The 72,089-nt window shown below is 37.5% G+C and overlaps 1 protein-coding gene across 1 annotated transcript; it reads left to right on the top strand.

Moving 5' to 3' along the window:
• Positions 26,960 to 59,059, top strand: LOC102172897 (amine sulfotransferase). Its single transcript, XM_005684534.3, has 7 exons — positions 26,960 to 27,019; positions 30,402 to 30,552; positions 32,590 to 32,798; positions 40,025 to 40,151; positions 41,020 to 41,114; positions 53,231 to 53,417; positions 58,357 to 59,059. The coding sequence occupies exons 2-7, from the start codon at positions 30,411 to 30,413 to the stop codon at positions 58,476 to 58,478; spliced, it is 882 nt and encodes a 293-aa protein (XP_005684591.1). The 5' UTR covers positions 26,960 to 27,019; positions 30,402 to 30,410; the 3' UTR covers positions 58,479 to 59,059.

The raw sequence follows: 72,089 nt of genomic DNA, 5'->3' as shown, positions 1-72,089 counted from the left end.
TATCCATGATAAACTTTGAGTTAATTTCTATCAGATATAATATTTAAATCAAATGTCATTGTTTTTGTTTATGAATGTCCAGTTATTGCAACACCATTTGCTGAATAATCTATTTTTATTGATGTAATGGCCTTTGCAGTTTTGTCAAAATTCAGCTGTACATCTGTAATTTTATATGTGGGACATTTATTCTGTTCCATTGGTCTGTGTGTCTTCTTCTGTCAATACGATGCTGTATTGATTAACTGCTCCTCTATAGTCTCTTAAAATTAAATTTTGTGTCTTAATTTCTATAAAGAACATTTGAACTGATTACCATATTCACAAAAATGTATGAGAATGTTTATTTTACTCTACTCTTTCAAACATTGAGCATTACTCAGTTTTTAAAATTTTGCTAATTATGAGTTGGGCTTCCCAGGTGGCATTAATGGTAAAGAACCTGCCTGCCAAAGCAGGAAACATAAGAGATGTGGGTTTAATCCCTGGGCCAGGAAGATTCCCTGGAGGAGGGCATGGCAACCCACTGCAGTATTCTTGCCTGAAGAATTCCATGGACAGAGGAAACTGGTGGGCTACAGTCCATGAGGTTGCAAAGCATTCAACATGACTGAAGCAACTTATGAATTAATGTTTTGTCTTTTCTATAAACGGCAAGCTTTGTGTTTAGTATACAAACTGTTTTCATATTTGTTATTTATTTTACATATTTATTAAATATGACACAAATACAGGAAAATTCAAAAATTAGTGTGAATTATAATGTTTGCAAAATGACCAAACCTATGGAACTAGCACTAAGATCAAGAAATAAACTATTTCTAGGACAAACTAGTGGTTTCCAGTGGGGAGAGGGAAGGGAGGAAGGGCAATATAGTGGTAGAGGAATAAAAGGTACAAACTATTATGTATAAAATAAGTTACATGGATATATTATGCAATATAGGGAATATAGCTAATATTCCATAATAACTATAAATGGAGTATAATCTTTAAAAATTGTGAATCGTTATATTATACATCTATAACTTATATAATATCGTACAACTATAATCAATTAAAAATATTACTAAGACCCTAAGACTTTTCTCATTTACCTAATCAGTTACTATACCATCCTCAAAAGGATCCTCAAAAGGACTGTCCTTTTCAAGCCATAGATTAATCTTACTGTTTTTTAATCTTTTATAAAGAATTGTGTGATGTGTCTATTTTTTCCAGTGAATATTATATTTCTGAGATTCATATATGTTTTCCACGTAGTTGTAATTCATGCATTCTTATAGTGTTTCCTTATATAAAGGCACACAATTTCTTTATTTGTATTGCTGTACATGAGTATTGGTTTGTTTCTATTTGTTGACCAGATAGTAGTCCTCAAAATGTTTATGACTGTAAATTTACTAATTTTTTAAAGTTTCTTCCACTGCTTTTATGGTTCACAAGTTTTTTGCAATTTGAAAATTATGATCAGATTCACCTATACTTCTCTAGCTGTTCAAAATGTTTTTATCTTAAATACTTATGTTAAATATAGCCAGAGTTAGTTGTTGGTTTTGTGTTATGGACATAACTATGTTTTTCAACCAAATAGTTAAATGATTAATTTACCTTGAACTTTTGATCTTTGGTGAAAACTGTGATGTGGTAAATTATTAATAGATGTCTCTATTTACATGTGATTTCTCAATTTCAATATTTACATTAATTGTAAGCCAAAGCATTAAAGTTTAATTAGAAGGATGAAAAGACTGTTTAACATTTGATTGATCCTAAATTTAATTGAGATAAATAAAAAGTATACACTGTAGAAAACTCAAGACATTTACAATTTATATTGTATGCTTTTTGTCTTTCCTTTATCATTCAGGCTAACAATGCAGACCATCATTTTAGTTTTTGAAATTTCAAAGTGTTCATCAAATTCATGACAACTAATCCAAGCACAGTTTACTGATTTTGTTAATGTTATAGTTAACATTTGTATTAGAAATACATATGAATATGTATATTAAAATATGCTCTCTAGTTAACATATTTTTTAATATGATTCTTTTGTAAATTGTACTCCTCATTTATATCCCTGATGAACTTAAAGGAAAATATCTCATCTTCCTTTGGAATACTCTGTCAGATCTTTCATTTTGCTGCACTGTCAAGTGATGCTTCCAGTTTCCAACCATACCTAGTAGGACAAGCACGTGTGTATAGTTTCATGTAACCATGAGCACAATCAGGGTACAAACTGATTCCTCAACAGGAAGAAACACTTCCTGTGTCACACACTGCTTTGTGTCACCCATCAGTATTCACAACCACTCCCCAAATTTAACACCTGGAGACCACTGATCTTTGCATGAAATGTTCCCTTGGTATCTCTAATTTTCTTGAAAAGATTTCTAGTCTTTCCCATTCTGTTGTTTTCCTCTATTTCTTTGCATTGATCACTGAGGAACGCTTTCTTATCTCTCCTTGCTATTCTTTGGAACTCTGCATTCAAATGGGAATATCTTTCCATTTTTCCTCTGCTTTTTGCTTCTCTTTCTTTCACAGCTATTTGTAAGGCCTCCTCAGACTGTCATTTTGCTTTTTTGCATTTCTTTTCCATGGGGATGGACTTGAACCCTGTCTCCTGTACAATGTCACAAACCTCCATCCATAGTTCATCAGGTACTCTATCAGATCTAGTCCCTTAAATCTATTTCTTACTTCCACTGTATAATCATAAGGTGAGGTGAGGTGATGTGAAGTCGCTCAGTCGTGTCTGACTCTTTGCAACCCGTGGACTGTAGCCCACCAAGCTCCTCTGTCCATGGGATTCTCCAGGCAAGAATACTGGAGTAGGTTGTCATTTCCTTCTGCAGGGGATCTTCCTGACCCAGGGATCGACCCAGGTCTCCCACATTGCAGGCAGACGCTTTAACCTCTGCACCACCAGGGAAGCCCGTATAATCATAAGAGATTTGATTTAGGTCATACCTGAATGGTCTAGTGTTTTTCCCTACTTTCTTCAATTCAAGTCTGAATTTGCCAATAAGGAGTTCATGTATTGCTGAAGCCTGGCTTGGAGAATTTTGAGCATAACTTAACTAGTGTGTCGGAGAAGGCAATGGCAACTCACTCCAGTACTCTTGCCTGGAGAACCCCATGGGCAGAGGAGCCTGGTAGGCTGCAGTCCATGGAGTTGCGAAGAGCTGGACACGACTGAGCGACTTCACTTTACTAATGTGTGAGATGAGTGCAATAGTGTGGTAGTTTGAGCATTCTTTGGCATTACCTTTCTTTGGGATTGGAATGAAAACTGACCTTGTCCAGTCCTGTGGCCACTGCTGAGTTTTCCAAATTTGCTGACATATTGAGTGCAGCACTTTTACAGCATCATCTTTCAGGATTTGAAATAGCTCAACTGGAATTCCATTACCTCCACCAGCTTTGTTCGTAGTGATGCTTTCTAAGACCCACTTGACTTCTCATTCCGGGATGTCTGGCTCTAGGTGAGTGATCACACCATCATGATTATCTGGGTTGTGAAAATCTTTTTTGTACAGTTCTTCTGTGTATTCTTGCCACCTCTTCTTAATATCTTCTGCTTCTGTTAGGTCCATACCATTTCTGTCCTTTATTGCACATGCTAGTAAAGTAATGCTCAAAATTCTCCAAGCAAGGCTTCAGCAGTATGTGAACTGTGAACTTCCAGATGTTCAGGCTGGTTTTAAAAAAGGCAGAGGAGCCAGAGTTCAAATTGCCAACATATGCTGGATTATCAAAAAAGCAAGAAAGTTCCAGAAAGACATCTATTTCTGCTTTATTGACAATGCCAAAGCCTTTGACTGTGTGGATCACAATAAACTGTGGAAAATTCTGAAAGGGATGGGAATACCAGACCACCTGACCTGCCTCTTGAGAAATCTGTATGCAGGTCAGGAAGCAAAAGTTAGAACAGAACATGGAACAACAGACTGGTTCCAAATAGGAAAAGGAGTGCATCAAGGCTGTATATTGTCACCCTGCTTATTTAACTTCTATGCAGAGTACATCATGAGAAACGCTAGGCTGGAAGAAGCACAAGCTGTAATCAAGATGGCCAGGAGAAATATCAATAACCTCAGATATGCAGATGACACCACCCTTATGGCAAAAAGCAAAGAGGAGCTAAAAAACCTCTTGATGAAAGTGAAAGAGGAGAGTGAAAAAGTTGGCTTAAAGCTTAACATTCAGAAAACGAAGATCATGGCATCTGGTCCCATCACTTCATGGGAAAGAGATGGGGAAACAGTGGAAACAGTGTCAGACTTTATTTTTGGGAACTCCAAAATCACTGCAGATTGTGATTGCAGCCATGAATAAAAAGATGCTTACTCCTCGGAAGGAAAATTATGACCAACCTAGATAGCGTATTAAAAAGCATAGATATTACTTTGCCCACAAAGGTCTGTCTAGCCAAGGCTAGTAAGTATAGTTTCTTTTTGTTCTGGATTTCTCACATAGACAAGATTCCACCATTGGACATCTTTACTATCTTTTAAATCATATTCAAGGGAGCTATTACATCATTTGAATACCAAATCCGCCTTTGCAACCTACTGTCTATGTCTACAGGAAAACAGCAATGTAGACAAAAGAATCCCAAAGATCTAATTTTGAAAACTTTGTTAAGGTAAGCCCCTTTCTTTTCCTACTTCTTCATCTGAAAACATACATCTTATTGTCTATTTTAAGGTCTGTGGATAGCAATTTTAACTATCTACAACAGAACAGCACCTGAATATAATCTTTTAAATGAGTGACAGCCCTGACCCAGCATTGCACAAGCCTCTTGCATCAATCTGTTCTCCTCAGTGCTGGAATGAACATTCTACAGCTGCCATATAAGACCTACCCTAAGTCCATGACAGAGTCCAAAACCTACACCCATCCTGAACATTAACTATTCTGGAACACTTGGAGGATCTAGCTTTGAATCTGGCTAGTATGAGTTGTTAGACTGTTTGTGATATCTTATACTCTGGTAAAAATATTTCCTGTACAATTGCTTCTGCAACCTTGACAATCCCCAGAGTGTCCCTCATGAGGACAGAAAAGCCATTGGATGGCAGATTAAGTAGACAGACAATTGTTGTTCAGTCTCTAAGTTGTGTCCAACTCTTTGTGACCCAATGGACTGCAGTATGTCAGGCTTCCCTATTCTTCACTATCTCCCAGAGTTTGCTCAGATTCATGTCCACTGAGTCAGTGACACCATCCAACCAGCTCACCCTCTGTCACCCTCTTCTCCTCCTGCCCTCAGTCTTTCCCAGCATCAGGAACTCTTCCAATGAGTTGACTTTTCGCAACAAGTGACCAAAATATTGGAGCTTCAGCTTCAGCATCAGTCCTTCAAGTGAATATTCAGGGTTGATTTCCTTTAAGATTGACTGGTTTGATCTCCTTGCAGACAAAGGGACTCTCAATAGTCTTCTCCAGTGCCACAATTCAAAAGTATCAATTCTTTGGTGCTCTGCCTTCGTTATGGTCCAGCTCTCACATCCATATATGACTACTGGAAAAACCATTGGTTTGACTATATAGACTTTGCTGGCAAAGTGATGTCTCTGGTTTTAATATGTTGTCTAGGTTTCTCATAGCTTTTCTTTCAAGGAGCAAACGTCTTTTAATTTTATGGCTGCAGTCACTGCCTGCAGTGATTTTGGAGACCAACAAAATGAAATATGTTACTGTTTCTACTTTTTCCCCATCTATTTGCCATGAAGTTGTGGGATCAGATGCCATGATCTTAGTTTTTTAAATATTGAGCTTTAAGCCAGCTTTTCCACTCTAATCTATCACCTTCATCAAGAGGTTCTTTAGTTCCTCTTTCCTTTCTGCCTTTAGAGTGGTATCATCTGCATATCTGAGGTTGTTCATATTTCTCCAAGCAATCTTGAGTCCAGCTTGTGATTCATGCAGCCTGGCATATCCCCTGATATACTCTGCATAAATGTTAAATAAGCAGGGTGACAATATACAGACCTGTCGTACACCTGTCTAAGTTTTGAACCAGGCCATTGTTACACGTCCAGTTCTAACTAGAGTGACCTTCTGTCTTCTAAGTCCATTCTCTCCTTATGATTACCACCTCCCCATCTTCCTAAAATATTTTCCCAGGTTTGAGAATTTGGCTACGAGCCAACATTGCCTCATAAACATGTTGCTTGATGAATAAATTTACAGTTACCTTTTACATCTAGAAACTGCTTCACAAAATCCCCTATGTTGTCTGGAGCTTCTAATGTAGCCACTGAATTTGAAAAATGAAAGAGTGAGACAGAACATCAGTGGGGTTTCTATAGATGTGAATAATCAGCAGGAGGAATACTGAAATAATTTTAATAATTCTCGGTTATCTTTACAGAGTTTTTAAAGCCTATATAACATTGTTACATCAATGAATAACAAATTCTTAATATTTCATGCAGTATATTATACATGGAAATTTATTTTTCCCAATTTTTTGCTATTTCAAAGACCGTTGTAATAAATAACTTTGCTCATATGATATTTCATACTGTGCAAGCATACAACTAATTTCTATTCATTTGTAAGTTTAATTAGAACTGGAAATTACCCTGCAGTGAATTTGTTTCAATTTATTCTCCATGAATATTAAGTGATATTAAGGTAACATTGGACATTGCTGAAACATGGAAAACCTGCTTAACTGATAACGGTGGAGCAAATAAATTTCCATATAGAATAAAAAGGACCAAAGAAAATAAATTTCAACCTCACAGCATACATTCAAACACGTTTATGAGTGAACTAAGGATTTGAATATGGAAGCAAAACCTCAACATCTAAAACAATTAAGAATGTATTCTAGCCTTGGATAAGTAAAGGATTTCCTAAACAGGAAAAAATATTTAAAATAAATATTGATCAATTGGCATGCATTAAAATTAAAATTGCTGTCAAAATATAGCATAGTGTTACAAAATGTAAGAAAATATGAGAATCAGTGTATATAACCTATAATAGATCTGTATTCAGAGTGTATATATTTGTTTATATATCAAATAACAAATCAAAAAGAAAAAGATAAGTAACATCATAAAATATTGAGCAAAAGTTGTAATAATTTCACAGAAGAAGAAATAATTATGGTCAATAAATGTATTAAAATGTGGTTAATTTCGAGAAAAACATCTATTTCTGCTTTATTGACTATGCCAAAGCCTTTGACTGTGTGGATCACAATAAACTGTGGAAAATTCTGAAAGAGATGGGAATACCAGACCACCTGACCTGCCTCTTGAGAAATCTGTGTGCAGGTCAGGAAGCAAAAGTTAGAACTGGACATGGAACAACAGACTGGTTCCAAATAGGAAAAGGAATACGACAAGGTTGTGTATTGTCACCTTGCTTATTTAACTTATATGCAGCGTACATCATGAGAAATGCTGGGCTGGAAGAAGCACAAGCTGGAATCAAGATTGCCAGGAGAAATATCAATCACCTCAGATATGCAGATGACACCACCCTTATGGCAGAAAGTGAAGAGGAACTAAAAAGCCTCTTGATGAAAGTGAAACAGGAGAGTGAAAAAGTTGGCTTAAAACTCAACATTCAGAAAACTAAGATCATGACATCTGGTCCCATCACTTCATGGGAAATAGATGGGGAAACAGTAGAAACAGTGTCAGACTTTATTTTTTGGGCTCCAAAATCACTGAAGATGGTGATTGCAGCCATGAAATTAAAGGACGCTTACTCCTTGGAAGGAAAGTTATGACCAACCTAGATAGCATATTCAAAAGCAGAGACATTACTTTGCCGACTAAGGTCCGTCTAGTCAAGGCTATGGTTTTTCCTGTGGTCATGTATGGATGTGAAAGTTGGACTGTGAAGAAAGCTGAGCACCAAAGAACTGATGATTTTGAACTATGGTGTTGAAGAAGACTCTTGAGAGTCCGTTGGACTGCAAGGAGATCCAACCAGTCCATTCTGAAGGAGATCAGCCCTGTGTGTTCATTGGAAGGACTGATGCTAAAGCTGAAACTCCAATACTTTGGCCAACTCATGTGAAGAGTTGACTCATTAGAAAAGACTCTGATGCTGGGAGGGATTGAGGGCAGGAGGCAAAGGGGATGACAGAGAGATGGCTGGATGGCGTCACCGACTTGATGCATATGAGTTTGGGTAAACTCCAGAAGTTGTTGATGGACAGGGAGGCCTGGAGGTCTGCGATTCATGGGGTCTCCTAGAGTCGAACACTACTGAGCAACTGAAATGAACTGAACTAAATTTCAAAGTTTAAGGAATGCAAATTGATATATAGTTTGAGATACTATTTTGTAATTATATATTTATAAAAAATTAAGAAGTTTGATAGGAAAATTACTAGATGAGAAATAAGAGCTCATATATTGATTTCAGCTTGAGTTAGCACAACTGCTTTGTTGAAAATAAAATGGCATCTTCTTATAAAGTTGAATGTTTTTGCATTTTTTTCCTTTGCATTTCTATTCTAGGGTGTTTACTTCTAGGGAAGCTCATTCAAATGTGCACCAGGGTATGTGCTCAAGAATGTTTATAGCAGCATGTGTTATGATGACAGAATATTCAAAGAATCTCATTATTCAGTCAGGGAAAGTACAGTTCAGATAGGATAATATATACAACTTCTAAAATTATAAAACAATGAAAAATAATATTATAAGTCAAGAACAAAAAATGGCATATGGCAAAATCCCAGAGTGGAAAAAGAAACAGTGTCAAAATAAAGTTTAGTAAAATGTAAAGTCAAATAATTTAACAAAACAACATGTAATTTGTTCGCAATGACCAAAAGACAGGAAATTTTGTGTAGTAAATAACATCAAGGTAAAAATAGTACAGTTTCTAGTAAGTCACTGAAGATTTTGGCTTAGCAACAATCATAGTGGGAGTTGTAGGCACATTTATCTTTAGACTTGAGTTAAAAAGATTAACATAATAAATTAACAATATCATTTAACAAAATATACTATATATGTGTGTTTATATAATGCCTGATACATGGAATATACACTACTTTCTCATGAAGTCATAGATCATATTGAAAAATTGATCATGCATTTGGCCATAAGACTTATTATTAAATCTTAAAAATTGGAACTCTTTAGTACCATTACCTCATGACAGTATCATAATACTATAATCAGCGATGAAAACATTTTAAAAAGAAAATTGTAGAAAAAGCCTTGGAAAAAACTTTCAAAATAATTTTTATTATAAAATTATAATTATAATTTATAATGTATATTATTATTATTTTAATTTTAAAATCTTTAATTCTTACATGCGTTCCCAAACATGAAGCCCCCTCCCACCTCCCTCCCCATAACATCTCTCTGGGTCATCCCCATGCACCAGCCCCAAGCATGCTGTATCCTGCGTCAGACATAGACTGGCGATTCGATTCTTACATGATAGTATACATGTTAGAATGCCATTCTCCCAAATCATCCCACCCTCTCCCTCTCCCTCAGAGTCCAAAAGTCCGTTATACACATCTGTGTCCTTTTTGCTGTCTTGCATACAGGATCGTCATTGCCATCCTTCTAAATTCCATATATATGTGTTAGTATACTGTATTGGTGTTTTTCTTTCTGGCTTACTTCACTCTGTATAATCGGCTCCAGTTTCATCCATCTCATCAGAACTGATTCAAATGAATTCTTTTTGATGGCTGAGTGATACTCCATTGTGTATATGTACCACATCTTTCTTATCCATTCATCTGCTGATGGACATCTAGGTTGTTTCCATGTCCTGGCTATTATAAACAGTGTTGCGATGAACATTGGGGTACATGTGTCTCTTTCAATTCTGGTTTCCTCGGTGTGTATGCCCAGCAGTGGGATTGCTGGGTCATAAGGTAGTTCTATTTGCAATTTTTAAAGGAATCTCCACACTGTTCTCCATTGTGACTGTACTAGTTTGCATTCCCACCAACAGTGTAGGAGGGTTCCCTTTTCTCCACACCCTCTCCAGCATTTATTGCTTGCAGATTTTTGGATCGCAGCCATTCTGACTGGGGTGAAGTGGTACCTCATTGTGGTTTTGATTTGCATTTCTCTAATAATGAGTGATGTTGAGCATCTTTTCATGTGTTTGTTAGCCATCCGTATGTCTTCATTGGAGAAATGTCTATTTAGTTCTTTGGCCCATTTTTTGATTGGGTCATTTATTTTTCTGGAATTGAGCTGCATAAGTTGCTTATATATTTTTGAGATGAGTTGTTTGTCAGTTGCTTCATTTGCTATTATTTTGTCCCATTCCGAAGGCTGTCTTTTCACCTTGCTTATAGTTTCCTTTGTTGTGCAGAAGCTTTTAATTTTAATTAGATCCCATTTGTTTATTTTTGCTTTTATTTCCAGAATTCTGGGAGGTGGATCATAGAGGATCCTGCTGTGATTTATGTCTGAGAGTGTTTTGCCTATATTCTCCTCTAGGAGTTTTATAGTTTCTGTTCTTACATTTAGATCTTTAATCCATTTTGAGTTTATTTTTGTGTGCGGTGTTAGAAAGTGATCTAGTTTCATTCTTTTACAAGTGGTTGACCAGTTTTCCCAGCACCACTTGTTAAAGAGATAGTCTTTACTCCATTGTATATTCTTGCCTCCTTTATCAAAGATAAGGTGTCCATATGTGTATGGATTTATCTCTGGGCTTTCTATTTTGTTCCATTGATCTATATATCTGTCTTTGTGCCAGTACCATACTGTCTTGATGACTGTGTCTTTGTAGTAGAGCCTGAAGTCAGGCCAGTTTATTCCTCCAGTTCCATTCTTCTTTCTCAAGATTGCTTTGGCAATTCGAAGTTTTTTGTATTTCCATACAAATCTTGAAATTATTTGTTCTAGTTCTGTGAAAAATATGGCTGGTAGCTTGTTAAGGATTACATTGAATTTGTACATTGTTTTGGGTAGTATACTCATTTTCACTGTATTGATTCTTCCGATCCATGAACATGGTATATTTCTCCATCTATTAGTGTCCTCTTTGATTTCTTTCATCAGTGTTTTATAGTTTTCTATATATACGTCTTTAGTTTCTTTAGGTAGATATATTCCTAAGTATTTTATTCTTTTCATTGCAATGGTGAATGGAATTGTTTCCTTAATTTCTTTTTCTACTTTCTTATTATTAGTGTATAGAATGCAAGGGATTTCTGTGTGTTGATTTTATATTCTGCAACTTTACTATATTCATTGATTAGCTCTAGTAATTTTCTGGTTGAGTCTTTAGGGTTTTCTATGTAGAGGATCATGTCATCTGCAAACAGTGAGAGTTTTAGTTCTTCTTTTCCAATTTGGATTCCTTTTATTTCTTTTTCTGTTCTGATTGCTGTGGCCAAAACTTCCAGAACTATGTTGAATAGTAGCGGTGAAAGTGGGCACCCTTGTCTTGTTCCTGACTTTAGGGGAAATGCTTTCAATTTTTCACCATTGAGGATAATGTTTGCTGTGGGTTTGTCATATATAGGTTTTATTATGTTGAGGTATGTTCCTTCTATTCCTGCTTTCTGGAGAGTTTTTATCATAAATGGATGTTGAATTTTGTCAAAGGCCTTCTCTGCATCTATTGAGATAATCATATGGTTTTTATTTTTCAATTTGTTAATGTGGTGGATTACATTGATTGATTTGTGGATATTGAAGAATCCCTGCATCCCTGGGATAAAGCCCACTTGGTCATGGTGTATGATCTTTTTAATGTGTTGTTGGATTCTGATTGCTAGAATTTTGTTGAGGATTTTTGCATCTATGTTCATCGGTGATATTGGCCTGTAGTTTTCTTTTTTGTAGTATCTTTGTCAGGTTTTGGTATTAGGGTGATGGTGGGCTCATAGAATGAGTTTGGAAGTTTACCTTCCTCTGCAATTTTCTGGAAGAGTTTGAGTAGGATAGGTGTTAGCTCTTCTCGAAATTTTTGGTAGAATTCAGCTGTGAAGCCGTCTGGACCTGGGCTTTTGTTTGCTGGAAGATTTCTGATTACAGTTTCAATTTCCGTGCTTGTGATGGGTCTGTTAAGATTTTCTATTTCTTCCTGGTTCAGTTTTGGAAAATTGTACTTTTCTAAGAATTTGTCCATTTCTTCCACGTTGTCCATTTTATTGGCATACAACTGCTGATAGTAGTCTCTTATGATCCTTTGTATTTCTGTGTTGTCTGTTGTGATCTCTCCATTTTCATTTCTAATTTTATTGATTTGATTTTTCTCTCTTTGCTTCTTGATGAGTCTGGCTAATGGTTTGTCAATTTTATTTATCCTTTCAAAGAACCAGCTTTTGGCTTTGTTGATTTTTGCTATGGTCTCTTTTGTTTCTTTTGCATTTATTTCTGCCCTAATTTTTAAGATTTCTTTCCTTCTACTAGCTCTGGGGTTCTCCAATTCTTCCTTTTCTAGTTGCTTTAGGTGTAGAGTTAGGTTATTTATTTGACTTTTTTCTTGTTTCTTGAGGTATGCCTGTATTGCTATGAACTTTCCTCTTAGCACTGCTTTTATAGTGTCCCACAGGTTTTGGGTTGTTGTGTTTTCATTTTCATTAGTTTCTATGCATATTTTGATTTATTTTTTGATTTCTTCTGTGATTTGTTGGTTATTCAGAAGTGTGTTGTTCAACCTCCATATGTTGGAATTTTTAATAGCTTTTCTCCTGTAATTGAGATCTAATCTTAATGCATTATGGTCAGAAAAGATGCTTGGAATGATTTCGATTTTTTTGAATTTATCAAGTTTAGATTTATGGCCCAGGATGTGATCTATCCTGGAGAAGGTTCCATGAGCACTTGAGAAAAAGGTGAAATTCATTGTTTTGGGGTGAAATGTCCTATAGATATCAATTAGGCCTAACTGATCTAATGTATCATTTAAAGTTTGCGTTTCTTTGTTAATTTTCTGTTTAGTTGATCTGTCCATAGGTGTGAGTGGGGTATTAAAGTCTCCCACTATTATTGTGTTATTGTTGATTTCCCCTTTCATACTTGTTAGCATTTGTCTTACATATTGCGGTGCTCCTACATTGGGTGCATATATATTTATAATTGTTATATCTTCTTTTTGGATTGATCCTTTGATCATTATGTAGTGGCCTTGTTTGTCTCTTTTCACAGCCTTTGTTTTAAAGTCTATTTTATCGGATATGAGTATTGCCACTCCTGCTTTGTTTTGGTCTCGATTTGCGTGGTATATCTTTTTCCAGCCCTTCTTTTTCAGTCTGTAGGTGTCCCTTGTTTTGAGGTGGGTCTCTTGTAAGCAGCATATAGAGGGGTCTTGTTTTTGTATCCATTCGGCCAGTCTTTGCCTTTTGGTTGGGGCGTTCAACCCATTTACGTTTAAGGTAATTATTGATAAGTATGCTCCTGTTACCATTTACTTTATTGTTTTGGGTTCGGGTTTATACACCCTTTTTGTGTTTCCTGTCTAGAGAATATCCTTTAGAATTTGTTGGAGAGCTGGTTTGGTGGTGCTGAATTCTCTCAGCTTTTGCTTGTCTGTAAAGCTTTTGATTTCTCCTTCGTATTTGAATGAGATCCTTGCTGGGTACAGTAATCTGGGCTGTAGGTTATTTTCTTTCATCACTTTAAGTATGTCTTGCCATTCCCTCCTGGCCTGAAGCGTTTCTATTGAAAGATCAGCTGTTATCCTTATGGGAATCCCCTTGTGTGTTATTTGTTGTTTTTCCCTTGCTGCTTTTAATATTTGTTCTTTGTGTTTGATCTTTGTTAATTTAATTAATATGTGTCTTGGGGTGTTTCGCCTTGGGTTTATCCTATTTGGAACTCTGTGTTTCTTGGACTTGGGTGATTATTTCCTTCCCCATTTTAGGGGAGTTTTCAACTATTATCTCCTCAAGGCTTTTCTCATGATCTTTCTTTCTGTCTTCTTCTTCTGGGACTCCTATAATTCGAATGTTGGAGCATTTCATATTGTCCTGGAGGTCTCTGAGATTGTCCTCGTTTCTTTTAATTCGTTTTTCTTGTTTTCTCTGATTCATTTATTTCTACCATTCTATCTTCTATTTCACTAATCCTATCTTCTGCCTCCGTTATTCTGCTATTTGTTGCCTCCAGAGTGTTTCTGATCTCATTTATTGTGTTATTCATTATATTTTGACTCTTTTTTATTTCTTCTAGGTCCTTGTTAAACCTTTCTTGCGTCTTCTCAATCCTTGTCTCCAGGCTATTTATCTGTGATTCCATTTTGATTTCAAGATTTTGGATCATTTTCACTATCAATATTCGGAATTCCTTCTCCGGTAGATTCCCTACCTGTTCCTCTTTTGTTTGGTTTGGTGGACAACTCTCCTGTTCCTTTACCTGCTGAGTATTCCTCCGTCTCTTCATCTTGGTTATATTGCTGCGTTTGGGGTGGCCTTTTTATATTCTGGTAATTTGTGGAGTTCTCTTTATTATGGAGCTTCCTCACTTTGGGTGGGATTGTATCAGTGGCTTGTCTAGGTTTCCTGGTTAGGGAGGCTTGTGTTGGAGTTCTGGTGGGTGGAGCTGGGTTTCTTCTCTCTGGAGTGCAGTGGAGTGACCAGTAATGTGTTATGAGACATCAAAGGTTTTGGAATAATTTTGAGCTGCCTGTATATTGAAGCTCAGGGGAGTGTTCCTGTGTTGGTGGAGAATTTGCATGGTATGTCTTGTTTTTAACTTGTTGGCCCTTGTGTGGAGCTTGGTTTCGGTGTAGGTATGAAGGTATTTGATGAGCTCCTATTGCTTAATATTCCCTGAATTCAAGAGTTCTCTAATGTTTTCAGGCTTTGGATTTAAGCCTCCTGCTTCTGGTTTTCAGTTTTATTTTTACAGTAGCCTCTAGACTTCTCCATCTATACAGCACTGATGATAAAACATCTAGGTTAAAGATGAAACGTTTCTCCACATTGAGGGACACTCAGAGAGGTTCACCGAATTACAAGGAGAAGAGAAGATGGAGGGGGTAGTTAGAGGTAACTGGGATGTGATGCAGTGAGATCAAAAGAGGAGAGAGCAAGCTAGCCAGTAGTCACTTCCTTATGTGCGCTCTGTAGTCTGGACCGCTCAGAGGTATTTATGGAGTTATACAGGGAAGAGGAGAGGGAGGAAGTAGACAGAGGTGGCCAGGAGGATAAGAGAGAGGAATGAGAGGAGAGAGACAAATCCTGCCAGTAACCAGTTCCTTAGGTGTTCTCCACCGTCTGGAACACACAGAGATTCACAGAGTTGGATAGAGAAGAGATGGGGGAGAAAAGAGACAGAGGCCACCTGGTGGAGAAAAAGGAGAGTCCAAAGGAGGAGAGAGTGGTCAAGCCAGTAATCTCGCTCTCAGGTAAACTTGGGTAGTGAAGTTTGGGTTTTTAAATGTACAAAATTGACAACAAAAACCAAAGAGCAAAGATTAAAAATCTAGAGTAGAGGTTGGATTTTCAAAAATACAATATTAAGGAAAAGAAGCAGAAGGAAAAAGGAAGAAAGAAAAAAAAAAAACACAAGAATTATTAAAAAAAAAAAAAACCACCAACAACCATCCAAAGACTATATATGGTGTTTGCCTTAAAAAAAAAAATGTCTTTTTTTTTTTTAAATAGTAATAGTAAGTTATAGGAATAAAAATTAGAGGATAAATAGAAGACTTAACAATTTAAAAAAGTTAGAAAAAAATAGGAAAAAAGAAAAAAAAAAAGGAATGATTTTTAAAAAAATAAAAATATAACTGGCCCTTCTCTGATGTTGTGGGCCATGTGGGATCACTTCCAAGGTGGTTCCCTCTGTTTAACTTCTTCTTTATGCTGGTTTTTTAGGCTGACTAGTTCAGTCGCGCTGTGGGGAGGGGGGATGCTGCAAACAAATAGCACTGTCATGTGCACACAGTGTCTCAGCCCCGCTTGACCTGTCCCTTCTCGCCGTGCACAAACCGCTCCAGCTCTACGATGCTCAGCCGGGAACCGTCTGGGGCCAGCCCTAGGCTGCGTGCACTTCCCCAGTCCAAGCCGCTCAGGTTCGGCGCTCAGGCAGCCCTCAGAGGCACAGATTCGGCTGGGACTGCGCTTTGTGCCCTTCCCCGATCCAAGTAGCTCAGGAGTTTGGCGAGCGCGATCGCCGCGACTTGTCACCTTTTCTGCCGCTGCTGCTCAGCTTTCTGGGTGGACCGCTGGCGCCTCCCGTGAGGCAGATGGTGACTGTCCAGCACCCCCAGAAGTCTTAGCAAAGAAGCCTGTTTGCAGTTTGGTAAGTGAAGTCTCTCCGGGTCTGCAATTGCCCCTTTCCAGTCCTTCCGGCTCTGGCTGCCTGTCCCCGGCGGGGGATGGTCTGCAGCCGGCTTTTTCTGTTCCGTCCTATGTTCTGTGCTCAGTCCTGGCGGCGTCTTATGTTCGAGTTTTTCGCGTGGTAGCTATCCCACAGTCTGGTTTGCTAGCCCAAGTTAGATCGTTCTGGTTGCGCGTGGGGCGTTCCTGCCCGATTCTTACAAAGCTCTGCAGCCCGCGCCTCCCGCGCGTCCCTGCCCTGCCCCCACTTCCCAATGGCGGATGCAGGCGTCTGTGCTGCTTTTCCGCTGGGGGAGTTACTGTTGGGCTTGTAATCTGTTGGTTTTAATTATTTATCTATTTTTCCTTCCTGTTATGTTGCCCTCTGTGTTTCCAAGGCTCGCCGCAGAGTCAGCAGGGAGAGTATTTCCTGGTGTTTGGAAACCTCTCTTCTTCAAATTCCCTTCCCGGGACGGAGCTCCCTCCCCACCTCCTTTGTCTCCTTTTTCGTCTTTTATATTTTTTCCTACCTGTTTTTGAAGACAATGGTCTGCTTTTCTGGTTGCCTGATGTCCTCTGCCAGCCTACAGAAGTTGTTTTGTGGAATTTGCTCAGTGTTGAAATGTTCTTTTGAGGAATTTGTGAGGGAGAAAGTGGTCTTCCCATCCTATTCCTCCGCCATCTTTACAGTTCTCTATAATGTATATTATAATTATCTAATATATTAAATTTATATATTATATATTATTTTATTACAAAATCAAAACTGAAATGATAGATTATTTATAAACTAACAAAATTACATCCATACCTATACTCAGAAGAATTTTATCATCTTAAAATGTCAATTTTGGAAAAAGATAAAATTAGTATGTAATTAGACACAGAAAAATATTTGCAAGAAAAATGCAAACAATTAGGAAATAATTTATTAAAATAAAAGCAGAATTTGAAGAAATAGAAAACCTTAAGTTATCTTTAAAAAAGAAGCCAGATTTTTGAAAGAAAACCATGTAATAGAAAAGTGCTGATATCCTGAAAAGTGTTCAAAAAATGTAAAAATTTTCAAAATTACAAATGTATGAAAAAGATGTGCAAACAAGACAAAATGATCAAGTCATAACAGAATTCATTGTGATTTTTTTCAGTGTTTTGCAATCTAGATGAAATGAGGATAATTTACTCTGGAAATAAAATTATATTGTTGAATTAGGAAAGGCAGGTAAGTTAAACTCAGGAGAACAAGATAGATGTTGTAGATTATAAATTTAACAGGATCAGACATATTTATAATGGACTATACTCAAATCTTCAAAAAATTATGTTGTCTTATATTTGAAAATCACTTGATGACTTAGAAATAATACACAAAGCTTCAAAAAATCTGCAACATTAGATTTCTAGTGATTCTATGGTCAAATAATAGAACAATTATGGAATGTTAAAGTGTGTTTTTTAAATAGCGGTAACAATTCCTGAGTTAAAATTAACAAAACTATTCCAGCTGTTTGTTAACATAAGAACTCTACTATAAACAAGTAGGATTTACCCAAGGAATAGAACATTAGTAAATTATTAGTGGATTTCATTTCACTCTAGATTAAAGCATGGCAGGAAGGACATGGTACACTGAGTTGCCTAAAAAGGCATTTTATGTAATTAGACCTCTACTGAATAGTAAAACCAAACTACAAGTAAAACTCTAAGTAAACTAAGATAACAAAAATGTATTTCTCAGCATTTTGTCTCTCAAAAACCAGTTGCAAAACAACATAAAACAAAGAAAACCAAGAAAGATACTAAGAGTACTAGAGGCAAGGACATTTGTCGTAATCTCTGTTATTGTACTTTTTTCTGCAGATTTTACCCACTGAAAGAGAAGGAAAAGAAGGGCAAAGATTGGAAAGGAAAGCAAAAATTGTATTTTCTTAAATGAAATATGTTTAAATTAATAAAACTAAAAAAGAGATTAATGGAGCCAACTAAAATAGTGTAACAAAACCAATGCTGCTATTTTAAAATAGTAATAACGAAATAGAAATATCACAGTGAAAATTTTCCAGTTTCTCCTATCAATAAAAAAACTATCAACTGAAGATTCAGGAAAAAATATGTAGAAGCATATAAAACACATCACATACAATGGGCATGAAAGTAGACTTGACAAAGAGTGAGACAATGATGCTGGAAGGAATGGTGGAATATTGCAATGCAGTGAATGTCCCAGAATCAATATGTATCTTTAATCAAATCTAATCAGAATCTAAAGCAATGGGAATTTGCCTTAAGAGGTATAATATTTAAAACACTGAAGAACTGTCACCTATCAAACAGATTTACCAATTTTAGGAATAAAAATGCAAACTCAGAGGAAGGAACTAAGGAACATTAGTATATCAAAATGTAAAGTTCAAAATAATATGTAAAAAGCAAATGCTTAAACTATATTGGGTCCATTGGCCAGCCAGTTTGGCAAATATCATGCAACAGTCATAGTTCAAATCACATGTAGCATCAGATATAACTTATAATTAAATATAAAAGTTCATTAGAAAATCTGGAGAGAATTTGCATATTTGTGGAGGAGGTGTTTTTTTGGGTGTCTCAAGAGCCAGAAGTTATGAAGGAGAGATTAATAGAGTGGTTCTAGAAAATTAAAAGCAGTGAACAATTTTTAAAGGTAAACTGTTAATTAGAACAATATTTGCCCCTATATAAATACTTCAATAAAAAAAAAAAATAAAGGACAGGCTAAAGAAAAATGAATGAAGGATATAAAGGACATATGAAGGCCTAGAAAAGTAAAAAAAGATGCTCAAACTTTAACAAGAAAAAAGGGCTTTAGATTCCTCAAGATTAGCATTGTATTTATCTAGCACATTAGCATAGACTGATGATGTCAGTCTTTGGCAAGATGAGAAAAAAGTACTTTATGAAATGCAAATTGATAGATTTTAGAATGCAAATAGATCATACCTACCAACATATAAAATATTTGGACCCTTTAATCTGAAAACTCCACTTTCAGGGAAACATTTCACCAGAGACCAAAAACGTACAAGGATCTATAAGAACGTTTAGTGCAATTTGCAATTTGGTGTGTTATTTGTTGCCACCTACCTGTCCACCAGTACATGCTATATATTCTACTGCCATCCTGAAATTATGAAAGAATAGAATTTTGTGTGCTGACATTAAAGAGTTTTTGCTATATGTGATATTGGGCTTCCTTGGTGGCTCAGACGGTAAAGAATCCACCTGCTATGCGGGAGACGTGGGTTCGATCCCTGGGTTGGGAAGATCCCCTGGAGGAGGGCATGGAAACCCACTCCAGTATTCTTGCCTGGAGAATTCCATGGACAGAAGAGCCTGGGGGGCAGCAGTCCATAGCGTCTCAAACAGTTGAACATGACTGAGTGACTAAGCACAACACATATAATAACACTGCAAGCAATGTTTGTGATGATCTAATTTACATATATATTGGTTTAATGTATGAAACAAGATCAGAACAATTATAATAATCACATTTGAAAGAATGTGGATGAGTAGGGATGGAGAACAATATTTGAAGAAAATATTTTTGTTTATGCAAAAATGTTCATAAGTTATTTCTATGTCATACTTTAGCTTTTCTGTTTTTGAGATATTTCGGTGCCAAATAATATGACATGTGGGAAGAGAAGATGAGAGGGGATGGTCTCTTGTGATGGTCACTTGTGTGTAGTTTGTATTCCAGGAAGGGGACTCAATTACCAACTGTTTCCACAATTTCAGTTCTGTTACGATGTCCCTAAAAATAAATCAAGCTTAATATCTGCTGAGACCAGATATTAAGACCAGATATCTGAGGCCATCAGATATCTGGTGGTGCCTGTAAAAATAAATAATATTGTTTTCAACCTTGAATAAATTTTTCATAGTAAATATCAACAGTCAAAGCCATCCATTTCAAAATCATTTGGAGCTTTTAATTTCTGTTAGCCACTCTAAATGTCCCAATGAATTTGCCCAAGCTTTTTGTCTTACTTGTATTTTTACATCAACATTAATAAAGGTGGAATCATGGCCTCTTACTTCCTTTTCAACCTGAAGAGCTGGGGTGGTTCTGATTCCAAGATATTAGTGATTAAGATTAATCCTTCAGCTTTGCTGTCTCCTGTACTTCAAGTAAACTCCCTTTATACAATTTTCTGAGGCTCCCTGTTTCTGCTTCCATAGTCTCCTCTCTTACAGCTTTATCTTTTAAAGTATAGACTAATTAAGAGCTCAAGACTAAAAAGAGCTTTCACTTCTTTTTCTATTTTATTATCTTGTAGCACAGAGTCGGACACGACTGAAGCGACTTAGCAGCAGAGCAGCAGCGGCAGCATGTCTTCTTATACAGTGTGGAGTAAAACTAAGGACAGCAGGCATTCTTGTCTTGTTCTGGATTTTTCGTGAACAAGAAACATTTTCGAAAACATTTTCCATAAGATGTTTCACTGTGGTGTATGATGTTTGTGGCAGTTTTTGTAGATTCTCTTTTTCAGGTTGAAAGTGTTCCCTTTCCTCCTTAGTTTGCTAACAGTTTCCTGCATGAATGGCGGCTGAATTTTACTGAATGCTTGTTCTGCAACTCTGGAATTGATAATACAGACTTTCTCTTATACTCTAGCAATACGAATGAAACTTTTCAAACCAACCTTGACTATTGAAATAAGCCCACCTTCGTTATAGTGTATTTTTTTTTAACATTGCTGCACTGGTTTTGCTTACAATGGTTTTAGGACTTTTGCATCTATTTTCACAAAAATAGCATCAGTAATCTAAAAGGATATGAGATGTTAACAGTCTTGGAGTGTCACTACTCTACTGATTTCTATAGATGATTGATTTGATACAATTTATAGTGAATCCTGGAGACTTTGTAAGCTCCTCTCTAAAGATGAATGAAACTCATCAAGCTGGACTGACAACTGGGTATTATGTCACTTCAGTCCCGTTTGACTCCTTGTGACCCTATGGACCTTGGCCCACCAGGCTCCTCTGTCCATGGGGATTCTCCAGGCAAGAATACTGGGGTGGTTTGCCATTTCCTCCTCAGGGGATCTTTCCAACCCAGGGATCGAACCTGCGTCTCATGCCTCCTGCACCAGCAGGCAGGTTCATCACCACTTAGTGCCACCTAGGAAGCCCTTATGAAGTGAAGTGAAGTGACAGGCACTCAGTCATGTCTGATTCTTTGTGACCCCATGGACTATACAGTCCATGGAATTCTCCAGGGCATGTAAATTTCTAGATGAAACCAGATGCCATGATCTTAGTTTTCTGAATATTGAGTTTTAAGCAAACTTTTCCACTCTCCTCTTTCATTTTCATCAAGAGCCTCTTTAGTTCTTTGCTTTCTGCCATAAGGGTGGTGTCATCTGCATATCTGAGATTACTGATATTTCTCCTGGCAATCTTGATTCCAGCTTGTGCTTTATCCAGCCCAGCATTTCACATGATGTACTCTGCATATAAGTTAAATAGGCAGGGTGACAATATACAGACTTGATGTACTCCTTTCCTAATTTGGAACCAGTCTGTTGTTCCATGTCTAGTTCTAACTGTTGCTTCTTGACCTGCATACAGATTTCTCAGGAGGCAGGTAAGGTGGTCTGGTTTTCCTATCTCTTTAAGAATAACATTCATACTGGTCAGCAATACAGAACATGCCAGCAAGAGAGAATAATATGTGGTGAATTACAGTAACTGTAATCATTTTCAGGAAAAGCGCAGTGATCTTGTATAGCGCAGGGAACTCTACTTGATATTCTCTAATTACCTACATGAGAACAGAATCCTACAAAAAAGAGTGGTTACATGTATATGTAAGGCTTCCCTGGTGGCTCAGATGGTAGAGCGTCTGCCTGCAACGCTGGACACCCGGGTTCGATCCCTGGGTCAGGAAGATCCCCTGGAGAAGGAAATGGCAACCCACTCCAGTACTCTTGCCTGGAAAATCCCATAGACAGAGGAGACTGGTAGGTTACAGTCCCTGGGGTCACAAAGAGTTGGACACGACTGAGTGACTTAACCCAATCCAATGAATATGTATTTCACTTTGCTGTACATGTGAAACAAATACAGCGTTGTAAATCAACTATATGCTAATAAAAAAATTTTTAAGTACAGTGATATAGAATCTTTGTGGGTAATTGTTTTATACATTGGCAATCCTGTGATCTTATTAGGATATGATAAGAACAATTGAACTATTTATTTCCATTGAATAAGTATTTACTGGCTGCTCACTCTGCTCTAGACCCTGAGGTCACATGGAAACAAAAAACTGGTCTCTGTCTTTAAGGAAATTGAAGGCTTTACACCTAAAAGTATTATGCAGTCATTAAAATGACTATAGATAAATGAAAGAAGGTGAACAAATGGGAAAGTTAAGTGATAAACAAGGTGTCAAATTATGACATTCCAATTTTGGGGGGTAATAAAATTTGGACACACAATTTTGCAGTTGTGCTTAGAATTGATTCCCAAGTATGCTTGCTTTAGAATAGTGTGAAAGTGAAAGTCCTTCAATTGTATCCAACTCTTTGCAACCCCGTGAACAGGAGCCTGCCAGTCTCCTCTGTCCATGGGATTTCTCAGGCAAATCTACTGGAGTGAGTTGCCATTTCCTCCTCCAGGGGATCTTCCCAACCCAGGGATCAAACCCAGGTCTCCTACACTGTAGGAGGATGCTTTACCATCTGAGACACCAGGGAAATCCTAGAATGCTGTACCTGGCCTTATAGTATATTTTAATTCCCAATGTTTTACAACTGTGGAAACTGACACTTAGAGAGATTAAATAACCTGCCATACAATTAGTTATTCTTAGAAATGCAACTAGACACCAGGGCTCATTTTCACATGAAGCCTAAGTAGTTCTTATCTATTAATTCTACATAATCCCAGGTCCTGAACATTCACAGCTCAGCCTTGTATCGGTTGTCTGACTGATAGTTAGTTTCTGGACACTCTACTTTTAATGGTGACATTGACAATAACTAAATCACTGAAGTGTGTTGAATAATAAATATAGTGAGCTTTAGTTTTATATTACTAAATAACAAGCCTATGGTTTAAAATATCACCCATTTATTATCTCAGAGTTCTGTAGACAAAAGCTCCAGCATGATGGCTAGGTTCTTTGCTTAAAATCACCAAGGCTAAAATCAAAGAGTTGGCCAAATTTTATTCCTTTTTGAATACTCTGCAGGCGGTGGGGAATCCACTACTAAGTGCATTCAGGTTGTTAGAAAAACTTAGTTAGTTGTGGTTGCAAAACTGTTTACTTGACAGGTGGCCCATTCATCTTCTAACAAGCCATGGCCTCTTGAATCCCTCCTGTGCTTCAAATCTTGCTGACTTTCCTTTCACCTTCCTCTTCTGCCCCACAGGTTCACTGGATCACATTGAGTCCAAATGGATAAGCCAGGATAGTTTCCCAACTTTAATTAACGTCAGCAAATCACTGCAGATGGGACTGCAGCCATGAATTTAAAAGATGCTTACTCCTTGGAAGAAAAGTTATGACAGTCTAGTCAAGGCTATGGTTTTTCCTGTGGTCATGTATGGATGTGAGAGTTGGACTGTGAAGAAAGCTAAACACTGAAGAATTGATGCTTTTGAACTGTGGTGTTGGAGAAGACTCTTGAGAGTCCCTTGGACTGCAAGGAGATCCAACCAGTCCATTCTGAAGGAGATCAGCCCTGGGATTTCTTTGGAAGGACTGATGCTAAAGCTGAATCCAGTACTTTGACCACCTCATGGCAAAGAGTTGACTCATTGGAAAAGGCTCTGGGAGGGATTGGGGGCAGGAGGAGAAGGGGACGACAGAGGATGAGATGGCTGGATGGTATCACCAACTCGATGGATGTTTGAGTGAACTCCGGGAGATGGTGATGGACAGGGAGGCCTGGCATGCTGCGATTCATGAGGTCACAAAGAGTCAGACACAACTGAGCGACTGAACTGAAATGAACTGAATTAGTAACCTTAATTACATCTGCAAAGTCCTTTTTTGCCTTGGAAGGCAAACACATGCATCGTTGTGTAGAATGGGGGAACTTCTTGGGAGAAGATTCATACCTCTGCCTATCCCAGAATGTTGATTTGACTTAAGCCCCATAGCAAGAGCTCATCAGTTTCTATGAGGATGGTAGAAATACTAAGCTACCCTTTGTTCACTTGCCCTCTGCCTTTTAATGGGATGGTTAGAGAAGGAAATGGAGGCAATGCCCTTCTTAAGCAAACTGTCTTTTTCTCCTTTTAAAAACTTTGAACCTTGGAGTAATGGCATCTATGAAGGCAGTAAATGCTGTATGGAAAAAGTAGGACCACCATAAGGACCACTTCCAGAAAGGGGGAACCTTGCAACTAAAAATGGCATGTCCTCCTTTAAGATGGACCTTAGTGACTTTTTTTTCTGTCCAGGCTACATGGCATGCACGCTGTATCTTAGTTCCCCAACCAGGGATCAGATCTGTGCCCCTTGAAGCAGAAGCACGGTCTTAACCACTGGATGGCCAAAGGAGTCCCCTTTAGGGATTCTTTAACATGGACTCAGTGAAGGATTTCTTTGTAATAAAGAACACACAAAAAGAAGTACTTAAATGAAAAGTGGGAAACTAGTCAGATATGTGCAGTCTGACCAATGGAAAATAACGGGCTTGTGTACTCAGAGGACCAGTAACATTATCAATAATCAGGACTATTGTCCAAGTATTACACCTCATACATTACAGTCCACACTCCCAAGTGAGAAACTGGACCTCTCACCTGCACCCTGAATTCATATCAATGAGAAAGAACACAGGAGTCTGGGGGCACGCCAAGAAGTTGGGATAAAAATGGTAATATACAATATTAGGCTGTCATTTATTATTTTCGTATAAGATACAAAAGTTGGTAATTCTATAATTATAACTAAGTCTATAAACTTATTTCCAGTTTTAGAAATAAGGTATTATCTCACCACTGTGACTTATGTGTCTGTTCAAAATGTTAACTAAAGGCAAAATGGAAGAAAGGGTTTAAGATTCAAATTGTTCCAGAATTGGTCAGAGGCTGGAACATCTGACCAGTTTCAAGGCTGGTTCTGGTGTCCTTTTGACATGTCTCCAAGATTGTTTGTATACCTCTTTTCTTTCTGGTTTAATAAGATGATCCAAACTCCTTTGCATTTTCTTTGCCTCATCTCTGTAATTAGTCATTTCTCCTGCTTTTTGAAAATAGAGATTGGTATTGAGAAACCAAGATCTTGGTTTTATTTGTACTCACTGCTCTGACTTTTCATAGCTTTTATGTCCCCTAGCAGACAGACATAGGAAATATAAAAGGGTACAGTCTGAGATGATATGAAATAAGGTGCTCCTACTTACCTCAAAGGACATAGAAAAAAGATGAAGTGATTATTTGAAGTGAGGAAGAGAAACCACTTACTACATCACGACTATATAGGACTTTCTAAATTCTTTCTTCCATTTTACCTTTAGTTAGTATTTTGAACAGACAATTACAGTGTCATCCAAAACCTTAGAAAGCTAAGATTTCGGTAAGCCTTGGAAAGTTCCATGGAAAAAAAGATTACTAATATTCTTACTTGCTACATGAACCATATCATTGTTTGGTATATAAGTGAGACAAATAAAACAATGCTTTTGATCACTGATGCAGCACTATTTTTTTTTAAACTTGTGTTACTGCAGACTAATCTAGAAATAATGGGGGAAAGAGCTCAGAGCATCTCAAAAGACCCCTCAAGTATTTAGTTTAATGAAAATTCATGTGGTACATTCAGAAATTCTTGTCTGAGATATTAATTTTAATAACAATTCTTTTATCCTTGATTTTTATCTTTAAGGCTATGCTACTCTCACAAAAAGGATTAATGTTTAATTTGCAAACATTGTAAGAAACCAGACAGATGGAACATTTAGAAGCTTAACTCACCCTCAGATTAAACACTAGCTCATACCAGTGAAGATTTGTAGATTGAAAGGATTAAAATTTTCCTGTAGGATCAAATACTGGGTTTCGTGGAAACCTGAGAATCATTATTGAAGAGCAGCTTATGCAGGTTAGCTAACAGAATAATGAGTGAAAACTCCAAAGAGATGTTTGCACAGATCTGAGACAAATGTTAATTATGTAGAATATAAAAAAGATGGGCTGAATCTTCTGTAACATCTAATTAAAAAATAAAGAGCAATGAAAGGCATCATTTAAGTGATGGACAAGTCTGGGCATTTTGAAAAACTGATTTAAATAGTCAGTGAGTTAATAAGGCTTTGGGATATTTCCATAGGCAGTTTTACATGGGGTGATATAAAGAAGTGAAGAATGCACACCTGCCCTCTGAGATATATCTAGAAGATTTTACTAACCTCCCTTCAGGCCCAACAAAGTTGTTTCTATAGCTTTCAAATATTATACATCCTTTTGTGTGTTGTACAGTTCTCAAAGTTAAGTAACTATGACTTACTGGCTACCTACATTTCTCTTTAGTATCTCTGACCGTTTTGACTACTTTTCTGAGCAACCTGATATCCTTTCCGTAATGTCAACAGAATCTTATTCAATTTGTTTATCCACACTGGGCTACCAGCTGACATTCTAGAACACTACTCATTGGTCAAATCAAACTCTGCAAAGAGTATTTCTTCCTCAGCAACACGTCAATCCCTAACATCCCTAAGGTTGTATCAGAGTGAATCCTGCTTCATCAGTTCACCTCTAACAGTGAGTAGTAACAGGGTAGACTTAGCCTCTTTCAAGTCTTACCCTCTCTTCAGCACACAAACACATTTAATTTTTTCTCCTCGGTTTGCTGGTTTCCTCCCACCCCCCCCTTCTCCTTTTATTTTGGACTTCAGTGCAAGAATAAGGAGAAACAAGATGTCCTTTCTCTCTACTGTCACTTTCTCCTATATTCATCATGAAGATATATACAAGTCTTGCCAATGCTGAGATCCTGTATGAATCCACCCCATAACCAACTCTTCTCTTGCATCTGTGACAAACAGCTCATGATTTTCTCTTAAAGCTGTGCAAGACAGACTGAACTATTAATAGCAAAGAAGTGGTGTTCAGAATGTTTGTGTGGACTGCCTGATACACTTTCAACTTTTCTTAACACTCAGTGTCTGGAATTTGTGTTTTCTAGGCGATTGTTTGGGGCATTGTGAGGTGTCAAGTGGTTTGTGACATTGGCTCATTTTCATCTTTGCTTGCACTTCAACTATATTTTCTATTTATGAACTTCTGCATTTGTCTATGTTATACAGTAAAAATGCTGCCACAACACACTTCACAATATGAATTCTTCATGGTTTTTCATGGCATCTTTGTGATGTCAATGTCAAAATAGCTCTACAGATGTTAAAACCATTCTTTGCAGGTTATCAGTCTATTCTGTTCTCAGTCCTCAATAGCTGAGGTTCTGTGGACTGCAACTTGAGCGAGATACTACTGGGAGGTTGGCAGAACTCTAACTGAATCTTCAGTTGAGAGGCAAATTGTTGTTGTTTATTCGCCAATTCTTGTCCCACTCTTTTGTGACCTCATGGACTATAACGCATTAGGCTTCTCTATCTATGGGATTTCCCAGGCAAGAATTCTGGAGTGGGTTGCCATTTCTTCTCCAGGTGATCTTTTCCACCCAGAGATTGAACCCACATATCCTGTATTGCAAAGCAGCATGCCCCAAAAGCTTCTCTGAAAGTTGAGATAAAACATCAATTGAAACAAAAATAGTGAATTAATATTATTTTGATTCTCATCTTTGGAAAGGCTAGGTTGTTAAAATGCAGATTTCCAAGTTACAGTCCCCAGAAATTCTGATTCTGCCAGTCTGAAATAGGGCCTACAATAGGAAGGCTTGTCCAGACTCCCAGGTGATTCTAATACAGGTGATTTTTTTCTCTTCCTTAGCAAACTAAGCCCAACTTTCATCTCCCTTTAATGATAAGGTGGTCTTTCCCAGGGGGTTCAGTGTAAAGAATCCGCATGCAATGCAGGAGATGCGGGTTCAATCCCCGGGTTGGGAACATCCCCTGAAGAAGGAAACGGCTACACACTCCAGTATCCTTGCCTGAAAAACCTCATAGACAGAGGAGCCTGGCAGGCTATAGCCCATTGGGTCACAAAAGAATCAGATACCACTTAGGGAGTAAACAACAACAGCAGTGATCAAATGAGTTAGATTGTCTGAAAGGATTAAATGTTGTTTTGTATTAAATACAGCTTTGTTGATTAAGCTATATTTGCAAAATTCTTAACAAATTCATTTTCTAGTGTGCACAGAAATTTTTTAAAAGTACCTAACTAAAATATATGCTGGCTCTAAATATAATATCATTAGAACTTCTTGGATTCCCTCATCTATTTAACAATTAGAAATAGATTTCTCTCTAATAAAGGGCCCCTGGACAAGGGCCCTGTCCTTTCCTCACTCAGACCCATCAGCAAATCTTACTTTCTGACAAAAAAGAATATTAATAGTAAAGTCTTAGATATAGATTTAAAAATAGAACAGATTTCTCTGCCAGAGATAATGAAGAAATGTTTGGTAGGCATGATTTTTGAAGATGTATCTTTAGACTGCTTTCAATTTTTGCTTTCATTTTCATTTTTAGACTTATTTCAGAATTCTGATTTAAAAAACACAAAACTTCTATTGGAAAATATAATAATTACCAAATAGGATCTTACAACTATATGAAGGAATATTTCCGATGTAAATCCAATTGGTATTTCTCCCACAGAACATATACCACAATTCATCTGATAGAGCATATCAGATCCAAGAACCTCAAAAGCTTCTTTCACACATAGCAGATTCTTCATGTTCCAGAAGAAAAAGAGAAGTTAAAAGTACATCCATATAAAGAAATGTCTATTTCTAAAACAATGAAAAGCATGTAATGTGTAAACATATAAGATCATAGGAAACTGTATGATGAAATGTTTAAGAGCATGGACTCTGTTGCCAAATTGTCTGGCATCAAACTGAAAGGTTGTTGCTGAGCCATGAAAGACACTGGGATTCTTGGCCTCCAGAGGAGAAGAATTCAATCCGGGCCAGCGACAAAGTTTGATTGCTCGGGGCTTTTGTGTAATAATGTTTTATTAAAGTATAAAAGAGATATAGAAAGCTTCTAACACAGCCATCAGAAGAGGGCAGAAAGAGTGCCCCCTGCTAGTCTTTAGCAGGATGTTATATAGCTACTAGCAATCAGCTAATTAAAAAAAGGAAATGTCTCAAAACTCATGAATGGCACCAGGCCCCTCACCCACAACATGCATTTTGAGATAACATTGGCACAGTGTGAGTTGTCCTGGACCAGAAAAAGATTGACATGAATCTTGAAGAAAGGCAGGTATCCAGGCAAATACAGTCTCATTAACATAGCTTAAGAGAACATTTACTAGAGTAAAACATACTGGTTTGTCAAAGTCAGTTCTGAGTCTTAGGCAAGAACTGACTTGAAGATAGAGTCTAGGATAAATACATAGTTCATTAACACAGCTTAAGATAAACATTTCCATAAGAAAAATGCATTGGTTAGCTCAAGATTTGAGAAAAGTTAAGTTCAGGTGGAAGCAGGTGTCCTGCTTATGTCAACACAGAATTTTAAAAGAAATCTCTTTTTAAAAGAAACCCCTTTTAAAATTTCTATAGAGAAGGGGAAATATCTAACACTTGTAGTTTGTTTCCTCCTGCTGCTTAAGAGAGAGATAAAAAATGTCTGACACTTGTAGCCTGTTTCTTCCATTTCAAGACCCTGGCCTTTCTGCCTGTCCTCCTCTCAAAATCTTGCAGCTCTGGTAACTGGGCCACCTTGAGCAGTTTGCTGATTTACTTCCCTGTATGTTTGAAATCATGAAAATATTGCCTTCAAGGCAAGCACTTTAACTTAATATCTTCCTTTCCTCATTTTTAACACAGTGGTAATAACAATATCTCTAGCAAAATAGGGTTCCTGTGAAGATTAAATGACATACTATATGTAAGCTGGTTTCTCTGGTAAACAAGTTGATCCATATTGAAAATTCAGGAAATCTTAGTTATTATTGTAATTACTAAGAATTTGAATTGCATTTTATCTGTTTTCACTTGTAGGTGATAATTATGGATGATGAAGACAAATATTTATTGAAATTTAAAGGGTATAATTTTGAACGTTCTTTGGTTGATATTGACTTTCTAGAAAATCTAGATAACTTTGAAATTAGAGATGATGATGTCTTCATCATTACATACCCCAAATCTGGTAAGTCTGAGGAGTGGCCACCTGTTTCATTCTTTACTTTGGTTTGGTAATACATGTGGACAGATGTACTCTTATCCAGACTTTGACAGTAGCCCAGCCAACAATTAGGTAACCATTCAGGGTCAGAAGAAGAGTTAAACAAATTCTCATGCGTCTATCTTATAAGGTCATTTGAAATGCTTATATTGTCATCTCTGTTAGCACCTATGAAGAAACCAAATAGGAAGCCAAGAGGAGATACTTATTAAATGTTGCCCTTGGTCTGAGAATGAAGAAAAGACATTAAAAAAAAAAAAGCAGGATTTTTGTTAGGAGCATATCACAGCCAGAACAAACTCATGATTTCAAAGTTCTCTAATTGCTTTGTATTTCCATATAATAAGAAACCCCAGCAGCTCAGACAGTAAACAATCTGCTTGCAATGCAGGATACCTGGGTTCAGTCCCTGGGTTGGGAAGATTCCTTGGAGAAGGAAATGGCAACCTACTCCAGTATTCTTGCTTGGAGTATTCCATCGACAGAGGAGCCAGGCAGGCTACAGTTCAGAGGGTCACAAAGAGTTGGACACAGTTGAGCAACTAACACTTTCCATATAATAAGAAAATAAATTCCTCTAGGACAAATTGTCCTCAACATGAAATTTTTACAACTTGGTGTTTTTTTTTTTTATATTGGGCTTCCCTGATGGCTTAGATGGTAATGAATCTGCCTGCAGTGTAGGAGACCCGGGTTTGATTCCTGGGGTGGCAAGATCCTCTGGAGAAAGGAATGACCACCCACTCCAGTATTCTTGCCTGGAGAATTCCATAGACAGAGGAGCCTAGAGGGCTACAGTCCATGGGGTCCTAAAGAGTCAGACACAATTTTTCATATCAGACAATTTTTTATATTACACTGTTTAGAACATAAGATGACTGGGGCCACTGAAGCAATGTTGTATGAAGTGAATAATGTTCTCAAAGACATACTGGAATCTAAGTCAATGGAAATAAAAACATTCCTGATTTTTACGAAAATACTCCAGCTCTTCCCTTTACCATCTACTTTGAAATTCATGACCTTGTTTACTTCCCTGAAATAGTAATACATCCCTTTACCTCTGGATTCTCCCACTCTGCACAACTTATTAACACCTCTGATTTGGTGATTATTTTTCCTCCCTTAGTTGTCAGTGGCATCTCAATGTGCCTAGTTTTAGTTCTAACACTGAAGTCCATATCTAGTTTTTCCTTTATCCTTAATTTTGCCCAAGTATTTTGTCAAGAAATAATAAGTAAGCAAAAAAAAGTGAAAGAGGTCTTGAGGTCTTAGTTTGTCTACTCTTTTAAACGACAAAGCTTCTATATGCAAGACAGCAAAAGAGACACAGATAAAAAGAACAGACTGACTCTGTGGGAGAAGGCAAGTGTGGGACGATTTTGAGAAAATAGCATTGAAACATGTATATTGCCATATGTGATATAGATTACCAGTCCGAGTTCAATGCATGAAACAGCACACTCAAATTGGTTGCACTGGGACAACCCTGAGGGATGGGATGGGGAGGGAGGTGGGAGAGGGGGCTCAGGATGGGGAACACGTGTACACCCGTGGCTGACTCATGTCAGTGTATGGCAAAACCCACTATAATACTGTAAAGTAATTAGCCTCCAATTAAAATAAATATATTAATTTTTTTAAAAAAAGAAAGGAGACTAAGGAAAGGGAAACAGAGTTAGAGAAAATTTTGGAAACAGACTTTACTTGAAGTAGAGGAAACAGAAAGAGCTGAAGCATGGATCTGATTCACTACTATTATGGAATCAGAAACCCCATAGGTCTTCAGAGTGAAAAAGGAAGTAAAAGCCCTTGGTATCATCTCTAATAATTTTAATGTAAAACACAAACCAACAGAAAACTTGGACGAATTCACTGATGTCTTTAGGGTGGTTAAAAGAAAGAAACTGCTTCAAATAATTTTGAGATGGATGGCATTATTATTGACATTTATTGTTAAAAATTAATTCAAGGTTGAAAACAAGATATGTATTTTTACAGGTACCATCTGGACTCAGCAGATATTAAGCTTGATTTACTATGAGGGACATCGTAACAGAACTGAACTTGTGGAAACAGTTGACAGAAGCCCCTTCCTGGAATACAATCTGCACAAAATAGACTATGAGAAGAGACCATCCCCTCGCCTCTTTGCTTCCCACATCCCGTACTATTTAGCACCAAAAGGTCTCAAGAACAAAAAAGCTAAAGTATGTCACACAAATAGCTCATGAACCTTTTGAACAAACAAAAATAGTTTCTTTACATAATGTCCTCCCAAACCCACTCATTCACATTCATTCTAATGTGATTATTATAATCTTTCTGATATTGTTCTTAGTCTCTCAGTCCTGTCCGACTCTTCACAACCCCATGGACTGTAGCCCATCAGGCTCTTCTGTCCAGGGGGATTCTCCAGGCAAGAATACTGGAGTGAGTGGGTTGCCATGCTCTCCTCCAGGGGATCTTCTCAACCCAGAGATTGAACCCAGGTCTCCCATGTTGCAGGTGGATTCTTTAGAGTCTAAACCAACAGGGAAGCCCATGAATGCTGGAGAATCCTATCCCTTCTCCAGGGGACCTTTCTGACCCAGGAATCAAACCAGGGTCTCCTGCACTGCAGGTGGATTCTTTACCACCTGAGCTACGAGGGAAGCCTGGTACCTGCTATACCCCACCAACTAAAAATATTACCTTATACATTAAACCTGTATATGAAATTGTAACTATATACATGGATTGGGATCTCAAAAACATTGTTTGCCGTGTAATTATAAAACATATAGCAAAAATTATTTTCCATCACATAAAATTCTATTTTCTTTAACAATTTGAAAGTGAAAGTGAAGTAGCTCAGACATGTCTGACTCTTTGCAACCCCATGGACTGTAGCCTACCAGGTTTCTCAGTCCATGGGATTTTTCAGGCAAGAGTACCGGAGTGGGTTGCCATTCCCTTCTCCAGGGGATCTTCCTGACCCAGGGATTGAACCCAGGTCTCCTGCATTGTAGGCAGATGCTTTACCCTCTGAGCCACCAAGGAAGCCTTTAACAATTTAGTAGGATTTTATTCTATGACTATATATACAATATATATGATTGTGAATTGATGAACAGGTTAAGTTTTAGAAAATGTCTGTACCATGTTGCAACAAGCAGTCTTATAGAGCTTCACACTTATTTTGTTCTGGTGAAATGTTTCCCTAAAAGTGAAAATTTCAGCTTTAGATGTCCAAATTTTTAAATGTTGGTAGGTGTTATCTACTTGCCTTATAAAATCTATCACTGACACTTCATCAAATAGCATATAAGAATGTGTTTTTCCTTACACACTCACCAAAGAATGAAATTATAAATCTTTGCTAACGCGTTAGGTAAGAAATATCTTATTCGTGAGTAAGTGTAGTCCTTTTAGTTTTAATAAACTTGAGCCCTTTTCTGTGTATTTCCAGGCCTTGAAATATCCTTCATATCCTTTGCCTATCTTTCTTAAAATTTGCCTTTATTTACTGTTTGCTTGAAGCATTTATATGGGGTAAAAATTGTTCTACTTAACAGTTTACCTTTAAAACTTGTTGAATGCATTTAATTTCACGTAACCAACTTAACAATCTTTCCTTCATAGTATCTTGCTGTCGAATTTTGTTAATAAACACTTCTCAGCCAGAAAGATTGTGCAAGTACTTTCCAGTTTTCCTCTCTGCTTTTATTTTTTACATTTAATTATAAATTATATCAGATATCACAGGTGATTTGAAATATGACTATTGCATAATAATTGCCAGTGGGATTGGCCAATTGATCCAATGTGATTTCAGCATTTAGTCTGTCCCTACTGTTTGCAAGTCTACATTTTGATATACTGTTTCCGTATTTCCTTCCTCTGATTATTCATTCTTCATTCCCAAAATTAGTAGATATATTTAATATGTGCCCATTCTTCACTGTTTTGAATGTTATAACTGATAAGGAAAATCTGAGGAAGTTCATTCTTTAATATGTTAATTTCCCAATAATATTAAGTGATGATTAGCATTAATAAAATAAGATTAAGTCTGAGAAAATCAGTATCATAGCTCTTTTCCAACATTCCATCCAGCAATATTCTATTGCTTCTTTTTATCAGATATACATTCATGTCTGGGCTTCCCAGGTGGCTCAGTGGTAGAGAATCTGCCTCTGAAGCAGCAGATGAGGATTATAAACCTGGGTTGGGAAGAGCCCCTGGAGAAGGAAATGAGAAACCTCTCCAGTATACTTGTCTGTAGAATCCCCATGGACAGAGAAGCCTGGCGGGCTGCAGTCCCTCAGGTCACAAAAGTGGCGGACATGACTCAGCAACTAAACAAAAAGAACATTTGTGTACACCACGAGCGTTGTGATGCCCTTTGTATGCTTCCTACATTTTTTTTTCCTGGATTGCCAATTTTTGGTTTAAATTTTACACACGTAATTAATTGGTTTTCATTATTTTTCTCTATTTAGCTATTATCGTTATAAAGTAAATGATACTGATCTTGTTACACTATTATATTTGGCTCCACAAATCTCTTCATTTGTTTTATTAATTTTCCCTATGTTCTCTGAAATACATTTTATTTTAAAATAATAATATATTCTATATTTCTGTGCTTTTCAATATTTGCACTTCCTTCTTTTCTGTTTTAGGACTTAAAAATCTGTAGAAAAGAAATAGAATATTGAGGTGATGAGAAATATTATGTCCTTGACTGACATTTTTTAGTATATTTTTCTTGATTTTGTTTTATGTTGCAATGATTTTGAGGTACTCAATGCTGAGAAATACTTTTTTGCCCTTTCTCACTTTTCTTGAAATTTGAATTTTGTTCTTCAGAAAAGTTCTAATCACTTAAAAGTCCTTTTTTGGCACCCTATAGGTACAATGTTCCCTCTTTCTCACCTTCAAAGCAAAAAAGTTGATTAGATATTTACTAAGGCTTTATTTCTAAAATAAATCTTACATTTTTATATTATTGTATTTTATTAACATTCTGCTGGAAAAGTTTTATTATTTTTCTTCAGGAAATTTTATCTGTAATTATTTTTGAAATAGACAATTTTCTATGATATTGAAAGATATTTGATTTTAATATCATTGTAAGTCACTTTTGTAAGACAAATTTTGAAGCTTTTAAAATTTGGTTAGTTTTTCAAGTATTTTAAAATTGCAAATAAGAATATTTTGAAGATATAATTAAATTCCACTACAATATGTCTCATACTGATAGCTCTATAGTTCTAAAACATTTTCCCTTTTTCAGTTTATTTTATTTAGCTACCTTTCCCTAAATCATTAGTATAATTTAATTTTCAAAGTAAATTATCACCCTTTCATCTATATTTCAAAACTTGAAAAAAACTGCAACATATACTTTCATGAACTAATGAATATTTATCTAATTCTATGATTACATCTTATCATTCATTACTAACTGAAAATTTTTTCTTTGTACATTCTTTGTTCTTTGTACATTTTTCAGAGTATGGGCATTTTCTTATTATATTGGTTTTTTTTTTTTTTGCTGCAAAGAACTAAAATTTTTAAACATAATTTAATATTTTCCACTTCATTGATTTCTGCTTTGATTTTAACTTTTTCTCATATTTTGTTTGAATAAATTTTTGTCATGTGGTATCCAATATTTATTTGTTAAATATTAATATTTTAAAATGAATATCCATTTCAGCATTGCCATGGGTATAATGTTGTTAGCATCAAAGTAACCTATCTTTTCATTTTTAATTTTCTCATTGGTCCAAATTATTCTGAAGAATTTTTATTTTCAAATAAAATGTTTATAAATATTTATAAAACTAAAATTGTTGTTCAGTGTTGATAATTAATATTAAGGAGTAGTAATTATGGAATCAGATAATGGTATAGTAAGAATTCTAAGTTTTAAAATACATTAAGAAGCTTTATGGCCATTTACATGTAGATCAATTTTTCAATACATTCCATGACTACATGAGAAAATAATGTGTATTCTCTGCTTGGGGCACCAGAAATTCAAAGTGTTAGTCATTCAGTTGTGTCCAACTCTTTGTGGCCTCATGGACTGTAGCTTGCCAGTTTCCTCTGTTCGTGGAATTCTCTAGGCACGAATACTAGAACGGGTAGCCATTCCTTGTCTAGGGGATCTTCCTGGCCTAGGGATCAAACCCAGATCTCTTGACTTGCAGGAAGATTCTTTACCATCTGAGCCACCTTGGGACACTAACACAAACATAAAAAATAAATTTTGCTAAATAACATTATAAATTTATTATGTTAATCCTTTTATGCTTATGTCTGAAGATAAGTGTGTAATTTTCATGATTGTAACTAAATTGAAATCTTTCCAGAGTTTCTAGACATTGTGCTATTCACATTTTTCTATTAATGCAGTATACAGATTCCTATTCTGTTGGTCATTAGAACCAATTTTTTAAATTGTCCTATTAAAATATTTGGCTTTCAATTCTACTTAGCTATATATTATCAATTGTTTTCCCTTTCCCTGAGGTTTTGACATGTGGCTTGTCTTGTTCTTTATTTTCAATGTTATTTTTGACTGTTGTATAATTTTATACATTATGTAAGTAATTCTATGAGACCCACACTTTTCCTTCATTGAATACTTAGCTTCTTCCATTATTTTGTTATTAGAACATGCCCTGTCACATTACATTCTTGAGAATGTCCCGTGGTGAACATCACATGAGCTTCCCTAAGAATAGAATAGGACTGCAAAGCCACAGAGTACAAAAATATTCAACTTCATAAAATGGCGCTATTTTTTTTCAAACAAAGTTGTTGCAGCATAAACAGTGAAAACTATAAAATATGAGTTTTTATTTTTCTTATAGTATTTTTTTTCTATCAGATTTCCTAATTTTATCAATTTGGTGATTATAAGATGCTATCTAAAATTGATCTTAATTTCCATTTATTTAATCAATAATGAAATTAAGCGGGTTTTGAAAACCTTATTGCCCACAGTTATTTCTTGTTCAGTGAAATTATAATAACTTTTGTCAGTTTTTTATGTTACCTATTTCATAGAGATTTGTATATGTATCTTCTGTTTTATTTTGTTGTTTTTGAATCTCTAAGTCATGTCCGACTCTGTGGGACCCCATGGACTGCAGCATGCCAGGCTTCTCTGTCCTGCACTATCTCCTGGAGGTTACTCAAACTCATATCCATTGAGTTGGTGATGCTGTCCAATCATCTCATCCTCTGTCACCCCCTTCTCCTTTTGCCTTCAATCTCTCTCAGTATTGGGGTCTTTTACAATGAGTAGGATCTTTGCATCAAGTGGCCAACGTATTGGAGCTTCAGCATCAGTCCTTCTGATGAATTCAGAGTTGATTTCCTTTAGAATTGATTGGCTTGATCTCCTTACAGTCCAATGGACTCTCAAGGGTCTTCTCCAGCACCACAACTGGAAAGCATCAATTCTTTGGTGCTCAGCCTTCTTTATGGTCCAACTCTCACATCCATACATGACTACTGGGAAAAACACAGCTTTGACTATATGGACCTTTGTCAGCAAAGTGAACTCTCTGCTTTCTACAGTGTCTAGGTTTGTCATAGCTTTCCTTCCAAGGAGTAAGTATCTTTTAATTTCATGACTGCAGTTGCCATCTGCAGTGATTCTGGAGCCCAAGAAAATAAAATCTAATACTGTTTCCACTTTTTCCCCTCTATTTGCTGTGAAGTGATGGGACAAGATGTCATGATTTTCATTTTTGAATGTTGGGTTTTAAGCTAGCATTTTCACTCTCCTCTTTCACCCTCATCAAGAAAGCTCTTTAGTTCCTCTTTTCTTTCTGCCATTACAGTGGTATCATCTGCATATTTGATGTTGTTGATATTTCTCCCAGCAATCTTGATTCCAGATTGTGATTCATCCAGCCTAGCATTTTGTATGATGAACTCTGCATAGAGGGCTTCCCAGGTGGGTAAAGCACCTGCATGCCAATGCAGGAGATGTAAGAGACGTGGATTCGATCTCCGAGTCAGGAAGATCCCCTGGAGGAGGGCTCACAACCCACTCCAGTAGTCTTGCCTGGAGAATCCCATGAACAGAGGAGTCTGGTGGGCTACAGTTCACGGGTTGCAGTGAGACAAACATGACTGAAGCAACTTAGCACACAAGCACTCTGCATAGAAGTTAAATAATCAGGGTGACAACACACAGCCTTGATGTACTCCTTTTTACTTTTGAAGAATCCGTTGTTCCATGTTTGATTCTCTGCCTTTTCTAAATCCAGCTTGTACATCTGGAAGTTCTTGGTTCACATACTGCTGAAGCCTAATTGCATGATTTTGAGCATTACCTTGGTAGCATGTGAAATGAATGCAATTGTATGGTAGTTTGAACATAATTCTAGATACTAATCTATTATTGGTATCTGTGCTGCACTTGGAGAAGGAAATGGCAACCCACTCCAGTACTCTTGCCTGGAAAATCCCATGGATGGAGGAGCCTGGTAGGCTATAGTCCATGGGGTCGCGAAGAGTTGGACATGACTGAGCGACCTCATTTTCATGTATTGGAGAAGGAAATGGCAGCCCACTCCAGTGTTCTTGCCTGGAGAATCCCAGGGATGGGGGAGTCTGGTGGGCTCCCGTCTATGGGGCCGCACAGTTGGACACGACTGAAGTGACTTAGCAGCAGCAGCACTGCTGCACTTATATTTTCTTGCTTTTTGTAAAGCTTTGGTACATTTTGATGAACAGCATTCTTATTTTAATGGAGTCTGAATGATCCATTTTAATGTATTTCTATATGGGAAATATTTTCCTGTTTGAAAAATAGTTTCTTTATACAAGGTCAGCAATACTTTTAAAAAATCTTTTTAGATTCTAAAAATTTGCCTTCAAAGTTAAATTCTTTATCCTTTTGTAAATATGTTTCTATACATTGTGTGAAGTAGAAATCCATTTTTTAAACATGGATTGTTATTTACCCAACATCATCTGTTAAGTAGATTTTCCTTTTCTCACTGATCTCCAATGCTACCTTGTCTGTATATCAAATATCATTAATGCTCACAGAGGGTAAATGGACCATCTTTTGTGGAAGGTAATTTGCAAACTTAATCAACCTTATAATAAATAATTTCAGTTTTAGAAATTAGCCCTTTATGCTCACACAAGTGAAAATTAATAAGAATAAAGATTTTATTGCAATGATTCTTTTAATAGAAAAACCCTGGGAACAAGTTAGTTTCTGTCAGTAGTAGCCTGGATAAAATAAATTACTTTGCATTCGTATAATGAAATACTAGTAAAGTCGCTCAGTCGTGTCTGACTCTTTGTGACCCATGGACTGTAGCCCACCAAGCTCCGAAATAATAAGTAAGTATTAAAAAAATCTGTAAAGATAAAACAGAATTGTTCAAATTGTTCATTATTCCCTCTGCAGGTAATTTACGTCTACAGAAACCCCAAGGATGTTTTGACCTCGTATTTTCATTTTTCTAATTTGTTGATTACATTAGAAGCTTCAAATAACATAGGAGATTTCATGGAAAGATTTCTAGATGGAAAAGGTAACTATGAATTTATTTATCAAGCAACATGTTTATGAGGACACGTTGTCATTTAGCCAAATTCTCAAACCAAGGGAACATATTTAGAGAGAAGAGAAGGCTAATCATAATATGTTCAATATACACAAGTGGTTGGTATTGGCTATCTGCTCTCCTTCCTATAGCTCTTTTTTTTTTTTTTTTTTAAACTAGGACCACCTATTCTGAGAATTGTCAAGCCTGCACAGTGTATAAGAGAAACTTTGACCAGGGAATAATAGAACCAGAAAAGGTCTAGATCCAAAGCTCATCCAGAGTAGCTAATGTAGGTGTCTTTTTATGCTCTGTCGTGGTCCTGGGGTAGACCTTATATGGCAGCTGTGGGATTCCCATTCCAGCACTGAGAAAGATATTCTGATGCAAGCGATTTCTGGAATGTGGGATCTGAGCTTTATCACTTAGAAGTTTATATTCATGTGCTGGTTTGTCAGTAAATAAAGTTATTATACATGATCGTTAAATAGACAATAATAGAAATAAAGATGTATGTTTTCAGGTGAAGGAAGCAGAAGAAGGAAGGGAGTGATCTTAACAAAATCTTAGTTCTTAACTAATGTTAGCTCTTACCTAAGAATTTAGTTCTTCAGGATTCTTTTCTCTGCATTGCTGCTTTCCTACAAAATAGAATAACTTATAAAAGAAGTTTTCTATTAAAATGGTGCAATTGTTTCCCACAACTCCACTTTTTAAAAGATAGCATAGATGTCCAATGGTTTGGAGCTTGCTGTGCCTTTTGAGGATTCTTGAACAGAAAAGACTATAGCTTGTTATATAATAAGTTATATAATAAGTATGACATCTTTACCTGCTAACATTAATTTTCCCACAGTGGTAGGAAGCTTTTGGGTTGATCACATCAGAGGCTGGTATGAGCATAGACATGACTTCAATATTCTGTTCATGATGTATGAGGAGATGAAGAAGGTAAGAGAAGAAAGTTATTTTTAAATTCTTTATTGGGAATTCTTACAGTTTCAATGAACCACGTTCACCTACTTATCTTTGTATGGTTGACTTTAAAAATGCACTATGTAAAAGCTGTGATGACTAGAGTGAACATTGACATTCTAGGGATCAACAAACTAAGATGGACTGGAATGGGTGAATTTCACTCAGATGACCATTATATTTACTACTGTGGGCAGGAATCCCTTAGAAGAAATGGAGTAGCATCATGGTCAACAAAAGAGTCCAAAATGCAGAATTTGGATGTAACCTCAAAAATGACAGAATGATCTGTGTTCGTTTCCAAGGCAAACCATTCAATATCACAGTAATCCAAGTCTATGCCCCAACCAGTAACACTGAAAAAGCTGAAGTTGAACAGTTCTATGAAGACCTACAAGAACTTCTAGAACTAACACCCCCCAAAAAATGTCCTTTGCATTGTAGAGGACTGGAATGCAAAAGTAGGAAGTCAAGAAACACCTAGAGTAATAGGCAAATATGGCCTTGGAGTACAGAATGAAGCAGGGCAAAGGCTAATAGAGTTCTGCCAAGAGAACACACTGGTCATAGCAAACACCCTCTTCCAACAACACAAGAGAAGACTCTACACATTGACATCACCAGATGGTCAACACCAAAATCAGATTGATTATATTCTTTGCAGCCAAAGATGGAGAAGCTCTATACAGTCAGCAAAAACAAGACCGGGAGCTGACTGTGGCTCAGATCATGAACTCCTTATTGCTAGATTCAGACTTAACTAGAAGAAAGTGGAGAAAACCACTAGACCATTCAGGTATGACCTAAATCAAATCCCTTATGACTATCCAGTGGAAGTGAGAAATAGATTTAAGGGACTAGACCTGATAGACAGAGTGCCTGATGAACTATGGACAAAGGTTTGTGACACTCTAGAGGAGACAGGAATCAAGACCATCTACAAGAAAAAGAAATGCAAAAAAGCTAAATGGCTGTCTGAGGAGGCCTTACAAATAGTTCTGAAAAGAAGGGAAAAGAAAACTGAAGGAGAAAAGGAAATATAAAAGCATCTGAATGCAGAGTTCCAAAGGAAAACAAACAGATAAGAAAGCCTTCCTCGGTGATCAATGCAAAGAAATAGAGGAAAACAATACAATGAGAAAGACTAAAGATCTCTTCAAGAAAATTACAGATACCAAGGAGAAGTTTCATGCAAAGATGCGTTCAACAAGGGACAGAAATGGTATGGACCTGACAGAAGCAGAAAATATTAAGAAGAGGTGGCAAGAATACACGGAAGAACTGTACAAAAAAGATCTTCATGACCCAGATAATCATGATGGTGTGATCACTAGAGCTAGACATCCTGGAATGTGAGGTCAAGTGGCCCTTATGAAGCATCACTACAAACAAAGGAGGTGGAAGTGATGGAATTCCAGTTGAGCTACTTCAAATCCTAAAAGATGATGCTGTGAATGTGCTGTACTCAATATGCCAGCAAATTTGGAAAACTCAGCAGTGGCCACAGGACTGGAAAAGGTCAGTGTTCATTCCAATCTCAAAGAAAGGCAATGCCAAAGAATGCTCAAACTACCGCACAATTGCACTCATCTCACATGCTATTAAAGTGATGCTTAATATTCTCCAAGCCAGACTTCAGCAATACGTGAACTTTTTAGAAAAGGCAGAGGAACCAGAAATCAAATTGGCAACATCTGCTGAATCATGGAGAAAGCAAGAGAGTTCCAAAAAAACATCTATTTCTGCTTTATTGACTATGCCAAAGCCTTTGACTGTGTGGATCACAAGAAACTGTGGAAAATTCTAAAAGAGATGGGAATACCAGACCACCTAACCTGCCTCTTGAGAAATCTGTATGCAGGTCAGGAAGCAACAGTTAGAACTGAACACGGAACAACAGACTGGTCTCAAATCAGGAAAGGAGTACATCAAGGCTGCATATTGTCACTCTGCTTATTTAACTTCTATGCAGAGTATATCATGAGAAACGCTGGGCTGAAAGAAGCACAAGCTGGAATCAAGATTGCCGGGAGAAATATCAATAACCTCAGATATGCAGATGACACCACCCTTATGGCAGAAAGCAAAGAACTAAAGAGCCTCTCGATGAAAGTGAAAGAAGAGAGTGGAAAAGTTGGCCTAAAGCTCAACATTCAGAAAACTGAGATCATGGCATCTGGTCCCTTCACTTCATGACAAATAGATGGGGAAACAGTGGAAACAGTGTCAGACTTTATTTGGGAGGGCTCCCAAATCACTACAGATGGTGATTGCAGCCATGAAATGAAAAGACACTCCTTGGAAGGAAAGTTATGACCAACCTAGATAGCATATTAAAAAGCAGAGACATTACTTTGTCAACAGAGGTCTGTCTAGTCAAGGCTATGGTTTTTCCAGTGGTCATATATGGATGTGAGAGTTGGACTCTAAAGGAACCTGAGCACCGAAGAGTTGATGCTTTTGTACTGTGGTGTTGAAGACTCTTAGGAGTCCCTTGGACTGCAAGGAGATCCAACCAGTAAATCCTAAAGGAGATCAGTCCTGAGTGTTCATTGGAAGGACTGATGTTGAAGCTGAAACTCCAATACTTTTGCCACCTGATGCGAATAGCTGACTCATTTAAAAGACCCTGATGCTGGGAAAAATTGAAGGCAGGAGGAGAAGGGGATGACAGAGGATGAGATGGTTGGATGGCATCACTGACTCAATGGACATGGGTTTGTGTGGACTGAGAGTTGGTGATGGACAGGGGGCCTGGTGCACTGTAGTTTATGGGGTTGCAAAGAGTCAGACACGACTGAGTGACTCAACTGAACTGAAAAGCTGTGAGTTATGTTTTATTTGGGGCAAAATGAGCGCTGCAGCCCAGGAGACAGCACCTCAGATAGTTCTGAGAAACTGCTCCAAAGGTGCAGGGCCGAAGTCAGTATATATTCAATTTTGGTGAAGGAGGACACACGCAATCAAGCACATGTTTTCCCAGAAGGTTTCTTCTAGTCTTGTGGAGTTTTTCTATCCACAGGAACAGTTGTTGTCATGCAGGATTTTAGTGCTTTTCTAGACATGAGAAGATACAAGAACTGGGCTCATAAAATCAGCTCCTGACCATATCTCACTCTCTGAAGACCTATCCTGCCAGTTTTTCCCTGAGCGCAGAGTGCCTCATTTCTGCTTTCCAGCTGAACTCCTTTCAGGGGGTGTTGAAGGTTGGCAGCTGCAGCAGCACATGATTTAATCCTGTAGAAGTAGACGGCAAGTGCCAATTTGTAGTTGACAGTATCTAACTACTTTTCAGGGTTATTTTTTTCTTCGAGGGGAGGGGTTTAATTTTCTGCAGCTCATTACTGGTCTTCAATGCTCTTTTCTCACTGTACCCACTCATCATTTTTGATTCCTCTTCATATAACCATTTCTCACAATAAAGACATATTCAACTGTGTAGAGCACTCATTTCAAAATAGAGAAAGAGCACTAGGCACCACTGAGGTGAAGAGCTACTAAAATATGGCTAATTAATTGAGGTGAATGTGTGCTCTGTGATGGAGCTCTTCCTGTTTTTGTTTTTTTTTTGAAGCAACTGTTGAAACCAGCTTTCCTGCATAATCTCATAATGTTTATTCTTTGTCATTCAATTAAAGCTGTCTTAAAATATTGATAAACCCAAGAGAACACGTTTAAGTTCACTATTTTGTAACCTGTGATTGATATGTTCATTCATAAGACATCATTTTTTCACTCATTTCATCAGAAATTATTGAATGCCTAATATGTGACAGACAGTAAATTATGAGAAAAAGAGAAGTGAACCTTTTATTCACACAGCTTATCATCTAACAGGAAAGACAAGTATTCCCAAACAAGTATAAATAATTTAAAACTACGATAAGTAATATTTAAAAACCCTGCAGATTTCATATAAGTATATAGAAAAAGAGGATCTGGTATCATCAAAGGTGATAGGCAGTGTTTTCTGAAAAAGAGTAACCTGAAAACTGTAAGCTAATAAATCAGTTCAGTTCAGTCACTCAGTCATGTCCGACTCTTTGCATAAATAGCAGCAAGCCAGGCCTCCCTATCCATCACCAACTTCCAGAGTTCACTTAAACTCATGTCCTTCGAGTCAGTGATGCCATCCAGCCATCTCATCCTCTGTCGTCCTCTTCTCCTCCTGCCCTCAATCCCTCCCAGCATCAGAGTCTTTTCAAATGAGTCAACACTTCCCATGAGGTGGCCAAAGTATTGGAGTTTCAGCTTTAGCATCATTCCTTCCAAAGAAATCCCAGGCTGATCCCCTTTAGAATGGACTGGTTGGATCTCCTTGCAGTCCAAGGGACTTTCAAGAGTCTTCTCCAACACCACAGTTCAAAAGAGTCAATCCTTTGGCACTCAGCTTACTGCATAGTCCAACTCTCACATCCATACATGACCACTGGAAAAACCATAGCCTTGACTAGACAGACCTTTGTTGACAAAGTAATGTCTCTGCTTTTTAATATGCTATCTAGGTTGGTCATAACTTTCCTTCCAAGGAGTGTCTTTTAATTTTATGGCTGCAATCACCATTTGCAGTGATTTTGGAGCCCCCCAAAACAAAGTCTGACACTGTTTCCACTGTTTCCCCATCTATTTGCCATGAAGTGATGGGACCAGATGCCATGATCTTCGTTTTCTGAATGTTGAGCTTTAAGCCAACTTTTTCATTCTCCTCTTTCACTTTCATCAAGAGGCTCTTTAGTTCCTCTTCACTTTCTGCCATAAGGGTGGTGACATCTGCATATCTGAGGATATTGATATTTCTCCCAGCAATCTTGATTCCAGCTTGTGCTTCTTCCAGTCCAGCGTTTCTCATGATGTACTCTGCATAGAAGTTAAATAAGCAGGATGACAACATACAGCCTTGACGTACTCCTTTTCCTATTTGAGACCAGTCTGTTGTTCCATGTTCAGTTCTAACTGTTGCTTCCTCACCTGGATACAGGTTTCTCAAGAGGCAGGTCAGATGGTCTGGTATTCCCATCTCTTTCAGAATTTTGCACAGTTTCTTGTGATCCACGCAGTCAAAGGCTTTGGCATAGTCAATAAAGCTGAAATAGATGTTTTTTGGAACTCTCTTGCTTTTTCAATGATCCAGCAGATGTTGGCAATTTGATCTGTTTCCTCTGCCTTTTCTAAACCAGCTTGAACATTAGGAAGTTCATGGTTCACGTATTGCTGAGGCCTGGCTTAGAGAATTTTGAGCATTACTTTACTAACCTGTGAGATGAATGAGATTGTGTGGTAGTTTGAGCATTCTTTGGCATTGCCTTTCTTTGGGACTGGAATGAAAACTGACCTTGTCCAGTCCTGTGGCCACTGCTGAGTTTTCCAAATTTGCTGGCATATTGAGTGCAGCACTTTCACAGCATCATCTTTCAGGATTTCAAACAGCTCAACTGGAATTCCATCACCTCCACTAGCTTTGTTCGTAGTGTTACTTTCTAAGGCCCACTTGACTTCACATACCAGGATGTCTGGCTCTAGGTGAGTGATCACACTATCATTATTATCTGGGTTATGAAGATCTTTTTTTGCACAGTTCTTCTGTGTATTCTTGCCACCTCTTCTTAATATTTTCCACTTCTGTCGGGTCCATACCATTTCTGTCCTGTATTGAGCCCATCTTTGTGTGAAATTTTCCCTTGGTGTCTCTAATTTTCTTGAAGAGATCTCTAGTCTTTCCCATTTTGTTGTTTTCCTCTATTTCTTTGCATTGATCACTGAGGAAGGCTTTCTTGCCTTTCCTTGCTATTCTCTGGAACTCTGCATTCAGATGCTTATATCTTTCCTTTTCTCCTTTGCTTTTTGCTTCTCTTCTTTTCACAGCTATTTGTAAGGTCTCCCCAGACAGCCATTTTGCTTTTTTGCATTTCTTTTCCATGGGGATAGTCTTGATCCCTGTGTCCTGTACAATGTCACAAGCATCCGTCTATAGTTCATCAGTCACTCTATCAGATCTAGACCCTTAAATCTATTTCTCACTTCCACTGTATAATCATAAGGGATTTGATTTAGGTCATACCTGAATAGTCTAGTGGTTTTCCTACTTTCTTCAATTTAAATCTGAATCTGGCAATAAGGAGTTCATGATCTGAGCCACAGTCAGTTCCTGGTCTTGTTTTTGTTGACTGTATAAAGCTTCTCCATCTTTGGTTGCAAAGAATATAATCAATCTGATTTTGGTGTTGACCATCTGGTGATGTCCATGTGTAGAGTCTTCTCTTGTGTTATTCGAAGAGGGTGTTTGTTATGACCAGTGTGTTCTCTTGGCAAAATTCTATTAGTCTTTGCCCTGCTTCCTTCCGTATTCCAAGGCCAAATTTGCCTGTTACCCCAGGTGTTTCTTGACTTCGTACTTTTGCATTCCAGTCCCCTAGAATGAAAAGGACATCTATTTTGGGTGTTAGTCCTTAAAGGTCTTGTAAGTCTTCATAGAACCATTCAATTTCAGCTTTTTCAGTGTTACTGGTTGGGGCATAGGCTTGTATTACCATGATATTGAATGGTTTGCCTTGGAAATGAACAGAAATCATTCTGTCGTTTTTGAGGTTGCATCCAAGTACTGCATTTCAGACTCTTTTGTTGACCATGATGGCTGCTCCATTTCTTCTAAGGGATTCCTGCCCACAGTAGTAGATATAATAGTTATCTGAGTTAAATTCACCTATTCCAGTCCATTTCACTGATTCCTAAAACGTGGACGTTCACTGTTGCCATCTCCTGTTTGACCACTTCCAATTTGCCTTGATTCATGGACCTGACATTCCAGGTTCCTATGCAATACTGCTTTTTACAGCATTGGACCTTGCTTCTATCACCAGTCACATCCACAGCTGGGTATTGTTTTTGCTTTGGCTCCATCCCTTCATTCTTTCTGGAGCTATTTCTCCCCTCTTCTCCAGTAGCATATTGGGCACCTACTGACCTGGGGAGTTCCTCTTTCAGTATCCTATCATTTTGCCTTTCCATACTGTTCATGGGGTTCTCAAGGCAAGAATACAGAAGTGGTTTTGCCATTCCCTTCTTCTCCAGTGGACCACATTCTGTCAGCCAAGTTAATAAATACATATTAACAAAAAAGAGATGGGGAAAAATGGAAGCCAGGGAAAGGGAACATGCAAATTTCCTGATACATTAAAGTGGATGAAAAATGAAGGAAGAAGAACAAGCAAAGTGAAAATATTGAAAGGTTGAGTGGTCAATAAGAGTCAAGCTGCTCAAAGACTGTAATAAATGATGGTGATTTCTTTCACCTTAAAGGCAGTAAGAAGTCTTTTAAGAATCACAAGAAGGAGAGTTATATAATACAATTAATATTTTTAGAATATCATTTCTTTTTGTGGATTGAAAATGATGTTAGTGAATAAAGGCAAATTAGTTAGATGCTAGTGTGATAACCCACTGAACACCAATGATGCTTTGGGTTAAAATGGTCACTCTGAGACTGGAGAAACTGCAGAGCTTTACCACATATGTTTAAGGTCAAAAGGAAATGGATTATATACAGGAAAAATGAAAAAGGGAGAAATATTAAAATGCTTTCTATATTCTGGCTCATATACCTGTGTTGATAATGATGTCATTCATTTAGTTCTTAGGGAACACTGAAGCAGGGTAAAGCTGAAAAGAGAAGATTATGAGATTGGTTTTGACATATGGAGTTTAAGATGATTTAGAAGTATTCAAATGAAGGTATTTGAAAATTGGGGGAACATACAGGCCTACATTTCAAAGAGATTTGCTCTAAAATTATCAATGATATTAATTTGGACATTATCACTGTATAGACTATAGTTGAAACCATGGTTATGCTTAAAATTGAGAGTGAGGAGGAAAAGGACAGAAAAAGAGGAGGAAAAGAGAAATGAAGAAAGAGAGTGTACGGGAGAAAAAAAGGGGGGACTAGTACTATTACTGAGAGAATTTAAAACATAATGTTTGGGTAGAGAGGGTGAGCCCAAGAAGAACACTGAAAAGGAACTATCAGAGAGGTAGGGAGAAAAAAAGTGTGTGCTGACAGAAGCTAGGCAGGTGTTTCAACAAACCTTTTTAAGACTTTTTAACCTCTCAGTGTTGAGAAGTAAAAATGAAAGTTTAAAATATCCATCAGATCTAATTACATGAAGTATAGTGTGCAGTAGAGTAAACTGGGTTGGAGGGGTTGGGGTGAAATTGATGAATCCTAGATATGTAACACTGGTACAGACACATGTATTAATATATTGCAACTGTCTTCTCTATCCCTATTTTTATAGCTAATATTTGGACTTCAAAAATATCCTGCCCCCAGTAGAATTATCATCTCCCAACAAAAGCTGCCTGTTCTCCCATAAAATGTACTATATCTCGTGATCTAAGTCAGAAACTAGCCTTCATGCTTGATATCTCCTTCACCCTTGCCTCTTAATTTCACTAGTTAGTAAAAGTCTGAATTCTGTCTCTGATTCCATTGTGGAAGTTGCAAACATACCAATCTATATTGCCCCTTCCATGGTCCAGATCACCATTATCTTTTGCTTAGTTTCTAAAGCAACTTATCTAACTGATTTGCCTACTTGCAAATCTCAGTCCATCTCCATTTATTCTCTATTCTTCAACCCACGTTATCATCTTAAAATGCAAATGTGTTCCCTTCCTTATTTTTATTTTTGAGCGGTTCCATAAGAATGTGAGCACAAAAATATATTCATAAACAGCAGATTTTGCTGCAAATGTGGGTATAGAAGACACTGAGTAAACTACGCAAAATCCTGGAGTATTTGTCTGTTCTGTCATCAATATACTATCAGCAGGTATCAATTTTAACTTACCTTCCACCAAGTTGCCCATTGTTGATATATTTTTGTTCTAGTTTTTTCATCAGTTTTTCAAACAGATATTTTTTTCACCATATCTTGCGGGAAAACCTATTAACTATCTCTCTCCAGGAAAACAGAATTTGGTCAACTCAGGTTTCTGCTTTAAAGCCCTTTCTAAACTGGGATCCCTATTTAGGTCAAGCAATTACATACCATCAATACTGATGCAGATTTTAAGATCTTCTTTGTCTACTACTTCCCTTGAATATTTCTTGATAATCTGAGGTAATACAATTTATGTCTATTCTTTAATTGGAATTAACAAGCCCATATAGATTATCACAAAGCACTTTGATGATTTCTCAGAGCTGAGAACCCCAGAGACAGAGGAGCCTAGTGGGCTGCCGTCTATGGGGTCGCACAGAGTCGGACAGGACTGAAGTGGCTTAGCAGCAGCAGCAGCACAGAGCTGAAGGTGATATTCTTAATTATATAGTGTCTATGTTGAAACATTTTCTAGCTACTTGTGTCAAGTGAATCGAAGTATGTAGTTTAAATGAAGGCAGAAGTAGCTATGTTGTTTGGAGATTCATAATAAATGATAAAACTATAAGTAAAATCAAAGAAGTAGGTATATAAACAAGGATAGTGGTTATTTGGGGGCAGTAAATGCTATCCTTATTTATATAACTACTTCTTTTCTTCCCCTACTCCCATATCATTGTCACTCTATTCTTCTGACTCTAATATGTGAGTAAACTTACTCACCAAGGTCTTCATTTCTGTTCATGAATTGGGATCTCTTGTAAGTCTGCTCTACTAATTTATTCAGATTATAAAATATATCAGAATTGCCTTTCTTTTGAAGGGTGAATGATATTCCATTGCATCTATATTTTGTTTATGCATTTATCCATTGATGGACACATGAATGACTTCCACTTTGTGGCAATTGTAAATAATGCTGCTATTACCATGAGTGTACACATATCTCATCCTCATCTTCATTTGTTTTGCATGTATGCCCACAAGTGGACTTGTTGGATATGAACTTTAATTTTTTGAGGACTTTGAAAGAGTAGTAAACTTTGAAAGAAGAGGTCTAATGTGTCTATATGTGATATTCTCATTCAAAACTCTTTTGGATATCTAATGCCCCCTTGAGATTCCATTTGAATTTTACAATGAAATTTTCAATGTGTAAAAATATCATTGGGATGTTGATAGGGATTGCACTGAATCTTTGAATTACTTTGGGTGATATTAACATCTTGGCAATATTAAATTTTCCAGTTCACGACCATGGATGTTGTTCTAGTCAACTTTCTAAAATGTTTTCCAGAACACAATGTTTTACCACATTGATTAAGTTTATTCCTAAGTATTTCATCAGTTTTGAAACAATTGAAATTGGAATTATTTTGCTATAAGTTAGCCTTTTGGAGAAGGAAATGGCAACCCACTCCAGTATTATTGCCTGGAAAATCTCATGGACGGTGGAGCCTGGTAGGCTACAGTCCACGTGGTCGCAAAGAGTCGGGCGACTGAGCGACTTCACTTTCACTTTCACTTTTAGCCTTTGAATTGTTCATTGTTAGTGAATAGAAATATAAGAGTTTTGCATGTCGGCTTTGTATCATGCAACTTTGCTCAATTGTCTGTTAGTTCTTACAAGATTGTGTGTGTGTGTAGAATCTTTAGGATTTTTCTATGTCTGAAATCATGTTGCCTGTGAACACTTTTCCTTTCCGATTTAGATGCCTTTTATTAATACTTGTTTATTTTTCCTAACTGTTCTGGCTAGGACTTCCAGTACTATGTTGAAAAGTGGGGAGAAGTGTTGAAGTGGACAGAACAAGCATCTTTAACTTGTTCCTGATTTTAGTAGAAAATCTTTTGAGTCTTTCACCATTAAGTGTGATGTTAGCAGTAGGTACTTTATATAGAGCTTTTTAAATGTTGAGATAGTTTCCTTTAATTCTTCATTTGTTGAGTGTTCTTGATTCATGAAAACGTGTTGGATATTGTCAAATGCTTTTTCTGCATTAAATAATGTGATCATGTGGTCTTTCTCTTCATTCTGTTTCTGTGATATTGCACTAATTAATTTTCATAGTTTGAACCATCTTGCATGCCAGAAGTAAATCCAACTTTATTATGGTTTATAATCTTTTCAATATGTTGTTGAATTTACTATTAATTTGTAGAGGAATTTTGCACCCTATGTTTCATAAGTGATATTGGTCTTTAGCTTTTCCTTACACCATTTTTCTGGCATTGATACCAAAGTAATTCTTGCTTAACTGAATGATTTTGGAAATCTTTCATACTCTTCAAGTTTTTTGAAGAACATGAAGAGAATTGGTGTTATTACTTATTTTAATGTTTGGTAGAAATCACCAGGAAAGCCATCAAGACTTGGGTTTTTCTTTGTACTCAGTTAGTTGCTTTATTCATTCCCTTATGAATTATGGTCTCTGGGGGCTTCCCAGATGGTGACAGTGATAAAGAATCTGCCTGGCAATGCAAGAGATGCAAGATATGTGATTTTGATCCCCGCATCAGGAAGATCCCAAGAGTAGCAAATGGCAACCCACTCTGTTATTCTTGTCTGGAAAATCCCGTGAACAGAGGAACCTGGTGGGTTACGATCCACGGGGGCTGCAACAAGCTGGACATGACTGAGAGGCTGAGCACACACACAACAAACACAGAGAGAGTATTATCAGCCAGTTAACATACTGCAGAACTTAGTAGTTTCCGAAATGTATGCAAGTGTGCATGCTGTCACTTCAGTCATGTCGGGACTCTTTGCAACCCTGTGGACTACAGCCCACCAGGCTCCTCTGTCTATGGGATTCTCCAGACAAGAATGCCTGAGTGGGTTGCCATGCCCTCTTCCAGGGGATCTTCCCGACCCAGGGATCGAACCCATGTCTCACATCTCCTGCACTGGCAGGCAGGTTCTTTACCACTAGTGTCACCTGGGAAACCCTCTGAAATGTATATAATAAGTCTAAAAGTGTTGCTTGAATGGGTGACTGAAGTTGAGCTCTCCTTGTAAAATCAAATGATAGGAAACTCTAACAAAGCTGACAACATCACTCAGTTTAATAGAATGAATGTTACAGATCTCAGCCAAACTTTAGACTTAGAAAAAGCCCAAGCACGGTCAGTTTTCTAAAATGTGGTAAAGATGTTGTGCTATAAATCAGGTGTTCCTTATAGAATGAACATTTTCTCATACAATTCTTTCAGGATCTCAGAAGTTCTGTGCTTAAAATCAGCAGTTTTCTTGAGAAAGAACTGAGTGAAGAGGATCTGGATGCTATTGTGAATCAGGCTGCATTTAAGAATATGAAAGTTGATCCTCAAGCTAATTATGATAGCATTCTGCAAAATGAAATCGGGATGAGAACAAACAAGGGACAATTCCTGCGCAAAGGTGATGTTAAGTGGGTAATAGAAGCAAATGTGTTGAGACTTGTCTTGAGTCCTTGGCTGCTGCTGCTGCTGCTGCTGCTGCTGCTGCTGCCAAGTCGCTTCAGTCCTGTCTGACTCTGTGCGACCCCATAGATGGCAGCCCACCAGGCTCCCCTGTCCATGGGATTCTCCAGGCAAGAGTACTGGAGTGGGTTGCTATCGCCTTCTCCTCCTTGGCTGCTAGATTAAGTTAAATGTGGCCTGCAACATGTCTCTCCAAGAATCACTGTTTTAAACAGAGAATCAATGATCCTAACTAAAATGAACCTGAAAATTATCCCAGGAAACAGAACAGAACTTCAGTATCTGACTAATAAATATTAGATTCCTTCTTTCTTAACCATGTGACCCTACTTTAAAATTTCTTAAAAAGTCTTACCAAAAGGCAAAAGATACGTGTCCAAGAGAGCTCCAATTCTTGGTTTACCTTATTGCTCTTCAGAATATTCTAGATGGAAGGTTAATATGTATTTTGTTTTGAGAAGGATTTTTATATCATTTCTTTCCTTTCAAGTTGATATTTCTTCATTGTAAAAAGTCGATTGCTACCTCATTAACCCAATGTGCTATGAATTCAATCATCCCAATAACATGAATAAATTTTTATTATGCTCCATTAAGTTGCCAGGGGTTGCTAAGAATAAATATATTTTCTCCTGATACTCCTTAATTTCAATTTTTTCATTTAATCTTTTTAATATACATTATTCTAAAACATAATTTGCACTTATCTGTATCACTAGACTCATATTTCATCCTAATATATTCATAACAGCACTATGACAATAGACACTGATTAAATTTTAATTATATAAAGATCTTATTAAAATTACTGTGGATACCAATATTTTAAAAAGTCATTGCTTCCTCTTTGTCCCATTTATTATCAGTTTTCACTTCTCATTGCTCAACTAATCAGATATAAAGCATTTCTCATGCCCATGTAACTTACTGCCAAATGACCATAATATAAACAAAAAAATTCTGATAGCTAAAGATGCCAATTTATTCATCTTTATTACATAATTGAATTAATGTTGGTTTCAAACTTCCGTCAAGTGAAACTTTTGTATTAATGGCAGCCCTTGGCACCCCTCTGTTCCTTGAATTTATTACTTGAAAATCTATTAGTAGTGGTTCCTCTTTCCATGGGATGCTCCAGGCAAGAATACTAGAGTAACTTGCCATGCCCTCTTCCAGGGGATCTTCCTGACCCAGATCAAACCCAAGTCTCTTGTGTCTCCTAAACTGGCAGGTGGGATACAGTTTATTTACAATATCATATTAGTTTTAGTTGTACAGCATAGTTCAGTTCAGTTCAGTTGCTCAGTTGTGTCTGACTCTTTGCGACCCCATGGACTGCAGCATGCCAGACCTCCCTGTCCATCACCAAGTCCCGGAGTTTACTGAGACCCCATGTTCATAGAGTCAGCGATGCCATCCAACCATCTCATCCTCTGCCATCCCCTTCTCCTCCCACCTTCATCTTTCCCAGCATCTGGGTCTTTTCTAATGAGTCAGTTCTTCACATCAGGTGGCCAAAGTATTGGAGTTTCAGATTCAACATCAGTCCTTCCAATGAATATTAAGGACTGATTCTGGTGCATGGACTGGATAGACCTCTGTGCCATCCAAGGGACTCTTAAGGGTCTTCTCCAACACCACAGTTCAAAGCATCAATGCTTTGGCTCTCAGCTTTCTTTATAGTCCAACTAGATGGATCTTTTGGCAAAGCAATGTCTCTTGCTTTTTAACATGCTATCTAGGCTGATCATAACTTTTCTTCCAAGGAGTAAGCGTCTTTTAATTTCACGGCTGCACTCACAACCTGCAGTGATTTTGGAGCCCAAAAAAATGAAGTCTGTCACTTTCCACTGTTTCCCCCATCTATTTGCCATGAAGTGATGGCACCAGGTGCCATGATCTTAGTTTTCTGAATGTTGAGTTTTTAAGCCAATTTTTTCACTCTCCTCTTTCACTTTCATCAAGAGGCTCTTTAGTTCTTCACTTTCTGCCGTAAGGATGGTATCATCTGCATATCTGAGGTTATTGATATTTCTCCTGGCAATCTTGATTCCAGCTTGTGCTTCCTCCAGCCCAGCATTTTGCATGATGTACTCTGCATATAAGTTAAATAAGCAGAATGACAATATACAGCCTTGACATACTCCTTTCCCAATTTGGAACCAGTCTGTTGTTCCATGTCCAGTTCTAACTGTTGCTTCCTGACCTGCATACAGATTTCTCAAGCGGCAGGTCAGTTGGTCTGGTATTCCCATCTCTAAGATTTTCCAGTTTGTTGTGATCCACACAGTCAAAGGCTTTGGCATAGTCAATAAAATAGAAGTAGGTGTTTTTCTGCAATTCTCTTGCTTTTTCGATGATCCAACAGATGTTGGCAATTTGATCTCTGGTTCCTCTGCCTTTTCTTAATTCAGCTTGAACATTTGGAAGTTCATAGTTCACATACTGTTGAAGTGTAGCTTGGAGAATTTTGAGCATTGCTTTACTAGCGTGTGAGATGAGTGCAATTGTGCAGTGGTTTGAGCATTCTTTGGCATTGCCTTTCTTTGGGATTGGAATGACAACTGACATTTTCCAGTCCTGTGGCCACTGTTGAGTTTTTCCACATTTGCTGGCATACTGAATGCAGCACTTTGACAGCATCATCTTTTAGGATTTGAAGTAGCTCAACTGGAATCCCATCACCTCCACTAACTTTGTTCGTAGTGATGTTTCCTAAGGCCCACTTGACTTCACATTCCAGAATGTCTGGCTCTAGATGAGTGATCACACCATCATGATTATCTGGGTTATGAAGATTTTTTTTTTATAGTTCTTCTGTGTATTCTTGCCACCTCTTCTTAATATCTTCCACTTCTGTTAGGTCCATACCATTTCTGTCCTTTATTGTGCCCATCTTTGCATGAAATATTCCCTTGATATCTCTAATTTTCTTGCAGAGATCTTTAGTCTTTCCCATTCTATTGTTTTCCTCTATTTCTCTGTATTGATCACTGAGGGAGAAGGCTTTCTTATATCTCCTTGCTATTCTTTGAAACTCTGCATTCAAATGGGTATATCTGCCCTTTTCTCCTTTGCCTTTTACATCTCTTTTCATGGCTATTTTTAAGGCCTCCTCAGACAGCCATTTTGCCTTTTTGCATTTCTTTTTCTTGGAGATGGTCTTGATCACTGCCTCCTGTACAATGTCAAGAATCTCCATCCATACTTCAGGCACTGTGTCTATCAGATCTAATCCCCTGAATCTATTTGTCCCTTCCACTGTATAATCATAAGGGATTTGATTTAAGTCATACCTGAATGGTCTTGTGGTTTTCCCTACTTTATTCAATTTAAATTTGAATATGGCAATAAGGAGTTCATGATCTGATCCACAGTCAGCTCCTGGTCTTGATTTTGCTGACCGTATAGAGCTCCTCCATCTTTGGCTGCAAAGAATATAATCAGTCTGATTCGGTATTGACCATCTGGTGATGTCCATGTGTAGTCTTCTCTTGTGTTGTTGGAAGAGGGTGTTTGCTATGACCAGTGCATTCTCTTGGCAAAACTCTATTAGTCTTTGCTCTGCTTCATTCTGTACTCCAAGGCCAAATTTGCCTCTTACTCCAGCTATTTCTTGATTTCCTACTTTTGCATTCCAGTCCCCTATAATGCAAAGGACGTTTTTTTGGGGGGGTGTTAGTTCTAGAAAGTCTTGCAGGTCTTCATAGAAGTGTTCAACTTCAGGTTCTTCAGAATTACTGGTCAAGGCATAGTCTTGGGTTACTGTGATATTGAATGGTTTGCCTTGGCAATAAACAGATCTTTTTGCTGTATTTGATATTGCATCCAAGTACTGCATTTCAGACTCTTTTTTTTTTACTATGATGGCTACTCCATCATGCATGTACAGCATAGTGATTCACTAGTTTTGCATATTATACTCCATTATAGATTATTGCAAGGTAATTGCTATAATCCCCTGTGCTATACAATGTATCCTTGTTGTTCATATACTTTATACTGGAATCCTGGAGCCCAGGGATCTCCAGCCTTTCTAACTGTCCCAGTGGTTTTCCAATCAGCCAAAGTCTGATATGCCCAGCTCATGGCATCTGGCAGTCTGTTCATTCCCCAGTGTTGTCTCACATGATCTCCTTTTCCTCTGAGTCTCTCCCAAGGGTCAGAGGTCCTGGCGCGATCGCCCTTTTTCCCTTCATACATGTGCTACCTTGTAACTTTCTGATAGTCCTGGTTTTCCAGGAGTCTCACTGCCTGTTTCTAGATAGAATTCTTTCGGTGAGAAAGAATCAGTTAGAAGCAAAGTTTCAATGAGAATTCTTCCACACGAAGGTGTATTTTTGATATGTTCTTGGGGAGAGTTGAAGTTCAACTCCTTTTGCTCACCATCTTGATCTCTCTTCCTCTTAAAAATCTTTGGGTCATTCTCTCTCTCTCTCTCTCTCTTTTTTTTTTTTTTGCAATTTTAAAGATGAATAAAATACTTACTTTGAAGGGTATCATTAAGAACTATATTATGTGAAATAATAGATGTGGTTTGCCAAGTATGGTGTGTGGAACTTTGTAAGATATATTTAAATATTCTAATCTCTTTGAATATTTAGCTTTATTTTTCCTTCTTAAGAAAGTTCTATATTAATGGTAGTGGATAATGAAAATTAAAGATAAGGAAGTGGATTATCACTCTGTTTTCTGTGTTATCACGTCCTAAGTGTGTTTTTAGCTCAGCCATGTATAAGAGAAAGTGAGGCATCAAATTCCATGGAAAACAAATAGATAGTCATCTGCTTAAGTAGATAACAAAGTAGTTGGAAGGAAGCTTTTGCCCAACAGTGCTACCTCCTCACCCAGGGCTATCTGTGTGTTTATTCCACCAGGTACTGTTGGAGACTGGAAACATCACTTGACCGTGGAGCAAAATGAGCGATTTGACAGAGTATTCCAAAGGAAGATGAAAGATTTTCCCTTGAAGTTCATCTGGGAAATAGATGAGGAGTAGAATCAGTGGAAAAATATAATACTACTGTAAAAATCTAACAACTGGAAAGCATATTTTAATATACACATTAATTTGTGCTTCTCATACAAATGTTAATTATAAAACTTTATTAATTGACAAAATCAGTAAACTCTGCTTAGATTCATTTCCATGCCTTTAATGAAGCTTTGACATTTCACCAATTATAATGATTTGGATAATCTGCAGTGTTAGCCTTTATGATAAAGTGAAAGAAAGAAAGCATGCAACATGAATAGTTTGAGAGTGTTTTCCATAGCAGGCATTCATTATTTATCTATAATTTTCAAATTGAAATTTGATAATTTGGCTTTGAATCAATGTGACTAATGAGTAAATAAAGAAATCACATGCATCTGAGAAGCAGATTCATCTATTTAATGATTTACCAATTCACAAAGTTTATACTAAGGAGTTAAGTTTCAAAGGTAGATTGATCATCTAATAGTCTAATTATTTAACTATTTGGATGGAAAGAAATATTTGTATCTATATGACTCACTAAAGTAATACTATGTGTATCTAAGAGTTGCATATTTAGAATAAAATTACTTTGAACAAGAGAAATATAGATAAATATGTCTTTAATTCCTAAATGGAGAAAACATTGTGATGCATAAAAGTGTTGTAAGAAAAATTAATAAAATTCATAAATTCACAGTGAAACACCTCAAGGTATCACCCTCCATCAGTTCAGTTCAGTTAGTCGCTCAGTCGTGTCCAACTCTTTGCAACACCAATGAATCGCAGCATGCCGGGCCTCCCTGTATATCACCAACTCCCGGAGTTCACACAGGACTCATGTCCATTGAGTCTGTGATGCCATCCAGCCATCTCATCCTTAGTCATCCCCTTCTCCTTCTGCCCCCAATCCCTCCCAGCATCAGAGTCTTTTCCAATGAGTCAACTCTTTGCATGAAGTGGCCAAAGTACTGGAGTTTCAGCTTCAGCATCATTCCTTCCAAAGAAATCCCAGGGCTGATCTCCTTCAGAATGGACTGGTTGGATCTCCTTGCAGTCCAAGGGACTCTCAAGAATCTTCTCCAACACCACAGTTCAAAAGCATCAATTCTTCGGCACTCAGCTTTCTTCACAGTCCAACTCTCACATCAATACATGACCACATGAAAAACCATAGCCTTGACTAGATGGACCTTTGTTGGTAAAGTAATGTCTCTGCTTGTGAATATGCTATCTAGATTGGTCATAACTTTGCTTCCAAGGAGTAAGCGTCTTTTAATTTCATGGCTGCAGTCACCATCTGCAGTGATTTTGGAGCCCCCAAAAATAAAGTCTGACACTGTTTCCACTGTTTCCCCATCTATTTCCCATGAAGTGATGGGACCGGATGCCATGATCTTCGTTTTCTGAATGTTGAGCTTTAAGCCAACTTTTTCACTCTCCTCTTTCACTTTCATCAAGAGGCTTTTTAGTTCCCTTCACTTTCTGCCATAAGGGTGGTGTCATCTGCATATCTGAGGTTATTGGTATTTCTTCTGGCAATCTGGATTCCAGCTTGTGCTTCTTCCAGCCCAGCATTTCTCATGATGTACTCTGCATAGAAGTTAAATAAGCAGGGTGACAATATACAGCCTTGATGTACTCCTTTTGCTATTTGGAACCAGTCTGTTGTTCCATGTCCAGTTCTGTTGCTTCCTGACCTGCATACAGGATTCTCAAGAGGCAGGTCAGGTGTCTAGTATTTCCATCTCTTTTAGAATTCCTTATTCATGAACTCCTTATTACCAAGTTCAGACTCAATTTGAAGAAAGTAGGGAAAACTGCTAGACCATTCAGGTATGACCTAAACCAAATCCCTTATGATTATACGGTGGAAGTGAGAAATAGATTTAAGGGCCTAGATCTGATAGATAGAGTGCCTGATAAACTATGGAATGCGGTTCATGACATTGTACAGGAGACAGGTATCAAGACCATCCCAATGGGAAAGAAATGCAAAAAAGGAAAATGGCTGTCTGGGGAGGCCTTACAAATAGCTGTGAAATTAAGAGAGGCGAAAAGCAAAGGAGAAAAGGAAAGATATAAGCATCTGAATGCAGAGTTCCAGAGAACAGCAAGAAGAGATAAGAAAGCCTTCTTCAGCAATCAATGCAAAAAATAGAGGAAAAGAACAGAATGGAAAGACGAGAGAGAGCTCTTCAAGAAAATTAGAGATACCAAGGGAACATTTCATGCAAAGATGGGCAGAGCAAAGCACAGAACTGATCTGGCCCTAACAGAAGCAGAAGATATTACAGAAGGAAGATACAGAAGCACAGGACAAAACCCCAGCTCACCAAAGATAAATCATGATCACAATCTAGAGCCAGACATCCTGGTATGTGAAGTCAAGTGGGCCTTGGAAAGCATCGCTAGAACAAAGCTTCCTTTTCCAAAAGATCTCAAAGAAAGAGCAATGGCAAGGACTCAAGGTCATTTTTCTTTCCAATCCAAAGAAAAGGCAATGCCAAAGAATGCTCAAACTACCACACAATCACATTCATCTCACATGTTAGTAAAGTAATGCTCAAAATTCTCTAAGCCAGGTGTCAGCAATACGTGAACCATGAACTTCCTGATGTTCAGCTGGTTTTAGAAAAGGCAAAGAAACCAGAGATCAAATTGCCAACATCTGCTGGATCATGGGAAAAGCCTATTTAGGTCAAGCAATTACAATACTCATCATACTGATGCAGATTTTAAGATCTTCTTTGTCTACTACCTTCCCTTGAATATTTTCTGATAAATCTGAGGTAAGTACAATTTAATGTCTATTCTTTAATTGGAATTAACAAGCCCATAGTAGATTATCAAAAGCAACTTTGATGATTTCTCAGAGCTGAGAACCCCAGAGACAGCAGGAGCCTAGTGGGCGCTGCCGTCTATGGGCGTCGCAGCAGAGTCGACCAGGCTGAAGATGGCTTAGCAGCTAGCAGCAGCAACAGAGCTGAAGGTGAATTTCTTAATTATATGCTGTTCTATGTTTGAAACATTTTTCTAGCTACTGTTTCAAGTGAATCGAAGTATGTAGTTTAAATGAAGGCAGAAGTAGCTCATGTTGTTTGGAGATTCATAATAAATGATAACACTATAAGTAAAATCAAAAGAAGTAGGTATATAAACAAGGATAAGTGGTTAATTTGGGGGCATGTAAATGCTATCCCTTAATTTATGATAACTACTTCTTTTCTTCCCTACTCCCCATATCATTGTCACTCTATTCTTCTGACTGCTAATTGTGAGTAAACTTACTCACCAAGTGTCTTCATTCTGTTCATGAATTGGGATCCTCTTGTAAGTCTGCTCTACTAATTTATTCAGATTATAAAATATATCCAGAATTGCCTTTCTTTGAAGGGTGAATGATATTCCATTGCATCTAATATTTTTGTTATATGCATTTATCGCATTGATGGACCATGAATGACTTCCCACTTTGTGGCAATTTGTTAAATAATGCTGGCTATTACCATGAGGTATCACATATCTCATCCTCATCTTCATTTGTTTTGCATGTATGCCCAACAAGTGGAACTTGTTGGATATGAACTTTAAATTGTTTTTGAGGACTTTGAAAGAGTAGTAAACTTGAAAGAAGAGGTCTAATGTGTCTATATGTTGATATTCTCATTCAAACTCTTTGGAATATCTAATGCCCCTTGAGATTCCATTTGAATTTTAAGCAATGAAATTTTCAAATGTGGTAAAAATATTCATGTGGGATTTGATAGGGATGCACTGAATCTTTGAATTACTTGGGTGATATTAACATCCTTGGCAATATTAAATTTTTCCAGTTCACAGAACGCATGGATGTTGTTCCTAGTCAACTTTCTAAAAATGTTTTCCAGAACACCAAATGTTTTACCACATGATTAAGTTTATTCGCTAAGTATTTGCATCAGTTTTTGAAACTAATTGAAATTGAATTATTTTGGCTAATAGTTAGCTTTTGAGAAGGAAATGGCAACCACCACTTCGCAGTATTTATTGCCTGGAAAATTCATGGACGGTGGGAGCCTGGTAGGCTACAGTCCACGTGGTCGCAAAGGAGTCGGGCGGACTGAGCGATTCACTTCACTTTCACTTTAGCCTTTGAATTGTTCATTTGTTAGTGAATAGAAAATATAACAGTTTTTGCATTGTCGGCTTTTGGTATCAATGCAACTTTGCTCAATTGTCTGTTAGTTCTTAAAAGAATTGTGTGTGTGTGTGAATCTTTAGGATTTCTATTGTCTGAAATCATGTTGCGTTGAACACTTTTCATTCCGATTTAGATTGCCTTTTATTAATACTTGTTTTATTTTTTCCTAACTGTTCCTGCTAGGACTGTCAGTACTATGTTTGAAATAGTGGGAGAAGTGTTGAAAGTGTGAACAGAACAAGCATCTTTTAACTTGTTCCTGACTTTTAGTAGAAAATCTTTTGAGTCTTTCACCATTAGTGGATGTTAGCAAAATAGGTACTTTTAATAGAGCTTTTTAAATGTTGAGATCAGTTTCCTTTAATTCTTCATTTGTTTGAGTGTTCTTGCATTCATGAAAACGTGTTGGATATTGTCAATGCTTTTTCTGCATTAAATAATGTATCATGTGGTCATTTCTGCTTCAATTTGTTTCTGCTGATATTGGCAGCTAGATTAATTTTCATAGTTTCTTTGAAGCATCTTGCAGTGCCAGGAAGTAAATCCAACTTTATTTATGGTTTATAATCTTTTCAATAGTTGTTGAATTTACTATTAATTTGTAGAGAATTTTGCACCTAGTTTCATAAGTGATATTGGTCTTTAAGCTTTTCCTTACACCATTTTTCTGGCATTGATACCAAAGTAATTCTTGCTTACGTGAATGATTTTGGAAATCTTTCAATACTCTTCAAGTTTTTGAAGAAACATGAAGAGAATTGTGTTTATTACTTATTTTAAATGTTTGGTAGAAATCACAGGAAAAGCCATCAGACTTGGGTTTTTCCTTTGTACTCCAGTTATTGCTTTATTCATCCTTATGATTAATGGTCTCTGGGGGCTTCCGCAGATGGTGACAGTGATAAAGAAATCTGCCTGGCAATGCAAGAGAGATGCCAAGATATGTGATTTTGATCCCGCATCAGAAGATCAAGAGTAGCAAATGCAACCACACTCTGTTATTCGTTGTCTGGAAAATCCCGTGAACCGAGGAACCTGGTGGGTTACCGATCCACGGCTGCAACAAGCTAGGACATGTACTGAGAGGCTGAGGCACACACACATACAAACACAAGAGAGAGTATTATCAGCCAGTTCAACATACTGCGAATTAGTAGTTTCCGAAATGTATGCGTGTGCATGCTGTCACTTAGTGCAATGTCGGACCTTTGCAACCGCTGTGGACTACAGCCCACCAGGCTCCTCTGTCTATGGGATTCTCCCAGACAAGAATGCCTGAGTGGGTTGCCATGCCTCTCCAGGGGATCTTCCCGAACCCAGGGATCGAAGCCCATGTCTCACATATCCTGCACTGGCAGGCAGGTTCTTTACCATAGTGTCACCTGGGAAACCCTCTGAAATGTATATAATAAGTCTAAAAGTGTTGCTTGAAATGGGTGACTGAGTTGAGCTCTCCTTGTAAAATCAAATGATTAGGAAACTCCTAACAAAGCTGACAACATCACTGCAGTTTATAGAATGAATGTTTACCGATCTCAGGCCAAAACTTAGACTTAGAAAAAGCCAAGGCACGGTCCAGTTTTCTAAAATGTGGTAAAGATGTTGTGGCTATAAATCAGGTGTTAACTTATAGAATGAAGCATTTTCTCAAAATACAAATTCTTTCGAGGATGCTCAAGAAGCTTCTGTGCTTTAAAATCAGGCAGTTTTCTTGAGAAATAGAAACTGAGTGAAGAGGATCTGGATGCTATTGGTGAATCAGCGCTGCATTTAAAAGAATATGAAAGTGATCCCTCAAGCTAATTATGATAGCATTCTGCAAAATGAAATCGGGAATGAGAACAAACCAGGGACAGATTCCTGCGCATAAGGTGATGTTTAACGTGGGTATAGAAGCAAATGTTTGAGCTTTGTCTGAGTCCTTGGCTGCTGCTGGCGCTGCTGCTGGCTGCTGCTGCTGCCAAGTCGCTTCTCCGCGTCTGACTCTGTGCGACCCCATAGATGGCAGCCGCACCAGGCTCCGGACTGTCCATGGGATTCTCCAGCAAGAGTACTGAGTGGGTTGCTATCCCTTCTCCTCCCTTGGCTGCTAGATTAAGTTAAAATGTGGCCTGCGCAACATGTCTGCTGCCAAGATCACTGTTTAAACAGAGAATCAATGCCTAACTCCAAATCGAACGCTGAAAATTATGCCAGGAGAAAATGAGAAACAGAAGCTTCAGTATCTGACTAATAAATATTAGATTCCTTCTTTCTTAACCTCCATGGTGACCCTACTTTAAAAATTTTCTTAAAAAGTCTTACCAAAAGGCAAAAGATACGTGTCCAAGAGAGCTCCAATTCTTGTATTACCTTATTGCTCTTCACGAATATTCTAGATGGAAGGTTATATGTATTTTGTTTTGAAGAAGGATTTTTAATATATTTTCTTTCCTTTCAAGTTGTATTTCTTCATTGTAAAAAGTCGATTGCTACCTCATTACGCCAATTGTGCTATGAATTCAATCATCCAATAATGAATCAAATTTTTATTAATGCATCCATTAAGTTGCCAGGGTTGCTAAGAATAAATATAATTTTCTCCTGAACTCTAATTCAATTTTTTCATTTAAATCTTTTTAATATACATTAATTTAAAACATAATTTGCACATTCCTTTGTTTTATCTGTATCACTAGACTCATATTTCATCCTATATTATTCATAACAGCATATGACATAGACAACTGATAATTTAATTATATAAAGATCTTAATTAAAAATTACTGTGGATACCAATATTTTAAAAAAGTCATTGCTTTCCTCTTTGTCCATTTATTATCAGTTTTCACTTCTCATTGGCTCAACTAATGAGATATAAGCATTCTCAGCCCATGTAACTTACTGCCAAAATGACGGCATAATATAAACAAAAATTCTGATAGCTAAAGAGCCAAATTTATTCATCTTTATTACATTAATTGAATTAATGTTGGTTTCAAACTTCCGTCAAGTTGCAAACTTTTGTATTAATGGCAGCCCTTGGCACCCCTGCTTGTTCCTTGAATTATTACTTGAAAATCTATTAGTAGTGGTTCCTCTTTCTCATGGGAATGCTGCCAGCAAGATACTAGAGTAACTTGCCATGCCCTCATTCCAGGGGATCTTCCTGACGCCAGATCAAACCCAAGTCTATTGTGTCTCCTAACTGGCAGGTGGATAATGCAGTTTATTTACAAATCATATAGTGTTAGTTGTACAGGCATATTCAGTTCAGTTGTTGCTTCAAGTTGTGTCTGACTCTTTGCGAAACCCATGGACTGCAGCATGCCTAGACCTCCGCTGTCCATCACGCAAGTCCGCCGGAGTTTACTGAGACCCCATGTTCATAGAGTCAGCGATGCATCCAACATCTCATCCTCTGCCCATCCCCTCTCCTCCCACCTTCATCCTTCCCAGCATCGGTCTTTTCTAATGAGTCATTCTTCATCATACAGGTGGCCAAAAAGTATTGAGTTATCAGATTCACATCAGATCCTTCCAATCGAATATTTAAGGACTGATTCTGGTGCATGGACTGGATAGACTCTGGTGCATCACAAGGACTCTTAAGGTCCTTCTCCAACACCACAAGTTCAAAGGATCAATGCGTTTGTGCTCTCAGCTTTCTTATAGTCGACAAATAGATGGATGCTTTTTGGGGCAAAGCAATTGTCTCTGCTTTTTAACATGCTATCTAGGCTGATCATAAACTTTTCTTCAAGGAGTAAGCGTCTTTTAATTTCAGCGGACGCACTCACAACCTGCAGTGATTTTCGGAGCCCAAAAAAAATGAAGTCTGTCACTTTCCACTGTTTCCGCCCATCTATTTGGCCATGGAAGTGATGGCACCAGGTGCCATGATCTTAGTTTCTGAATGTGAGTTTTAAGCCAATTTTTCACTCTCGCGTCTTTCACTTTGCCTACAAAAGGCTCTTAGTTTCTTCACTTTCTGCCGTAAGGATGGTATCATCTGCATATCTGAGGTTATTGATATTTCTCCTGCAATCTTGATTCCAGCTTGTGCGTTCCTCCAGCCCAGCATTTTTGCATGATGTAGCTCTGCATATAGTTAAATAAGCAGAAATGACAATATACAGCTTGACATAGACTCCTTTCCTCAATTTGGATACCAGTCTGGTTGTTCCATGTCAGTTCTAAACTGTTGGCTTCGCTGACCTGCATCAGATTTCCAACGGCAGGTCAGTTTGGTCTGGTATTCCCATCTCTAAGATTTTCCAGTTTGTTGTGATCCACCACAGTCAAAGGCTTTTGGCATAGTCAAATAAAATAGCAAGTAGGTGTTTATTCTGCAATTCCATTGCTTTTTGCGAATGATCCGAAACAGATTGTTGGATTTGGATCTCTGGTTCCTCTGCTTTTCTTAATTCAGCTTGAACTATTTGGAGTTCATTAGTTTCAGGCATAACTGTTTGAAGGTGTAAGCTTGGACGAAATTTTGAGCATTTGCTTTTACTAGCGTGTGGAGATGAGTGCAATTGTGCAGTGGTTTGGAGCATTTCTTTGGCATTGCCTTTCTTTGGGATTGAATGACAACTGACATTTTCGCCAAGTCTGTGGCCACTGTTGAGTTTCCACATTTGCTGGCATACTGAATCAGCACTTTGACAGCGATCATCTTTTAAGGATTTTGAAGTAGCTCAACTGGAATGCCCATCACCGTCAACTAACTTTGTTGCGTATGATGTTCGCTAAAGGCCCACTTTGACTTCACATTCCAGAATGTCTGGCTCTAGATGAGTGATCACAACCATCATGATTAATCTGGTTATGAAGATTTTTTTTTTATAGTTCTTCTGTCGTATTCTTGCCACCGTCTTCTTATATCTTCGCACTTCTGTAGTCCATTTAACATTTCTGTCCTTTATTGTGCCATCTTTGCATGAAATATTCCGCTTGATATCTCTAATTTTCTTGCAGGATAATTAGTCTTTCCCATTCTATTGTTTTTCCTCTATTTCTCTGTATTGATCACTGAGGGAGAAGGCTTTCTTAATAATCTCTTGCTATTCTTTTGAAACTCTGCATTCAAGATGGGTAATATCTGCCCTTATTCCCTTTGACCTTTTACCATCTCTTTTCATGCTATTTTAAAGGCCCCTCAGACAGCCATTTTGCCTTTTGCATTTCTTTTTTCTGGAGAGTGGTCTTGATCACTGCCTCCTGTACAATGATCAAGAATCTCCATCCATACTTACAGGCACTGTGTCTAATCAATCTAATCCGCGCTGAATCATAATTTGTCCCTTCCACTGTATAATCATAAGGGATTTGATTTAAGCGTCATACCTGATGGTCTTGTGGTTTTCGCCTACTTTAATTCCAATTTAATTTGAATATGGCAGATAAGGAGTTCATGATGCTGATCCACAGTCAGCTCCCTGGTCTTGATTTGCTGACCGTATAGAGCTCCTCCATCTTTGGAATGCAAAAGAATATAATCAGTCTATTGCGGTATTGACATCTGGTGATGTCCATGTGTAGTATTCTCTTGTGTTGTTGGAAGAGGGTGTTTTGCTATGACCAGTGCATTCTCTTGGCAAAACTCTATTAGTCTTTGCTCTGCTTATCTGTACTCCAAGGCCAAATTTGCCTCTTACTCCAGCTATTTCTTGATATTCCTACTTTTTGCATTCCAGTCCCATATAATGGGCAAAGGACTTTTTTGGGGGGGTGTTAGTTCTAGAAAGGTCTTGCAGTCTTCATAGAAAGTGTTCATACTCAGGTTCCCTTCAGATTACTGGTCAAGGCATAGTCTTGGTTAACTGTGATATTGAATGTTTGCCTTGGCAATAAACAGACTTTTTGCTCGTATTTTGATATTGCATCCCCAGTACTGCATTTCAGACTCTTTTTTTTTACTAATTGATGGCTACTCCATCATGGCATGTACAGCAAGTGATTCACTAGTTTTGGGCATATTATACTCCATTATAGATTATTGCAAGTAATTGCTATGAATCGCCCTGTGCTATAAGCATGTATCGCTTGTTGTTCATTATACTTTATTACTGGATATCCTGGAGCCCAGGGATTCAGCCTTTCTAACTGTCCCAGTGTTTTCCAATCAGCCAAAGTCTGAATATGCCAGCTCATGGCATCTGGCAGTTCACCTGTTTCATTCCCCAGTGTTGTCTCACATGATTCTCGCTTTTCCTCTGAGTCTCTCCACAGGGTCAAGAGGTCCTGGCGCGAATGCGCACCTTTTTTCCCTCATACATGTCTACCATTGTAACTTTCTGATAGTCCTGGTTTTCCCAGAGTCTCACTGCCTGTTTCTTCTCTAGATAGAATTCTTTCGGTGAGAAAGAATCAGTTAGAAGCAAAGTTTCAAAATGCAGAATTCTTCCACACGAAGGTGATTTTTGATATGTTCTGGGGGAGTTTTGAAGTTCAACTCCTTTTGCTCACATCTGATCTCTCTTCTCTAAAAATCTTTTGGTCATTCTCTCTCTCTCTCTCTCGTCTTTTCTTTTTTTTTTTGCAATTTTAAAGATGAATAAAATACTTACTTTGAAGGGTATGCCATTAAACTATATATGTGAAATAATAGATGTGGTTTTGCCAAGTATGGTGTGTGGAACTTTGTAAGATATTTTAAATATTCTAATCTCTTTGAATATTTAGCTTTATTTCTTCTTAAGAAAGTTTATATTAATGTAGTGGATAATGAAAAATTAAGATAAAAGGAAGTGGTATTATCAATCTGTTTGTTCTGTGTTTTCACGTCGCCTAAGTAGTTTTTTTACTCAGCCATGTATAAGAGAAAGTGAGGCATCAAATTCCATGGAAAACAAATAGATAGTCATCTGCTTAAGTAGATAAGCAAAGTAGTTTGGAAAGGAAGCTTTTGCCAACAGTGCTACTCTCACCAGGGCTATGCTGTTGTGTTTATTCCACCAGGTACTGTTGAGACTGGAAACATCACTGCCGTGGAGCAAAATGAGCGAATTTGACAGACGTATTCCAAAGGAGATGAAAGATTTCGCCTCTTGAAGTTCATTCTGGGAAATAGATGAGGAGTAGAATCAGTGGAAAAATATAATACTGACTGTAAAATCTAAACAACTGGAAAGCAATATTTAATATACACATAATTTGTGCTTCTCAATACAAATGTAATTATAAAACTTTTAATTAATTGACAAAATCAGTAAATCTGCTTAGATTCATTTCATGTCCTTTATGAAGCTTTGATATTACCATGATATTGAATGGTTTTGCCTTGGAAATGAACAGAAATCATTCTGTCGTTTTTGAGGTTGCATCCAAGTACTGCATTTCAGACTCTTTTGTTGACCATGATGGCTGCTCCATTTCTTCTAAGGGATTCCTGCCCACAGTAGTAGATATAATAGTTATCTGAGTTAAATTCACCTATTCCAGTCCATTTCACTGATTCCTAAAACGTGGACGTTCACTGTTGCCATCTCCTGTTTGACCACTTCCAATTTGCCTTGATTCATGGACCTGACATTCCAGGTTCCTATGCAATACTGCTTTTTACAGCATTGGACCTTGCTTCTATCACCAGTCACATCCACAGCTGGGTATTGTTTTTGCTTTGGCTCCATCCCTTCATTCTTTCTGGAGCTATTTCTCCCCTCTTCTCCAGTAGCATATTGGGCACCTACTGACCTGGGGAGTTCCTCTTTCAGTATCCTATCATTTTGCCTTTCCCATACTGTTCATGGGGTTCTCAAGGCAAGAATACAGAAGTGGTTTTGCCATTCCCTTCTTCTCCAGTGGACCACATTCTGTCAGCCAAGTTAATAAATACATATTAACAAAAAAGAGATGGGGAAAAATGGAAGCCAGGGAAAGGGAACATGCAAATTTCCTGATACATTAAAGTGGATGAAAAATGAAGGAAGAAGAACAAGCAAAGTGAAAATATTGAAAGGTTGTGGTCAATAAGAGTCAAGCTGCTCAAAAGACTGTAATAAATGATGGTGATTTCTTTCACCTTAAAGGCAGTAAGAAGTCTTTTAAGAATCACAAGAAGGAGAGTTATATAATACAATTAATATTTTAGAATATCATTTCTTTTTGTGGATTGAAAATGATGTTAGTGAATAAAGGCAAATTAGTTAGATGCTAGTGTGATAACCCACTGAACACCAATGATGCTTTGGGTTAAAATGGTCACTCTGAGACTGGAGAAACTGCAGAGCTTTACACATATGTTTAAGGTCAAAAGGAAATGGATTAGTGACAGGAAAAATGATATTAAAATGCTTTCTATATTCTGGCTCATATACCTGTGTTGATAATGATGTCATTCATTTAGTTCTTAGGGAACACTGAAGCAGGGTAAAGCTGAAAAGAGAAGATTATGAGATTGGTTTTGACATATGGAGTTTAAGATGATTTAGAAGTATTCAAATGAAGGTATTTGAAAATTGGGGGGAACATACAGGCCTACATTTCAAAGAGATTTGCTCTAAAATTATCAATGATATTAATTTGGACATTATCACTGTATAGACTATAGTTGAAACCATGGTTATGCTTAAAATTGAGAGTGAGGAGGAAAAGGACAGAAAAGAGGAGGAAAAAGAGAAATGAAGAAAGAGAGTGTACGGGAGAAAAAAGGGGGGACTAGTACTATTACTGAGAGAATTTAAAACATAATGTTTGGGTAGAGAGGGTGAGCCCAAGAAGAACACTGAAAAGGAACTATCAGAGAGGTAGGGAGAAAAAAAGTGTGTGCTGACAGAAGCTAGGCAGGTGTTTCAACAAACCTTTTAAGACTTTTTAACCTCTCAGTGTTGAGAAGTAAAAATGAAAGTTTAAAATATCCATCAGATCTAATTACATGAAGTATAGTGTGCAGTAGAGTAAACTGGGTTGGAGGGGTTGGGGTGAAATTGATGAATCCTAGATATGTAACACTGGTACAGACACATGTATTAATATATTGCAACTGTCTTCTCTATCCCTATTTTTATAGCTAATATTTGGACTTCAAAAATATCCTGCCCCCAGTAGAATTATCATCTCCCAACAAAAGCTGCCTGTTCTCCCATAAAATGTACTATATCTCGTGATCTAAGTCAGAAACTAGCCTTCATGCTTGATATCTCCTTCACCCTTGCCTCTTAATTTCACTAGTTAGTAAAAGTCTGAATTCTGTCTCTGATTCCATTGTGGAAGTTGCAAAACATACCAATCTATATTGCCCCTTCCATGGTCCAGATCACCATTATCTTTTGCTTAGTTTCTAAAGCAACTTATCTAACTGATTTGCCTACTTGCAAATCTCAGTCCATCTCCATTTATTCTCTATTCTTCAACCCACGTTATCATCTTAAAATGCAAATGTGTTCCCTTCCTTATTTTTATTTTTGAGCGGTTCCATAAGAATGTGAGCACAAAAATATATTCATAAACAGCAGATTTTTGCTGCA

The sequence above is a fragment of the Capra hircus genome, chromosome 9 (assembly GCF_001704415.2).
Source record: "Capra hircus breed San Clemente chromosome 9, ASM170441v1, whole genome shotgun sequence".
Classification (NCBI taxonomy): domain Eukaryota; kingdom Metazoa; phylum Chordata; class Mammalia; order Artiodactyla; family Bovidae; genus Capra; species Capra hircus.
This window is presented reverse-complemented; position numbering and strand designations above follow the sequence as displayed.

What these genes read in the sequence shown, in the direction of transcription:
- LOC102172897 (XM_005684534.3), top strand. Translation starts at nt 30,411, where the DNA reads ATGGATGATGAAGACAAATATTTATTGAAATTTAAAGGGTATAATTTT. An exon ending in TCAAGAACAAAAAAGCTAAA is followed by an intron (nt 32,799 to 40,024) that starts GTATGTCACACA and finishes TTCCCTCTGCAG; the next exon opens with GTAATTTACGTCTACAGAAA. An exon ending in TGTATGAGGAGATGAAGAAG is followed by an intron (nt 41,115 to 53,230) that starts GTAAGAGAAGAA and finishes CAATTCTTTCAG; the next exon opens with GATCTCAGAAGTTCTGTGCT.